Source organism: Arachis ipaensis, chromosome B10 (assembly GCF_059453495.1).
Source record: "Arachis ipaensis isolate K30076 ecotype BB chromosome B10, ASM5945349v1, whole genome shotgun sequence".
Taxonomy (NCBI): Eukaryota; Viridiplantae; Streptophyta; class Magnoliopsida; order Fabales; family Fabaceae; genus Arachis; species Arachis ipaensis.
In genome coordinates this window covers 108,323,753-108,395,841 of record NC_142435.1, presented here as the reverse complement: position 1 = coordinate 108,395,841, position 72,089 = coordinate 108,323,753, and the positions used below count along the sequence as shown (strand labels likewise).

The window sequence follows — 72,089 nt, the reverse complement described above, 5'->3', positions numbered from 1 at the left end:
TTGCTTTTGAATTGATTTCTGGTTTTGAGCTGTTGAAAAGGAATGAGAAACGGTTTAGTTGGGACCCGAAACGGGTGGCAAAAGTCCAAGTTTTAGGGGAGGTGCTGCCGAAATTTCTATAGAATCCGAGTCCTTATTTGAAATGTTAATTGGGGAATTTTGAGTTTAATGCCTTTCCTATCTATTTTGAGGATTGTGAAATTATGGCTTCTTTATTACCTTTACTTAGAGCAATTAAGAAAGCAATGAAATTATGCTTTGAAAGAATTATTGAAAAGAGAATCATGATTTATCCTTATTTTCCAAGAAGAACAGTATGTCTTTGGGTACAAGTCATTTGAAAGAGAATTTTGCTTTGAGGCTGTTTTAAAAGGTAAAACGGGTTTATGTTTTTCTCTATTAAACACAAAGATTGTCCCTTGGGAGAGTTTTCGTGATTTTAAAAGGAATTGGATTTCGATTGATGAGCCTCATTATTTTGACGTTTTAAATAAGATTCAAAGTATCTTTTGAACTCTAGTTTAACACAACAAAAATGATTCTCTTATCAGTTTGAAACACTTCAGATTTAATTATGGAATTGAAGCCGGTTTTGTTTAAGTAAAGGAAATGGTTTTGAAAGAAGTAAAGGTTACGTGACTCGGTTTGGCTTAGATCCTATTTTCTTACTCAAATCAGAAAGCCAATGTTTTAATGATTTTAAATGATTTTGGCGAAATGAGATATGTTATTCTCCCCTAAAGACTTGGGACTCTGCCGAGAAACTTTGTTATAAAATCCCATTGTTGAATGGATGATTTTGAGTGTTTCCAAAAAGAATCTTTAACTTGCCATGGTTATGGAAGTTTGGAAAGAGGATGCCGAGAGTGGCATTGTTTTCAAAGGGGAATTTACCTTGAGTAAAAGTGGCTTATGAGCCTAAGATGATTTGAGAAATGAGATCTTTAAAGCCAAGGCTGAAAAGAGTTGAAACTCGATTTCAAAGTGAAATGAATTGAGAAAATAATTTATGGCTTAAATGCCGACTTTATGAATTTAATGATGTTGAATGGTGGAAGTGCTGTTTTGTTGTGAGCCGGAATGGCTGTGTATGATTATACATATTGGTTGGTTTTGGATTGAACCGTGAGCCGGAATGGCTGTGTATGATATGAATATTGGCTGGTTCTGGACTGAACCGTGAGCCGGATGGCTGAGATGGATGTTGATCCATGGATGAGATTGAATGCATGTTTATGCTGAATCATTGATATATATGAATGTTGCACTTCCACTATCTGAGATACGAGTTTCCCTGGGTAGTAGCAGTGGCTAGCCACCACGTGCTCCAGGTCGAGACTTGATACTCTGTTGACCCTATGTCGTAAGTGTGGCCGGGCACTGTGAAAGGCCCGGATGAGCTCGCCCCCATAAATATTCACCAGTGATGGTGATGGATAAATATTCACCAGTGAGGGTGATGGATATGGATCATGATTATGATCAAGTTTATGATGAGTATAACTCGAGTTGGGGATGCACGACAGAGGGACAGTCCAATGGTTAGCTACCAGGACTTGTCGGGTTGGCTCTATAACCGACAGATGATATCATCAGCCACTAGGGACAGGCATGCATCATATGCATTTGTGTGACATTGGTTGGGTGTGCATATTATACTTGGTTTGCCTATGTGATTAATTGCTAACTGTTCTACTTGTAATAACTGTTTGTTTGTGCTTGAACTTCCTATCTGTGTTTGCATCTGGGACTCTGTTGGATTGAGGTGATTGGTTGTTGGTTGGATTGTTTGGGCCTAGGGCCGTGGTTGGAAAGAGATGAACTGACGGTTGATTTCGGTTTTGTGTTTCTGGTTTGGAATAAAATATGAAAGGCTATTTTGGTTTCGCTTAGATAAACCGCTTTGAAAGACTTTTGAGTTTTTGAGAATTGAACGGTTCTTCTTTCTGAAAAGATTTCCGACTTTACTTTCATCGTAAACCGTTGTTTTTGAAAAGAGGCATAAGACGGTTATGAATCACTGGTGCGATTATCTTCATGTATCCTATTACAGTAATTCCCAAAAACCCTCTACTGAGAACCCTTTCGAGGATGATGTTCTCACCCCCCTACATTTTTCCCCTTTCAGGATATGGGCGCAGAAGTTACGAAGAGCTTATTTAATTGTTGTTGTGATGCTCTATATTGTTTTAGTTATGGTTTATTGTACCCTCGCCTTTATCTTGATATAATCTGTAAGAGGGATAGGAATTGTATTGGATTATGTTTGTAATATTATTTATATATGTGTATGTATATATATGGATGTACTCTTTATGAGTTTTTGTCAGTTGTATGGTATTTATGGATGTACGTTATCGAACGAAAGTATCTTTGGGAGCGGTATTGCGGTTTAAAGTTTTAAACAGGCTCATATTTTAGTATTAAATAGTATAAGTGTCGTCGTAATGTCCGAGCTATCAGAGTTACGCAGCCGGAAGCGTGAGCTTTGGTAGTTAGGGTGTTACATGTGGCATTTGTTTGGCGAGCGTCCGTTGAATCCTCGGGATGTCATAGGGGACCCCGAGGCTTGTCGGACGTATATCGATGTGTGCCCTGTCTCTTTCCTGCTTTTTTATGTTTTGTTTTCCCGAGTTTGTAACTTGATTTTTTCTTTGGTTTCTTTCAGTTGAGATGGCTGGTGGGCTGACTTCTTTGGCTAGGTTGAAGGCCGCGATGGGTCGGGAGGAGGGATCTTCGTCTCCTTCTACCCCTGTCTCGAGTAGCTTTATCTCTTGTAATTTTGTATTTTTGCCTTGAGACTTGGCTTGTTTTTTGGATATTTTGGTTTGGTCGTGGGCCGTGTAACCGTGACTTCGTAACTCCGGATTTCGTTAAATGACTTTTTCGGCCGTTCGGGCCTTTTTGTATATTCCGTTTAAGACTGTTCCGTTTTTTGGTTTATTTCATTCCCTGTTTGGGATGAGCGGACCGTCGTGTGGTCGTATTTTCGTGGATATCCGTGTGTTGGGCCTGGGGGTGATCGGTCCCCCAGTCGTGGCCATAATTTTGTTCCGTATTTGGGACATCTTAAAATTGAAGATTTTAGGGATAGCTTTTTAATGGAATTTTATTGATGGGTGGGCCTCGTTAAAACCCTCCGTCTTTGGGGGGAAAGAGTACCCGGGATTGATACTTAAGCAATTTCAAGAGTTGTAAAATGGGAAGATAAGCAAATTTGAGAGTTGTAAAATGGGAAGATACATAAACAAGTAAAAAGGGGTGACCTAGTTAGGTCGGCCTAGGTGTAGTATCGCCGTAAATTTGCGGCGTTCCAGGTCCTTGGGACTTCGTCGCCGTTAAGCCGTTCGAGTTTGTATGCTCTTTTTCCGATTACCGCCTTCATTCTGTATGGTCCTTCCCAGTTGGGGGTGAGTTTCCCTTCTCCTGGGGTCGGGGGACCGATGTCGTTTCGTCGTAGGACGAGATCGTCGGTTGCGAATTCTCGTCGGATGACGCCATGGTTGTATCTTAAGCTGATTCTCTGTTTTAGGGCTAGCTCTTTGATATGAGCTATGGTTCTTTCCTCGTCAATGAGGTCTCGTTCTGCTTCCTCGTCGTTACCGCCGACCGTTTTTTTGGGGCTTGGGTCTCCGATTTCTACCGGGATGACCGCTTCCACACCGTATGTTAATCGGAAGGGTGTTTCTCCTGTGGTCGTTTGCGGTGTGGTTCGGTATGACCATAGGACCGATCCGAGTTCGTCGGTCCATAGTCCTTTGGCTTCGTCGAGCCGCTTCTTGAGTCCTTTGATGATTATTTTGTTTGCGGATTTCACCTGTCCGTTTGTTTGGGGGTGTTCTACCGAACTGAAACGGTGAGATACGTGTAGTCCTTCTAAAAATTCTCTGAACTTTTTGTCAGCAAATTGGGTTCCGTTGTCTGAGATAACGATCTTGGGGATCCCGAATCTGTTGATGATCTGTCGCCAGAGGAATTTTTGGCATTGGGCTGCAGTTATGGAGGCTAGGGGTTCGGCTTCGATCCATTTGGTGTAGTAGTCTATGACGACGATGAGGTACCTGAGTTGACCGGGTGCCGTAGGGAAGGGCCCGACGAGGTCGATACCCCAGGTGCTGAATGGCCGTTCTGCCGATATGATGCTGAGCTGGTGAGGGGCGGCTTGGTGGATATTGGCGTGCCTTTGGCATTTGTCGCAGTTTTTAACTATTTGTATGGAGTCTCGGATAATTGTGGGCCAGAAGTAGCCTGCCCTGATGACTTTTTGGGCTAACATTTTGCCTCCGTCGTGGTGGCCGCAGCAGCCTTCGTGGATTTCGCGGAGTATGTACTCCGTGTCCCCGAGTTCAATACATTTGAGCAGGGGTTGCGAGAATCCGCGTTTGTATAGTTGTCCTGCGACAACAGTATAGTTGGCGGCTTCCCTTTTTATTCGCTTTCCCTCTTTGGGGTCTGGCGGCAGTGTTCCCTCGAGGAGGTACTGTAGGATAGGGTGGGTCCAAGACCCCTGGTTTGACAATGTCAGATGAGCGTTGGTTGTCGTTGACACGGAAGGTGACTTGACGACTTCCTGGATTAGTGATTTGTTACCGTGTCCAGGTTTGGTGCTGGCTAGTTTGGAAAGTAGGTCTGCCCTTGCGTTTCGTTCCCTAGGAACGTGCTGTATGGTGACGTGCTCGAATCCTTCTTTTAATTTGTTTACCTTGGCAAGGTATTGTTGGAGTAGGGGGTCTCGTGTCTGGTAGTCTCCGTTAATTTGGGAGCTGACTACTTGGGAATCGGTATTTACCTCTAGGACTTTTGCTCCGACTTCCCGGGCTAGGGCTAGGCCTGCTAAGAGGGCCTCGTATTCTGCCTGGTTGTTTGAGACCGGGAATTCATATCGTATTGACTGTTCGATCACGACTCCATTTTGGCTTTCGAGAATGACTCCGGCGCCTCCAGAAGTGATGTTCGAGGAGCCGTCAACGTGTAGCTTCCATGACTCGGGGGTGGAGTTTCCTGGTGTCATTTCGGTGATAAAGTCGGCCATGGCTTGTGCTTTGATCGCATATCGGGGTTCGAACCTGATATCGAACTGGGATAGTTCGATGGACCATGCTAGCATTCTTCCTGCTAGGTCGGGTTTTTGTAGTACCTGCTTAACCGCTTGGTCGGTTCGGACCGTCACGGAATGGGCCTGGAAGTATTGTCGTAGGCGTCGGGAGGCTGTAAGGAGTGTGAAGGCTAGTTTTTCTAAGCATGAGTAGCGAGCTTCCACATCCTGTAAGACTCTGCTTATGAAGTATACGGGTTTTTGTTCTTTTTTCTCGTTTTCACGGATGAGTGCTGCTGCGAGTGCCTCCTCCGTTATGGAGAGGTATAGGTAGAGTGTTTCCCCTGTTTGGGGTTTGGCGAGGATTGGTGGTTCCGCTAAGACTCTCTTGAAATGTTAGAATGCTTCTTCGCATTCCGTCTCCCACTTGAAAGGGGCTCCTTTTTTCATTAATTTGAAGAAGGGGATCACCTTTTGGGCCGATGCCCCGAGAAAGCGTGATAACACCGTCAATCGGCCGGTGAGCTTTTGGATGTCTTTAAGGTTTTTTGGGCTCGTCATTTCGAGGACGGCGCGACATTTCTCCGGGTTTGCTTCAACTCCGCGTTGCGTGATCATAAAGCCGAGGAACTTCCCTGCCTCCATCCCGAAGACACATTTTGCCGGGTTGAGTCGCATTTGGTGCTTCCGTAGGGTGTTCATTATGACCTTGAGGTCGTCGGTGAGTTGCTCGCCGGATTCGGTCTTGACGAGCATGTTGTCTATGTAGACTTCTAGTTTGTTTCCGGATAGGTTTTGGAATATCTTGTTGACGAGTCTTTGATAGGTGGCTCCCGTGTTCTTCAGGCTGAAGGGCATCGCTGTGTAGCAGTATGTCCCGTCTGGGGTGATGAACGCTATTTTTTCTTCGTCTGGGCGGTGCATCGGGATCTGGTTGTAGCCGGAATACGCGTCCATGAAGCTGAGGTATCGGTGGCCGGATGCGGCATCTACTAGTCCGTCGATGTTTGGTAAGGGAAAGGCGTCCTTTGGGCAGGCTTTGTTGAGGTCCGTGTAGTCAACGCACATTCGCCATTTCCCGTTAGTCTTTTTCACTAGTACAACGTTGGCCAACCATGTCGTGTAGGGGAGTTCTCTGATGAAGTTGGCTTCGAGTAGGGCTTTAACTTGCTTTTTGACCTCGGCGGCTCGGTCAGATGACATTTTTCGTCTCCTTTGTGCCACTGGTTTAGCTTTGGGGTCCACGGCTAGCCGGTGGGACATTAGGTCGGGGTTTATTCCCAGCATGTCGGCTGGTGTGAATGCGAACAAGTCTCTATTTTGCTTCAGGAGTTGGGAGAGTTCTTCTTTAAGATCGTATGGGAGGTTCCTATTAATGAAGGTGTATTCTTCCTTGGTTGGCCCTATTTGTAGCTTTTCCATGTCTCCTTCTGGTTCTGGCCTGGGTTGGTCGTCTTGGCGGGCGTCCAGGTCGGCGAGGAATATAACGGCTGCATCTCGGGATTTCTTCCTTAGAGCTAGGCTGGTGTTGTCGCATTCGGTTGCGACCTCTCGGTCCCCGTGGATGGTACCGATGGATCTGTCCTCGGTTCTAAACTTCATGAGGAGGTATTTGGTAAAGATAACTGCGGAGAAGTCGTTGATTGTTTTTCTTCCGAGAATCACGTTATAGGCTGTGGAGTCTTTTAGGACTATAAATTCGGATAGGATTGTCTTCTTCTGGCTGCTTATTCCTATGGTGATGGGAAGGGTGATTGAGCCGTCTGGTTTGAGGAAGTTGTCTCCGAGTCCTGTGACTCCGTTGCGGTGTGTTTGGAGGTTGTCGTTGTGGAGCCCGAGCTTGTCGAAGGCTCCTCGGAAGAGGATGTTCGAGTCTGCGCCGGTGTCCACCAGTATCCGTCGTACCAGTCCTGTTCCGATTCTGGCCGAGATGACGAAGGGGGCATCTTCGACCGAGGTGCTGTGCTGGCAGTCCTCTGGTAAAAAGGTTATCGTGTTGTCGGCTGTAGTGGTTGGGGTCTGGTTTCTGACCGCCATTACTTTGAGATCTTTTTTCATTGTTAGTTTTGACTTGCTCGATATGTCTTTGCCCGTGATGACGTTTACTATGATGGTCGGGTCGTCTTCTGGGCTTTCTCTGGGGGGTTGCTTCTGGGTTCTCGGGTTACGCCCGTCTTTTTCCGGTGACCTGTCTCTTTCCGCACGTCTTGGTTCTCTGATGATTTTGGCAAATTCTGGGAGTTTGCCGTCTCGTATGGCTTGTTCGAGGGCGTCTTTAAGGTCGAAACAATCTTGTGTTTTGTGACCGTAACCTCGGTGGTAGTCGCAGTAGAGGGTTTTGTTGCCTCCCGTCCTTTCTTTGAGTTGTCGGGCTTTCGGAATGATGCCTTGATCTGCTATTTGGTGGTATATTTCGGTAATTGGTGCTGTCAGGGGCGTGTAATTAGAGAATTTGCCAATTCTTGGTGGTCGGTTTGTATTTGTCGGTCTGGGGTGGCCCCTTTGATTCTCTCTGGGTGGTGGATTTTGGCGAGGAGCTGAGTTGCCGTGTTGGGTGTTGCCGTGCTGCCGTTTGTTGGCGGCGACAACCTGGCTAACTTCTTCGTCATTAATGTAATCTTTGGCGACATTCTGGATCTCGTGCATGGTCCATACTGGTTTGGTGGTGAGGTGTTTGCGAAAATCTTCGTTCATGAGTCCGTTGGTTAAGCAAAGGCTTGCGACGGAATCCGTGAGTCCGTCGACCGTCAAGCATTCATCGTTGAAGCGGTCGAGGTATTTCCTTGTGGATTCTTCTTATTTTTGCGTGACCCCTAGCAAGATGATAGGGTGTTTGGCTTTGGTGATTCTAGTTGTGAACTGGGCCATGAACTTTCGTGTTATATCGTGGAAACTGGCTATGGATCCGTTTGGGAGGGCGTTGAACCATTTGATTGCCGGCCCTGCAAGGGTTACCGGGAAGGCTCTGCATCGGACCGCGTCGGTCGCTCCTTCTAGGTTCATCCTGGCCTCGAAGGCCGTTAGATGTTCCTGGGGGTCCTTGGTCCCATCGTACTTCATGTCGGTAGGTTTGTCGAAACCTTTGGGGAGTTTCGCTCTTAAGATTCTTTCTGTGAAGGGTGTAGCTCCCATTATTGTGTGGTCGTTTCTTGTGCGCTTGGTATTTCGGTACCTCCGATCTTCGTCTGAGTCGTGTTGACGACTTAGATCTCGGGAAGCGATACGGTTGTGTTTCTTGTTGTATCGTCGTTCCGGCGATTTCTCGTGATCGTGGTCGTGTGAGGCGCTGCGACCGTCTCTCCTATCGTGTCGTCGGGTTGGTGACCTGCCGTGGCGAGATCTTGATCTGGAAGTTGCCTGGCTTCTGCGTTCGTTGTTGTGTTTTCTCTATTAGTCAGTTTGCCTTCGAGCTCCTGGACCCGGAGGCAGAGATCCTAGATGATTTGTGCCACTTTGTCCCTAGCTTTCTCAGGATGTCGTTGGTCCTTGACGATGTGGTCGTTCGTGTGGTGGACAGTACTTGCTATTCTTGCTTGGTTTGTGACCTCCCGGTGTTCTGGGGTTGGGTTAAGCGGTCGGGAGTCATCCTGGCTTGAGGGGGTTTCCTCCAAGACGTCCCCCATCCGGCTCGGCTGGCGCAAGCTCCCCACCGACGGTGCCAATGTACAAGATGTCTCTGGTATGGGTTGAGAGATGGATCGAGAACTTGCGGGTTGAGGCAGATGCCGGATCACTTGTCTGGAGCAACGGGGGGTGGTATCTGCAAAGACACTCCGACGCTCAAGTCAGAATGGATCTAAGAGGTAGAAGGTGTGAGGAATGAATGAATACCTGAGGGACTTGGGTCCTCATTTTATAGGTGTTGGTGAGCATCTTATCTTATCTTATCTTATCTGATTAGATAAGGGAGATGTTTGAATTCGAAAGTCGGTTAGGAGCTCTAGATGGCCGGTTTCGGGCCTTCCGGAAGATGGAGATGGGTCGGACCCGAGGAACCGGGTTCGGGTTTAGCCGTGGGTCCGGGATCCGTGGGCCGGATCCGTAACAATTGTTATAAATGTTACATTGAATAAGTTATGATTACTTTTGATTTGAAATTAAATGAGAATAAAATCAGATATTATCTTTTGTTCCTTAGATAATTATCTTTTGGATTTTAGATATATTATCTTTTGGATTTTAGATATTATTTTATTTGGGTTTTAGGGTTTAATGAGTATCGTACTCAAATATAAATAGTGCCTTCAAGGTTTCGGTCCCCAAGATACCAAAACCGCCTCAACAACTCTTTCCCCACCAGAAAAGTTGCAATTCAGTCTAGGAATATTGAAGGCTTTGGTTGAAGAAGAACCACAAGATCCAAACTCTTTCGATCATGATTCATGTTTATGAATTCAGATACGCTTCCGCATTAAAGTATTTTATTTTTTAATAATTTAATATGGATAATCTTTGGGTTAAAAAATTCTAAGAAAATTCTAACAAGTGGTATCAGAGTCGTCTATGATTAAATCATTAAGAAATTGTAAATTTATTTTATTTCAATTTGAATCTTAATTTGAGTCTGTGAAATTAGATTCAAATATGTGCTATTTTTGGATTGTGTAGCACATGTTAATAAAATTAAAAGAATTTAATTAATTTTTTGATCATGGACATTGCACATCCATAGATTTAACATATTTACCATAAAAATTTTTTCTATGCACTGTGATTTAATCTGTGAATATGAATCCAATTTTTTATAGAAAAAAAGTTCTTCGTTTGTTTATTCTTTTTTTATACCATTCTATATGAATTCATTATTTTGGCAAATTCATTGTTTTTTTTTTTTGCGTGGATTGAATCATAATGATTGATTCTAATCTTAATTGATCAAAAAAATTTTTGGCATATGAATTTGTTGAACAGTTATGATCATGTCTTTTGTAAGGTCTGAAAAGACACCATTAAAATTTAATTTCTTTTGCGATTTAAATATTTTTTTTAATTTTACATAAGAAAACTAGTAACAATTTGGATTATTATACCCACCAATTTTATAAAGATTTGGTATTGAAATAAATTGATTAAACATTATGCTGGCAAAGTAGCCTCTTTTGTGAAAATTGATTTATTTAAAACATTAGGAATATGGTGATATGTAATTCATGCGAATATTGGTCAGCCCAAAAGAAAGTCTATATTTGACCAAATTACATACACATATTGATGGTAAATACATATTTGGGTAGCTAATTAAGAATAAAGTAATACTTATTATTTATGCGGACAATAATCATCCCAAAGGAAGTTTATTGTTTGGCCAAATAATAAGCATTGCACACTTTTGTTTATTTTTTATTAATTATGCAGTCAATAATCAGCCCAAAGGAAGGTTATTATTTGGCCAATTAATAGAAAATATATGCAGTAATAAATAGGTTGCTAAGTTTAAGCCTCCATGTGCGCATTCAGTCTGTCTAAAGAAAGGCTTAACGTGTGATAGGAATTTTGACAATATTTGATTACTACAATAAGAGTGTCACTTACAGTTAATTTTTCTATCCAAAGATTGAAAATTAATGTTGTTCTAGATATCTCAATATGAATTTTTTTCATTATTTAACTAATATTTACTGTATGTTTTTTTTTGTTCTAATAAAGAAACTATGGTTTCAGCTACCAATATTTCTTTACAAATTAGCAGTGTTTCTATACTTAATGAATCAAACTTTAAGGCTTGGAAGGATACTGTGGAAATTGTTTCAGTTGTATGGATCTAGATATAGCTCTTCGAAAGGAGAAATCCACTTCCACTCCAGAAAATCTCAATGAGGTTAAAATAGAGAAGTGGGAGAGATCCAATCGAAGCATTATGATCATGAAACGGTCAATTTCTGAGGCATTTTGAGGCTCAATTACTGAGGATAAAGATGCCAAATAGTTCTTGAAATATATTAAAAAATTCTTTGCTAAGAATAAAAAGGCGTAGGCAAGTAGCCTTTTGAGCTAACTTGTCTCCATGAGGTATAAAGGTAAAGGGAACATAAGAGAGTACATTATGAAAATGTCTCATCTTGCTTCAAAATTGAAAGCATTAAAGTCAGAGTTGTCTGAAGACTTACTCGTGCATTTCATTTTGATCTCCCTTCCTGTATAATTTGGACAATTCAATGTGAGTTATAATACTCTGAAGGACACTTGGTCCTTAAATGAGCTTATATCTCATTGTGTTCAAGAAGAAGATAAGACTGAAAGTGCTCACATAGCTTCATCTTCTTAGTATAAAAGAAAGCGTGATACTACTACGGATGTGCCTTCTCAGCAGAAAAAGGCTAAGAAACTGGATCAAGTTTCAACCTATTTCTTCTGTAAGGAGGTGGGACACATGAAGAAAGATTGTACCAAATATGCCACTTGGCGTGTAAAGAATGATATAATTCTTACTTTCGTTTGTTCTGAGGCTAGTTTAAGTTATGCACCTGTTGATACTTGGTGGGTAGATTCTGCTGCTACTACTCATGTAAGTGTTACTATGCAGGGTTGCCTGTGGAACCGACCGTCAAGTGATGCTAAAAGATACATCTATGTGGCAGACGACATTATAGTTGCAGTCGAAGCTATAGGAACCTTTAGATTATGTTCCACCAGTGGATTTTACTTGGATTTATTAGAGACATTTTATGTACCGTTATTTAGATGAAATTTGGTTTCTGTTTCTCGTTTGGACAAATCAGGTTATTTTTGTTCATTCGAAAACAATAAAGTCAGTCTCTTTTATAATTCGAATAATATTTGCTCTGGTAATTTGGTAGATAATCTATATAGGCTTGATTTGAATTCCTATAATAATGAAATACTGCAAGCAGGTACAAAACAAAAACTAAATGAGAATTCGGCATCATTATGGCACAATCGCCTAGGTCACATCTTTAAACAGAAAATTTAAAGGCTCGTGTCGGATGGAATTCTTGGACCCCTAAATTTGGTGTCTACATTGAATGTATAAAGGAAAAAAAGACAAACGAAAGGAAATTAGGTGCCAAGAGAGCTAAAGATGTCTTAGAACTGATACATACCGATATATGTGGCCCATTCCCTACTGTCTCTTGGAATGGACAACGATATTTTATTATATTCATAGATGATTACTCTCGTTATGGGTATCTATATTCAATTCATGAAAAGTCTCAAGTCTTGGATGTTTTCTAGTCTTTCAAAGCTGAAGTTGAACTTCAACTTGGGAAGAAAATTAAAGCTGTCAAATCTGATCGTGGTGATGAATACTACGGAAGATATGACGGTTCAGGTGAGCAATGTCTCAGGCCTTTTACTCTTTTTCTAAAGGAGCGGGGTATTGTTCTACAATACACCATGCCAGGCAAACCTAGCCTGAATGGTATTGCAGAGCAAAGGAACCGAACTCTTAAGAACATGGTGAGAAGTATGATTAGTCATTCTTCCTTGTCTGAATCACTATGGGGAGAAGCCTTAAACACCGCAGTGTACATCCTTAATAGGGTGCCAAGCAAAGCAGTTAACAAAATTCCTTATAAAATTTGGACTGGGAAAAGACCCAGTATAAAACATTTGCATATTTGGGGATGTCCAGCTGAGGTGCGACCATATAGGCCACATGAAAGAAAATTGGACTAATTTGTTGGTTATGCTGAGCGTTCACGAGGGTATAAGTTTTACAATCCTGCATCAATGTCTATTTTTTGAAACGGAAAATGCGAGATTTCTTGAGGATGTTGAGTTTGAGGGGAAGGGAATATTAGGAATATTACTTTTGATGAGGATTCTGTAACTGACAATAATCAGGTCCTTAAGCCTATTATTGTTTAAGATACAGTTACAGTATAAGAGCATGGTGCACGGAATTGCAATCACACCTTTGCAACTCCGCACAACTAACCAACAAGTGCACTGGGTCGTCCAAGTAATACCTTACGTGAGTAAGGGTCGATCCCACGGAGATTGCCGGCTTGAAGCAAACTATGGTTATCTTGTAAATCTTAGTAAGGAGATTAGTGATAAAAATGATTTTGTTTATGAAAAGTAAATAACATGAAATGAATGATACTTGTGATTCAGTAATGAGGAACAGGTTGAGGTTCCAAAGATGCTCTGTCATCTGAATCTCTACTTTCCTACTGTCTTCTCCAAACACGCATGGCTTCCTTCCATGGCAAGCTGTATGTTGGTGGATCACCGTTGTCAATGGCTACCATCCGTCCTCTCAGTGAAAATGGTCCAGGTACGGTTTCTGTACGGCTAATCAACTGTCGGATCTCTCGTCTCGGATGAAAAATACCAGGCACAGCTACCGCACGGCTATTCATCTGTCGGTTCTCACTTATGTCGGAATAGGATCTCTCTATCCTTTTGCACACTGTCACTGCGCCCAACATTCGTGAGTTTGAAGCTCGTCACAGTCATACCATCCCAGATCCTACTCAGAATACCACAGACAAGGTTTAGACTTTCCGGATCTCAGGAATGCTGCCAATTGGTTCTAGCCTTTACCACGAAGGTTCTAATCTCACGGATTTGAATGCTCTGTTGTCACGAGAGGCAAGTCAAATCCGTGGATCAGAGACCCAAGAGATACGTACTCAAGCTGTCGCCCAATGACTACGTTGAGCTCAGATAGAACGGGAGTGGTTGTCAAACACGCGTTCATAAAGTTGAGAATGATAATGAGTGTCACAGATCATCATATTCTTTATATTGAAGTACGAGTGAGTATCTTAGAACAGAATCAAGCGTGATCGAAAAGAAAACAATAGTAATTGCATTAATCCATTGAGACATAGTAGAGCTCCTCACCCCCACCTATGGGGTTTAGAGACTCATGCCGTAGAAGATACAATATGAGATGTAAAATGTCATCCGTTCTCAAAATGAATCTCTAAAAGTAGTTTTTATACTAAACTAGTAACTTAGGTTTACAGAAAATGAGTAACTAAGTACAGAGAGTGCAAAAATCTACTTCCGGGGCCCACTTGGTGTGTGCTTGGGCTGAACATTGAGCTTTACACGTGCATAGGCCTTTTCTGGAGTTAAACGCTAGCTTGGATGCCATTTTGGGCATTTAAATACCAGTTTGGGCCATCAAATCTCGGGCAAAGTATGGACTATTATACATTGCTGGAAAGCCCAAGATGTCTACTTTCCAACGCAATTGAGAGTGTGCCAATTGGGCTTCTATGGCTCCAGAAAATCCACTTCGAGTGCAGGAGGGTCAGAATCCAACAGCATCTGCAGTCCTTTCTTAGCCTCTGAATCAGATTTTTGCTAAGGTCCCTCAATTTCAGCCAAAAAATACCTGAAATTACAAATTTTTGCTCAGGTCCCTTAATTTCAGCCAGAAAATACCTAAAATTTCAGAAAAACACACAAACTCATAGTAAAGTCCAGAAATGTGATTTTTGCATAAAAACTAATAAAAATATAATAAAAAGTAACTAGAACATATTAAAAACTGCCTAAAAACAATGCCAAAAAGCGTATAAATTATCCGCTCATCACAACACCAAACTTAAATTATTGCTTGTCCCTAAGAAACTAAAAACAAAATAGGATAAAAAGAGGAGAAAATACAATAAATTTCAAAATATCAATGAAGCTTAGTTCCAATTAGATGAGTGGGACTAGTAGCTTTTTGCTTTTGAACATTTTTGGCATCTCACTTTATCCTTTGAAGTTCAGAATGATTTGCATCCATAGGAACTCAGAATTCAGATAGTGTTATTGATTCTCCTAGTTTAGTATGTTGATTCTTGAACACAGCTACTTTATGAGTCTTGGCCATGACCCAAAGTATTTTGTTTTCCAGTATTACCACCGGATACATAAATGCCACGGACACATAACTGGGTAAACCTTTTTGGATTATGACTCAGCTTTGCTAGAGTCCCCAGTTAGAGGTGCCTAGAGTTCTTAAGAACACTCTTTTGCTTTGGATCACGACTTTAACCACTCAGTCCCAAGCTTTTCACTTGGACCTTCATGACACAAGCACATGGTTAGGGACAGCTTGATTTAGCTGCTTAGGCCAGGATTTTATTCCTTTGGGCCCTCCTATCCATTAATGCTCAAAGTCTTGGATCCTTTTTACCCTTGCCTTTTAGTTTAAAGGGTTATTGGCTTTTTCTGCTTGCTTTTTCTCTTTTTTTTTTCGCAAGTTTTGTGTTTTTCACTGCTTTTTCTTGCTTCAAGAATCAATTTTATGATTTTTCAGATTATCAATAACATTTCTCTTTTTTTTTCATTATTATTTCAAGAGCCAACAATTTTAACATTCATAAAATTCACTATAAAAAATATGCACTGTTCAAGCATTCATTCAGAAAACAAAAAGTATTGCCACCACATCAAAATAATTAAACTATTTTCAAGATAGAATTCGAAATTCATGTACTTCTTTTTTTTTTCCAGAAAACATTTTTCATTTAAGAAAGGTGAAAGATTCATGGAACATTCATAGCTTTAAGACATAGACACTAGACCCTAATGATCATGTAATAAAGACACAAACATAGACAAAACATAAAGCATAGAAACGAAAAACAGAAAAATAAGAACAAAAAAATTAAGAACGGGTCCACCTTAGTGACGGCGGCTAGTTCTTCCTCTTGAAGATCCTATGGAGTGCTTGAGCTCCTCTATGTCTCTTCCTTGCCTTTGTTGCTCCTCTCTCATGGCCTTTTGGTCCTCTCTGATTTCATGGAGGATGATGGAGTGCTCTTGGTGCTCCATTCTTAGTTGCTCCATGTTGGAACTCAATTCTTCTAAAGAGGTGTTGAGTTGCTCCCAATAGTTGTGTGGAGGGAAATGCATCCCTTGAGGCATCTCAGGGATTTCTTGATGAGGGATTTCCTCATGCTCTTGTTGAGGTCCATGAGTGGACTCTCTTGTTTACTCCATCCTCTTTCTAGTGATGGACTTTTGAGATGAATCTCTCCATCTTCCATGACTCGGAGTTGGAAGCAACTGCCTTCTCTTTCCTCTTCCTAGAGGTTTCTCCGGTCTTAGGTGCCATTAATGGTTATGGAAAAATAAAAAGCAAAGCTTTTTCCACACCAAACTTAAAAGGTTTGCTCGTCCTCGAGCAAAAGAAGAAAGAAAGGATTAGAAGAAGAAGAGATGGAGGAGATGGAGGTGTGTGAAAGGTTCGGCCAAGGGAGGTTTTAGGTGGTTATGATGTGTGAAAAGGAAAGAGTGATGAGGGGCTTATATAGGAGTGGAGTGGGGAGGGAATTCTTGTAATAGGGGTTGGGTTTGGGAGGAAGATGGTTTGAATTTGAATGGGTGGGGGTAGGTGGGTTGTATAATGGTTTTGGAGGAGAAATGGAGGTGATTGGTGGAGGTTATTTTGGAGAAGAGTGTTATGGAAAGGTATGAAAAGGAGAAAGAGTGAGTTGGGGTAGGTGGGGATCCTGTGGGGTTCACAGATCCTGAGGTGTCAAGGAATTCTGGTCCCTGCACCTTTCTGGCATTTAAACGCCCCTGGACAGCCCTTTCTGGCATTTAAACGCCAGTCTATTGCCTTTTTTGGTGTTAAACGCCAGGCTGATGCCCCCTTTCTGGTGTTTAACGCCAGCCAGACACCCTTTTCTGGCATTAAACGCCAGTCTGTCTGCCAATTCTGGCGTTTAACGCCCAGAATGCTGCCAGACTGGGCGTTAAACGCCCATTCTGCTATTCTTACTGGCGTTTAAACGCCAATAAGCCTGTCCTCCAGGGTGTGCTATTTTTGATGCTGTTTTTGATTCCGCTTTAATTCTGCAGTTGTTTTTGTGACTCCACATGATCATCAACCTAAAGAAAACATAAAATAACAATGGAAAATGAAATGAAAAAGTAATTAACATAGATAAATAAGATTGGGTTGCCTCCCAATAAGCGCTTCTTTACTGTCAATAGCTTGACATTACTGAGCTTTAATCTAGTCTCAGTCTTGAGCATTCTTGCTCAACATTGCCTTCAAGATAATGCTTGACTCTCTGTCCATTAACAATGAAATTTTTGTCAGAGTCAATATTCTGAAGCTCTACATATCCATATGGTGACACACTTGTAATCACATATGGTCCCTTCCACCGGGATTTCAATTTCCCAGGGAACAATCTGAGCTTAGAGTTAAACAGTAGAACCTTCTGTCCTGGCTCAAAGACTCTAGATGACAGCTTTCTATCATGCCACCTTTTTGCTTTTTCCTTGTAAATTTTAGCATTTTCGAAAGCATTGAGTCTAAACTCCTCCAGCTCATTCAACTGGAGTAATCTTTTCTCTCCAGCTACCTTAGCATCAAGGTTTAGGAATCTGGTTGCCCAGTAGGCCTTGTGTTCCAGTTCGACTGGTAGATGACAGGCTTTTCCATACACAAGCTGGTATGGAGAGGTCTTTATAGGAGTCTTGAATGCGGTTCTGTATGCCCATAGAGTATCATCCAGACTTCTTGCCCAATCCCTTCTACGGGTACTTACAGTCCATTCCAGGATTCGTTTTAGTTCTCTATTTGAGACTTCAGCCTGCCCATTTGTCCGTGGATGATATGGAGTTGCCACTTTGTGGTTAATTCCATATCGGATCAGAGTAGAGTCAAGCTGTTTATTGCAGAAATAAGTGCCTCCATCACTGATCAGTACCCTAGGGACACCGAACCTGCTGAAGATATGCTTTTGGAGGAACTTCATCACTGTCTTAGTACCATTAATAGGTGTTGCGATTCCCTCTACCCATTTAGATACATAGTCTACTGCCACCAGAATATAAGTGTTTGAATATGATGGTGGGAAAGGCCCCATGAAGTCAATACCCCATACATCAAACAACTCAATCTCTAAGATCCCTTGCTGAGGCATGGCATAACCGTGAGGCAGATTACCAGCTCTCTGGCAACTGTCACAGTTACGTACAAAATCTCGGGAGTCTCTATAGAGAGTAGGCCAGTAGAACCCACATTGGAGAACCTTTGTGGCTATTCGCTCACCTCCGAAATGTCCTCCATATTGTGATCCATGGCAATGCCATAGGATCTTCTGTGCCTCTTCTCTAGGAACACATCTACGGATTATTCCGTCTGCACTTCTTTTAAAGAGATATGGTTCATCCCACAAGTAGTAATTTGCATCAGAAACTAATTTTTTTGTTTGCTGCTTACTGTACTCTTTGGGTATGAATCTCACAGCTTTGTAGTTTGCAACATCTGCAAAATACGGTACTTCCTGAATGGCAAATAGTTGCTCATCCGGAGAGGTTTTAGAGATCTTAGTAGGAGGGAGGAACGCTCCTGCTACCGGTTCTATCCGGGACAGGTGATAAGCTACTTGGTTCTCTATCCCTTTTCTGTCTGTTATTTCTATATCAAACTCTTACAGAAGCAACACCCATCTTATGAGTCTGGGTTTTGAATCCTGGTTTGTGAGGAGATATTTTAGAGCAGCATGGTCAATGTACACAATCACTTTTGATCCTACTAAATAAGATCTGAACTTGTCAATGGCATAAACCACTGCAAGCAACTCCTTTTCTATGGTTGTATAATTTTTCTACGCGTCATTTAAAACAAGGCTAATGTAATAAATGACATGCAGAAGCTTGTCATGCCTCTGTCCCAATACTGCACCAATGGCATGGTCACTGGCATCACACATTAGTTCGAATGGTACAGTCTGGTGTAGAAATGACTGGTGCTGTGACCAGCTTAGCTTTCAGAGTCTCAAAGGCCTGCAAACACTCTGTGTCAAAGACAAAAGGTGTATCAGCGGCTAGCAGATTGCTCAGAGGTTTTGCAATTTTTGAAAAATCCTTTATAAACCTCCTATAGAATCCTGCATGCCCCAGAAAGCTTCTGATTACCTTAACATTGGCAGGTGGTGATAATTTTTTAATTACCTCTACCTTAGCTTGATCTACCTCTATTCCCAAGGATAATTCCTTCAGTCACCATAAAGTGACATTTCTCCCAGTTTAAAACCAGGTTAGTCTCTTGGCACCTTTTCAGAACAAGTGCTAGATGGTTAAGACAGGAGCTGAATGAGTCTCCAAATACTGAGAAGTCATCCATGAAGACTTCCAAAAATTTCTCTACCATATCAGAGAAGATAGAAAGCATGCACATCTGAAAGGTTGCAGGTGCATTGCACAGACCAAATGGCATCCTTCTGTAGGCAAATACTCCAGATGGACAAGTGAATGTTGTTTTCTCTTAGTCCTGAGAATCTACTGCAATTTGGTTGTAACCTGAATAACCATCCAAAAAGCAGTAGTATTCATGACCTGCTAGTCTCTCTAGCATCTGGTCTATGAATGGTAAAGGAAAATGATCCTTTCTGGTGGCTGTATTGAGCCTTCTGTAGTCAATACACATACGCCACCCTGTAACTGTTCTTGTGGGAACCAGTTCATTCCTTTCATTATGAACCACTGTCATACCTTCCTTCTTGGGGACAACTTGGACAGGGCTCACCCAGGGGATATCAGAAATAGGATAAATAATCCCAGCCTCTAGTAACTTAGTGACCTCTTTCTGTACCACCTCTTTCATGGCTATATTCAGCCGCCTCTGTAGTTGAACCACTAGCTTAGCATCATCCTCCAATAGGATCTTGTGCATGCATCTGGCTGGGCTAATGCCCTTGAGATCACTTATGGACCACCCAAGAGCTGTCTTATGTGTCCACATCACCTGAATTAGTGCTTTCTCTTCCTGTGGCTCTAAAGTAGAGCTTATGATTACCGGAAAAGTGTCATCTTCTTCCAGAAATGCATATTTCTGGGATGGTGGTAATGGTTTGAGCTGGGGTTTAGGAGGCTTCTCCTCTTCCTGGGGAGTTTTCAAAGGTTCTTCTGTTTTCTCTGGTTCCTCGAGATCAGGCTGAACATCTTTAAAAATGTCCTCTAGCTCTGATTCGAGACTCTCAGTCATGTTGACCTCTTCCACCAGGGAGTCAATAATATCAGCACTCATGCAGTCTTTTGATGTGTTTGGATGCTGCATAGCTTTGACAGCATTCAACTTAAACTCATCCTTATTGACTCTCAGGGTTATCTCCCCTTTTTGGACGTCAATGAGGGTTCGTCCAGTTGCTAGGAAAGGTCTTCCTAGAATGAGAGTTGCACTGTTGTGCTCCTCCATTTCTAGCACTACAAAGTCAGTGGGAAAGGCAAATGGCCCAACCTTGACAATCATGTCCTCAATTATGCCTGAAGGAATTTTAATGGAGCCATCAGCAAGTTGGAGACATATTTGAGTTGGTTTGACTTCTTCAGTCAAACCAAGCTTTCTGATAGTGGATGCAGGTATCAGGTTGATACTTGCCCCAAGATCACATAAAGCTATCTTAGTACAAGCACCCTCTAATGTGCATGGTATCATAAAGCTTCCGGGATCTTTAAGCTTCTCTGGTAAGCTTTTTAAAATGACTACATTGCATTCTTCAGTGAGAAAAACTTTTTCAGTCTCCCTCCAATCCTTCTTATGACTTAAGATCTCTTTCATGAACTTAGCATAAGAGGGTATTTGCTCAAGTGCCTCTGCAAACGGAATCTTTATTTCAAGAATCCTGAGATAGTTTGCAAAGCGGGCAAATTGTTTATCCTGTTCCGCTTGGCGGAGTTTCTGAGGATAAGGCATCTTAGCTTTATATTCTTCAACCTTAGTTGCTGTAGGTTTATTTCCTACAGAAGTGGTTAGAGATGCTTGCTTAAGGGGGTTGTTATCAGTACTTGCAGGTGTCTAATCCCTCATTGGCGTTTGAACGCCAGAACTGGGTGCTTTTTGGGCATTCAACGCCAGATTGCCACCCTTTTCGGGCATTTGAACGCCAGAATTGGCCATCCACTAGGCGTTCAACGCCAACTTTTGACCCTTTTCTGGCGTTTGAACGCCAGAATCATTCATTTCTGGGCTCTTACTATCCTCAGAGGGATTTTGAGCAGTGGTTTTGTCACCCTCTGTCAGATGTTCCTTTCTTGGCTTCCTGCTGCTTTGAGTTGAGACATTCAATGTCTTTCCACTCCTTAAATAAATAGCTTGGCATTCTTCTGTTATCTGTTTAGATAACTGCTGTCTTGTCTAATTCAAGTGGTTTTCCATATTCTGGTTAGCATCTTTGGTTTCTTGTAGCATCTCTTTAAATTCTGCTAACTGTTTTGTTATAGAAAATAGTTACTGATTGAGTTCAGCAATTTGTTTTGGAGGACTAAGTTCAGTGGATGCTGCCTCAGCCTCTTCTTTCATGGAGGTCTCACCACTTGAGTACAGATGCTGATTTCTGGCAACTGTATCAATGAGCTCTTGAGCCTCTTCAATTGTCTTCTCATATGTATAGATCCACCAGCTGAGTGGTCTAGAGACATCTAGGCTTTTTCTATAAGCCCATAGTAAAAAATGTCTAACTGCACCCATTCTGAAAACATTTCAGAGGGGCATTTCCTTAGCATCTCTCTGTACCTCTCCCAGGCATTATAAAGAGATTTATTATCCTCTTGTTTAAAGCCTTGGATGTCCAGCTTTAGCTGTGTCATCCTTTTTGGAGGGAAATATTGATTTAGGAATTTGTCTAATAACTGTTTCCATGTTCTTATGCTCGCTGTGGGTTGGTTATTTAACCACCTCTTAGCTTGATATTTTACAGCAAATAGAAACAGTAATAATCTGTAGACATCCTGATCTACTTCCTTATCACGTACTATGTCAGCAATTTGTAAGAACTGTGCCAGAAACTCAATAGGTTCTTCCTATGGAAGACCGGAATACTGGTAATTTTGCTGCACCATGATAATGAGCTGAGGGTTTAGCTCAAAATTGCTGGCTCTGATGGGGGGTATACAGATACTACTCCCATATGAAGCAGTAGCGGGGTTAGCATATGACCCAAGAGTCCTTCTGGACTGTTCATTTCTACTTAGATCCATGATGGAGAAGGGGAGATGATGTGGATTGCAAATAAAATTTTTTTTTTCTGAAAACCGAAATTAAAATAAAATAAAATAAATGAAAAACTGAATATAAGTTCAAAAATTAGAAGAAAAAGAAATAAAAGAAAATTAAAAACTAAAATAATTAACTAATTAAAAAGATTTGAAAAATTGTGGGTGAGGATTTTCGAGAAATGAAGAGAGAGAAAGTGGTTAGGAAGTTTTGAAAAAGATATGTCTTAAAATCAAAGATACTTGTAAGAAAATAAATAAAAGAAAAGACTTGAAAAAGATATGATTTTAAAATTTTAAAGATTGAAACTTTCTTAACAAGAAAACACCAAACTTAAAATTTTTCAATCAAAATAATAAAATAGGACAAGTAATTCAAAAATTATAGAAAAAAGAAAAAGATTTTGAAAAATTTTATAAAAGATTTTCGAAAAATATAAAAAAAAATTGAAAAAGAATTTGTTTTGAAAAATATTTAAAAAGATAATTTTTTAAAATTGAAATTTTGACTCGACTAACAAGAAACTACCAAATTTTAAAAATTTTGACTAAGTCAACCTAAGGAATTCGAAAATGATGAGTAAATAAAGGAAAAGAAATTTTTTGAATTTAATGAGGAAAGAGAAAAACAATAAAATGACACCAAACTTAGAATTTTTTAGATCAAAACAAAGAAAACAAACAAGAAAACTTTGAATGTCAAGATGAACACCAAGAACACTTTGAAGATAAAGATGAACACCAAGAACAACTTTTGGAAATCTTTAAGAAAATAAAGACGCAAAGGATACCAAACTTAAAAATTTTTATACTTTGGACACTAATAATTCGAAAATGCACAAGAAAAACAAGGAAAGACACAAAACAAGAAAAGCTAAACATCAAACAAGGAAAATAAACAAGAACAACTTGAAGATCAAGAAAGAACAAGGAACATAAAACTCGAAAATATGAAGAATAAAAAGAACATACAATTCGAAAAATTGAAGGAAAATAAAAACATGCAATTGACACCAAACTTAAAACATGAAACTAAACCCAAACAGAAGACTCAATTATTAGTTTATTGGTTTTTATCTATTTATTAAAAATTTTCGAAAAAAAATCTAGAAAAAAAAACAAGGATTTTAAAATTTTAACAAAAATAATAATAAAAGACTCAAATTTAGTGACTCTAAACCAAAAAAAGATAAATATTTCCTAATATAAGCAACAAGATGAACCGTCAGTTGTCCAAACTCGAACAATCCCCGGCAACGACGCCAAAAACTTGGTGCACGGAATTGCAATCACACCTTTGCAACTCCGCACAACTAACCAGCAAGTGCACTGGGTCGTCTAAGTAATACCTTACGTGAGTAAGGGTCGATCCCACAGAGATTGTCGGCTTGAAGCAAACTATGGTTATCTTGTAAATCTTAGTCAGGAGATTAGTGATAAAAATGATTTTGTTTATGAAAAGAAAATAACATGAAATGAATGATACTTGTGATTTAGTAATGAGGAACAGGTTGAGGTTCCAGAGATGCTCTGTCGTCTGAATATCTGCTTTCCTACTGTCTTATTCTCCAAACACGCATGGCTTCCTTCCATGGCAAGCTGTATGTTGGTGGATCACCATTGTCAATGGCTACCATCCGTTCTCTCAGTGAAAATGGTCCAGGTACGGTTTCTGTACGGCTAATCAACTGTCGGATCTCTCGTCTCGGATGAAAAATACCAGGCACAGCTACCGCACAGCTAATCATCTGTCGATTCTCACTTGTGTCGGAATAGGATCTCTCTATCCTTTTACACACTGTCACTGCGCCAAACATTCGTGAGTTTGAAGGTCGTCACAGTCATACCATCCCAGATCCTACTTGGAATACCACAGACAAGGTTTAGACTTTCCAGATCTCAGGAATGCTGCCAATTGGTTCTAGCCTCTACCACGAAGGTTCTAATCTCACGGATTTGAATGCTCTGTTATCAGGAGAGGCAAGTCAAATCCATGGATCAAAGACCCAAGAGATATGTACTCAAGCTGTCGCCCAAGGATTACGTTGAGCTCAGATAGAACGGGAGTGGTTGTCAAGCACACGTTCATAAATTTGAGAATGATGATGAGTGTCACGGATCATCATATTCTTTATATTGAAGTACGAGTGAGTATCTTAGAACAGAATCAAGCGTGATCGAAAAGAAAACAATAATAATTGCATTAATCCATTGAGACACAGCAGAGCTCCTCACCCCCACCTATGGGATTTAGAGACACATGCCGTAGAAGATACAATATGAGATGTAAAATGTCATCCGTTCTCAAAATGAATCTCTAAAAGTAGTTTTTATACTAAACTAGTAACTTAGGTTTACAGAAAATGAGTAACAAAGTGCAGAGAGTGTAGAAATCCACTTCCGGGGCCCACTTGGTGTGTCTTGGGCTGAGCATTGAGCTTTACACATGAATAGGCATTTTCTAGAGTTAAACGCTAGCTTGGATGCCAGTTTGGGCGTTTAACTCCAGTTCTGGCGTTTTACGCCAGAAAAGGGTCTCTGGCTGGCGTTTAAACACCAGTTTGGGCCATCAAATCTCGGGCAAAGTATTGACTATTATACATTGCTGGAATCCCAAGATGTCTACTTTCCAACGCAATTAAGAGAGCGCCTATTAGGCTTTTGTAGCTCCAGAAAATCCACTTCGAGTGCAGGAGGGTCAGAATCCAACAGCATCTGCAGTCATTTTTCAACCTCTGAATCAGATTTTTGCTCAGGTCCCTCAATTTCAGCCAGAAACTACCTGAAATTACAGAAAAACACACAAACTCATAATAAAGTCCAAAAATGTGATTTTTGCATAAAAACTAATAAAAATATATTAAAAAGTAACTAAAACATATTAAAAACTACCTAAAAACAATGCCAAAAAGCGTATAAATTATCCGCTCATCAGAGCACAATGAGAATCCTAATGTAGATTTAGTTACAATACATGAGAACAATGAGAATATTGTTGTTGCTCAAGATACTGCTACAGTATAGGAAAATAATGAGAATCCTCCTCAATCCCAACCCATACACACTACAAGAAAAACACCCATTCAGGTACACTTGAAAAGTGTAGCCAAAAGTAAAAGAAAAATGATGTTTTAGGCTACGGCTACGCATTCTGGGCTACGGCTACGCTTTTTGGGGTGATTCCTATTCGGCCATTGCCTATTCTCAAAGGCTACACTTTTCTACACCAAGGGCTATGCTTTTGACGTTTGGGAATAGGGTGCGCTTTTCAAGTGATGCTGTCCAGGACCAAAGGCTACGCTTTTCAGCTTCCATTTTCGCTAGAATAGGCTACGCTTTTCAACGCTACTGCATCACCTGTAAAGCGTAGCCACATTGTATACCATGGCTACTTTTTATAATTGTAGCCTTAGGTCCCTCGTTTGTTTTTTTTTTTTTTTGTATACTATAGCTACTGTATATAAGTGTAGCCTTAGGTCTTGTTTTTTTTTTTTTTTGTATACTATAGCTAGCTACTGTATATAAGTGTAGCCTTAGGTCTCGTTTTTTTTTCTGTATATATATATATATATATATATATATATATATATATATAATTTTCTAATAATTATTAATACAACATAATAGTTAATAATATAATTACATGTATAATAATTCTGCATTTTTATTTAAATGAGTTGAATATTATAAAATATAAATAAATACATAATTATACTAAATAATTTCTTTAAATAATATCAAAATAATCATAATATCTCTTAGAATTTACTACTAATACTCTACAAAAAATATATCCTACATACATAAGGATCTTCTAATAAAAGTCATTAGTCAATCATACATGTAAACATTCTAAACAATACTCTATGTTAGCCAATAAACCACAATAATAATCAGCTTAATCTTCATTGTTACCCTACATAATTATATAGAAAAGTAGTTAAAAAAATATTCATAATGACATTCGTAATTATAAAAATTAAAAAATCAAACTCAATTATCAATGAATGATATCATTAATTCACCAAGACATACAAGACTCTCGTACAATTTTGAAGATACCATTCCTGATCCTTTTTTATATTTGACTCTGCATTGCACAAATACACATTACACAACACACAATATAGTAAAACAGCATTTAAGATATAGCTTCTTAATTCTTATTTTGTTTTATTATAGGTTACAGAGAAAACAGGGTTGATAACCACAGCAGTTCCGGTGCAGAAAACTTCATCAGCTTCTAACAATTCTTCCACTGGAACACCACGCTCCTCTACGTACAAATTATTCATAGACCAAAGTTTCCAATTAATTCTTGATTTCAATACTAATTGAAGGAAACAACAATGTAATAAATCACATGATAACCCACTCATTCAATGCTTTATAAGCCTACAGCAAACAACATTAGACCCTTACTGGAAGTAGTGATACTCCACAATCCATATAAACATATTTTAAGTCATGATTTAATCCAAAGAACATGTTTTGCCACAAGTCACAACCAGTATGTGGTAGTGCACAATGAACTCTAACTCAAATCTAATCTGAATACATGTATTCCATTCTTGAATTCTTTCTAATCCAAATATACACTCACTAACATTTCATGCAACTAGTTCTAACACACACTTGATTATAAAAATCTGTTAAGTATACTACCATTCAACATAAATCTGTTATAAATACTTTAGTTCCATTCAAATCTTCACTCAAACTAAACATATGAAGTTGAAAAACATTGCATGAGTTACCAATTTCTACCCCGTTTGCATCTATTCTCTCTATGAAAAATAAATGGAAACAGATAACACACAATTTGATTAACTATATCCAGAAAATAAAATAAGACACAAGCATATCACTTGTTCTTCAAAGAAGCAAGACAATTTCTTAGTACACCACAATACACAACTCTGATATCTGAAATAAAAGAACTCACCTGCAAGATTCTACCTCTACTTAATGTTAATAAAATAACTTTGTTGCTAACTTTGAAATCAAGGCTTCTAAATTCCCTTACTAGATTTTAGAACAATCTCTAGTTATTTTAGCCCATTTTTTAAATTTTTTAATAAAAAACTACCTATTTTATTATTGCAAGTAACACAACTTGTCTAATATTAAGAAAAAAGAGAGACCAATAACACATACCCAATTCTGAAGATCAGCAAGTTGGTCAAGCATAAGCTGAGTCTAAAAAAATATAGAAAAGAAATATACAGAGTTTATTTAGAGAAGAAACCAAAATAATTAGGAAATTAAATACCTGCAAAACTTTAAAGATAGACTAGATATCCAGAATAGCCAACAGTAAAAGAAATTCAAGTCTAATAACTATATATTTAAGCATAACAGCATTGCAAGTCTAATAACTATATATTTAGCCAAGTAAAACACTGCACCTGAATCCCGAGGGCCCATTTTCTCTCAATAGGGATCTGTGATCTCATTCCTACTTGATAGTCCATATAACCTGGAAAGTGCCCAGCAACCGGAGAAGAAACTTCACTGGAATGATTACAATTGAAACCAGCATCCTAAACAGTTACATTATAAAACCATAAATAAGCTTTTCACAATATCCTATTTGAAAAGGAAAACAAAGAAATCTAATACCAAGAACAGAAAATCTACAACTCCAGCACAAAATCCATAAGAACTCGTTCTAGCTAGAAAGATAGATTCCATCACATGAAGTGTAGAAAGAAATACTGGGCTGCTTCCCATTTGATATCATGTCTTTCTTGATCCTTAAACTATTAACAAAACAAAGGCATAACAAAAATAAAGAGCAAGCTGAAGTTGATGCATGCCAAAAGAAAATTTTCCTAAACTTTCTTAGTAACAATCATTTGAATAACTATCAAGGACAACATCATGTACATCATCAAGACACTTCTGAGCAATCCCCATGTACTTCTCAAACAAGTCTTTATATAAATAAACAAAAATCAATACATTCAAATAAAACATCAATATCTTTATATAGATATTTTACCTCTCGAGAGTTATAAGCTGATATAGTTAGGTGAATGTAGTGATTAACTACCACTTTTCAAAAAACCAGCAACTTCAGCTAATTACTTTTCACTAAAATTACTAGGAACGTAGAACTATATATAATAAGGAAACATCACATCAAATTAATTAAGATTAAGAAGAGAACTAGGTGAAGTTAGTGTTGTTGGTTGGGTTAGCTGCAGCCTGATTTTTATATTGGAATTTAATCATGATGAATTGGAATCTATTAACTGCAAAATAAAGTTTTGGTGAAATGCACAATAAGATCATGATAAATTGGATTCTATTACCTGCTAATAAGGAGGTTTTGGTGAAATGCACAATAGAATAATACTATTCATTCATATTCATTAGTCAATATCATGTCTTAATCCTTAAACTATTAACTAAAACACAAGATAGAGCCTCCTTAATCCTTTTTACTATTAAGGAGGCAACACAAAACAGAAGCATAACAAAATAAAAAGAGCAAGCTGATGCATTAAAGGCTGTGATGCATTAAAGGAAAGTAATCTGGATTTTATATATATATATATATATATATATATATATATATATATATATATATATATGCCTTTGCCTCGATCTCTTTCATGTTAAAGCCTTAGTCAGCTCCAAAATATCTCTAAATCAGACTGATTAAGCATGAAAAAGGCAAGTATCAATAGATTATAAACCATGGTAGTTTGTCAAAACATTGAATATCAAAAAAGAAATGGGATTCACAAGTTATAATGCAGTCATGACATAAAATAAAATAAAAAATCAACATAAAACTTAATTAGTGATGATGTCTTGGCATAATTAAAAATCAACCATATATCTTGGCAGCTTCCACGATGATTCTGGGCAACTCTAGTGATGGTGGAAGACCTTCAATAGCAGCCAAACAGAAACGTTGGTTCCCACAACAGTAATGACAGTTACAGTAGCACAAGGAATCTGAACTCAACGAACTCAAGGACAGAAACAGCTCAGGGCAGTTGACACAAGAATTATTGTCGGTCTAGAATTTGTCTTGATAGAAATAGAACTTCGTTGTAAGCATAGTTCCAAACCAACTAATAACTTTTGATTAAATTTTAAAGAATTGGTTGTCACAAAGTTCAACCCCAATAAAAGTAAACCGAAGTATTCAAACCTCGGGTCGTCTCACAAGGAATGGGCAAACATGTGCATCAACATTGGTTAGAATTCCGGGGTCGGGAGTCATGATCAAGAAACTCAACTACTAGACTTAATAAGCAAGAAATCTTAAAGTGCAAGAAACTAAATCAACTAACTAAAGCAAGATATGAGCAATTTCAAACTAACAAGATAACATCCAATGTAACTCTACTCTAGAACTAAGCAAGTAACTATAACTAAAATTAATGCAATTGAAATTTTTGGTTTTCAAAGATGAATAATAAAAGGAACTCTTGGCTAGGCATAGGAATTGGGGTCACTATCCTTGTCTAATAACCATATCTTGACAATTGTGAGGAACCAAGCTCATTAAGTTTACTTCTACACTTGAAGTATATCAAATGGCTTGATCAACATCAATCCATAAGCCCTAACCTAGTGGTGCACGAAATTGTGATTACACTTTTCACAACTCTGCACAACTAACCAGCAAGTACACTGGGTCGTCCAAGTAGTACCTTACGTGAGTAAGGGTCGATCCTACGGAGATTGTCGGCTTGAAGCAAGCTATGGTTATCTTGTAAATCTTAGTCAGGAGATTAATGATAAAAATGATTTTTGTTTCTGAAAAGTAAATAACATGAAATAAATGATACTTGTAATTTAGTGATGAGGAACAAGTTGAGGTTCCAGAGATGCTCTGTTGTCTGAATCTCTGCTTTTCTACTGTCTTCTTCTCCTTCAATGGCAAGCTGTATGATCCTCTCGGATGAAAAATACCAGGTACAATCTCTGCACGGCTAATCAACTGTCAAATTTCTCGTCTCGGATGAAAAATACTAGGTACAGCTACCGCATGGCTAATCATCTGTCAGTTCCCGCTAGCGTCGGAATAGGACCCTTGTCCTTTTGCACACTGTCACTGCGCCCAACATTTGCAAGTTTGAAGCTGGTCACAGTCATCCCTTCCCAGATCCTACTCGAAATACCACAGACAAGGTTTAGACTTTCCGAATCCCAAGAATGCTGCCAATTGGTTCTAGCCTCTACCACGAAGATACTAATCTCACAGACTCGGTCCGTGTATTAGATACCCAAGAGATACGCACTCAAGCTGTCGCCCAATGACTACGTTGAGCTCAGATAGAATGGGAGTGGTTGTCAGGCACGCGTTCATAAGTTTGAGGATGATGATGAGTGTCACGGATCATCACATTCTCCAGATTGAAGTACGAGTGAATATCTTAGAACAGAATCAAGCGTGATTGAATAGAAAACAGTAGTAATTACATTAATCCATTGAAACACAGCAGAGCTCCTCACCCCCACCTATGGGTTTTAGAGACTCATGTCGTAGAAGATACAATATGAAGTGTGAAATGTCATAAGGTACAAAATGAATCTCTAAAAGTAGTTTTTATACTAAACTAGTAACTTAGGTTTACAGAAAATGAGTAACTAAGTGCAAATAGTGCAGAAATCTACTTCTGGGACCCACTTGGTGTGTGCTTGGGCTGAGCATTGAAGCTTTCACGTGCATATGCCTCAAGTTGGAGTTAAACGCCACCCTGGGTGCCAAAATGGGCGTTTAACGCCAAGAATTATGCCAGTTATGGCGTTTTACGCCAGAAAGTTTTTGGCTGGCGTTTAACGCCAGTTTGGGCCATCAAATCTTGGGAAAAGTATGGACTATTATATATTGCTGGAAAGCCCAAGATTTCTACTTTATAAAGCAATTGAGAGCGCGCCAATTGGGCTTTTGTAGCTCCAGAAAATCTATTTTGAGTGCAGGAGGGTCAGAATCCAACAGCATCTGCAGTCCTTTTTCAGCCTTTGAATCAGATTTTTGCTCAGGTCCCACAATTTCAGCCAGAAAATACCTGAAATCACAGAAAAATACACAAACTCATAGTAAAGTCCAGAAATATGATTTTTGAATAAAACTAATAAAAATATAATAGAAAGTAACTAAAACATACTAAAACTATGTAAAAATAATACCAAAAAGGGTAAATTATCCTTTTTCATTATTCTTTCAAGAGCCAACAATTTTAACATTCATAAACTTCACTATAAAAAATATGCACTGTTCAAGCATTCATTCAGAAAATAAAAAGTATTGCCACTACATCAAAATTATTAAGCTAATTTCAAGATAGAATTCGAAATTCATGTACTTCTTGTTCTTTTGCAAATAAAAACATTTTTCATTTAAGAAAGGTGAGAGATTCATGGAATCATTCATAACTTTAAGACATAGACACTAAACACTAATGATCATGTAATGAAGACACAAGCATAATCAAAACATAAAGCATAAAAACCGAAAATAGAAAAGAAAATAAACAAGGAGATTAAAGAACGGATCCACCTTAGTGATGGTGGCTTCTTCTTCCTCTTGAAGAACCAATGAAATTTTTGAGCTCCTCTATGTCTCTTCCTTGCCTTTGTTGCTCATCTTCCTAGAGGTTTCTCCGGCCTTAGGTGCCATTAATGGTTATGGAAAGCAAAAAGCTGAGCTTTTCCACACCAAACTTAAAAGGTTTGCTCGTCCTCGAGCAAAATAGGATAAAAGGGAGTAGAAGAAGAATATGTAATTAATTTTGAAAACTTATTATTGTATGCAAGAAAATTAAAAAGAGTTGAAAAGAATTTGAAAAGATATGTAAGTTTTGAAAACGTTTTGGAAAGAATTGAAAAGGATTGGAAAGATTATTAATTTTTTAAAATAGAAATTGAAAGATGAACGTTTAAAATATGTTTGATGCAAAAAAAAAATTGAATTAAAACATGAAAAATTGAAAAAAATCGATTTAGAAACAAAATTACCTCCCTTGTGTCATCCTGGCGTTAAACGCCCAGAATTCTATCCATTCTGGCGTTTAACGCCCACTTGACTGCCTTTTTGGGCGTTTAACGCCTAGCCAGATACCCTGGCTGGCGTTAAATGCCAGAAATCCTTATTTATTGGGCATTTTTCTGAACGCCCAGAATGCTGCCATTTCTGGCGTTAAACGCCCAGAATGTTGCCTGCATGGGCGTTAAACGCCCATTCTGCTATCCTTACTGGTGTTTAAATGCCAGTAAGCCTGTCCTCCAGGGTGTGCTATTTTTTTATGCTATTTTTTATTCCACTTTAATTCTGCAGCGGTTTTTGTGACTCCACATGATCATCAACCTAAAGAAAACATAAACTAATAATGGAAAATAAAATGAAAAATTAATTATCATAGATAAATAAGATTGGGTTGCCTCCCAATAAGCGCTTCTTTACTGTTTTTAGCTGGACTTTTACTGAGCTTTTAATTTAGTCTCAATTTTGAGCATTCTTGCTCAACATTGCCTTCAAGATAATGTTTGTGCTTACTGTACTCTTTGGGTATGAATCTCACAGCTTTATAGTTTGCAATGTCTGCAAACCAAGGTACTTCCTGAATGGCAACGAGTTGCTCATCCAGGAAGGTTTCAGAGATCTCAGTAGGAGGAGGGGACGCCCCTGCTACTGGCTCTATTCGGGATAGGTGGTCAGCTACTTGGTTCTCTGTCCCTTTTCTGTCTCTTATTTCTATATCAAACTCTTGCAGAAGCAACACCCATCTTATGAGTCTAGGTTTTGAATCCTGCTTTGTGAGGAGATATTTTAGAGTAGCATGGTCAGTGTACACAATCACTTTTGATCCTACTAAATAAGATCTGAACTTGTCAATAGCATAAACCACTACAAGCAACTCCTTTTCTGTGGTTGTGTAATTCTTCTGTGTGTCATTTAAAATACGGCTTGCATAATAAATGACATGCAGGAGCTTGTTATGCCTTTGTCCCAATACTGCACCAATGGCTTAGGGTTTAGGGTTTAGGGTTTATGCAGGAGCTGAATAAGTCTCCAAATATTGAGAAGTCATCCATGAAGACTTCCAGAAATTTCTCCACCATATCAGAGAAAATAGAGAGCATGCACCTCTGAAAGGTTGCAGGTGCATTGCACAGACCAAATGGCATCCTTCTGTAAGCAAATACTCCAGATGGACATGTGAATGCTGTTTTCTCTTGGTCATTAGGATCTACTGCAATTTGGTTGTAACCTGAATAGCCATCTAAAAAGTAGTAGTATTTATGACCTGCTAGTCTCTCTAGCATCTGGTCTATGAATGGTAAAGGAAAATGATCCTTTCTGGTGGCTGTATTGAGTCTTCTATAGTCAATACACATACGCCATCCTGTAACTGTTCTTGTAGGAACCAGTTCATTCTTTTCATTATGAACAACTGTCATGCCTCCCTTCTTGGGGACAACTTGGATAGGACTCACCCAGGGGCTATCAGAGATAGGATAAATAATCCCAACCTCTAGTAACTTAGTGACCTCTTTCTGCACCACCTCTTTCATGGCTGGATTTAGCCGCCTCTGTGGTTGAACCACTGGCTTAGCATCATCCTCCAATAGGATCTTGTGCATGCATCTAGCTGGGCTAATGCCCTTAAGATCACTTATGGACCACCCAAGAACTGTCTTGTGTGTCCTTAATACCTGAATTAGTGCTTTCTCTTCCTATGGCTCTAAAACAGCGCTTATAATTACCGGAAAAGTCTCATCTTCTCCCAGAAATACATATTTGAGGGATGGTGGTAGTGGCTTGAGCTCAGGTTTAGGAGGCTTCTCCTCTTCCTGAGGAGTTTTTAGAGGTTCTTCTGTTTTCTCTGGTTCCTCCAGATCAGGCTTAACATCTTAAAAAATATCCTCTAGCTCTGATTCGAGACTCTCAGTCATATTGACCTCTTCCACCAGGGAGTCAATAATATCAGCGCTCAGGCAGTCTTTTGATGTGTCTGGATGCTGCATAGCTTTGACAACATTCAACTTAAACTCATCCTCATTGACTCTCAGGGTTATCTCCCCTTTTTGGACATTAATGAGGGTTCGTCCAGTTGCTAGGAAAGGTCTTCCTAGAATGAGAGTTGCACTCTTGTGCTCCTCTATCTCCAGCACTACAAAGTCAGTATGAAAGGCAAATGGCCCAACCTTGACAATCATGTCCTCAATTACGCCTGATGGGATTTTAATGGAGCCATCAGCAAGTTGGAGGGATATCCGGGTTGGTTTAACTTCATCAGTCAAACCAAGCTTTTTGATAGTAGATGCAGGTATTAGGTTGATACTTGCCCCAAGATCACATAGAACTGTCTTGGTGCAAGCATCCCCTAATGTGCATGGTATCATAAAGCTTCCAGGATCTTTAAGTTTCTCTGGTAAGCTTTTCAGAATGACTGCACTGTATTCTTCAGTGAGGAAAACTTTTTCAGTTTTTCTCCAATCCTTCTTATGACTTAAGATATCTTTCATGAACTTAGCATAAGAGGGTATTTGCTCAAGTGCCTCTGCAAACGGAATTTTTATTTCAAGAGTCGTGAGATAGTCTGCAAAGCGGGCAAATTGTTTATCCTGTTTCGCTTGGCAGAGTTTCTGAGGATAAGACATCTTGGCTTTATATTATTTAACCTTAGTTGTTGCAGGTTTACTTCCTACAGAAGTGGTTGGAGAGGCCTACCTAAGGGGGTTGTTATCAGCACTTGCAGGTGTCTGATCCCCCATTGGCGTTTGAACGCCAGAATTGGGTGCTGTATGGGCGTTTAACGCCAGATTGCCACCCTTTTCTGGCGTTTGGATGCCAGACTTGGCTTTCCACTGGGTGTTCAACGCCAATTTCTTACCCTTTTCTGGCGTTTGAACGCCAGAATCCTTCCTCTCTGGGCTCTTACTGTCCTCAGAGGGATTTTGGGCAGTGGTTTGGTCATCCTCTGTCAGTTGTTCCTTTCTTGGCTTTCTGCTACCTTGAGTTGAAACATTCAACGTCTTCCCACTCCTTAAATGAACAGCTTGGTACTCTTCTGTTATCTGTTTAGATAACTGCTCTCTTGTCTGATTCAAATGTGCTTCCATATTCTTGTTAGCCTTTTTAGTGTCTTGTAGCATCTCTTTAAATTCTGCTAACTATATTGTTATAAAAAGCAATTGCTGATTGAGTTCAGCAACTTGTTCTGGAGGACTAAGTTCAGTGGATACTGCTTTAGCCTCTTCTTTCATGGAGGATTCACTACTTAAGTACAGGTGCTAATTTCTAGCAACTGTATCAATGAGTTCTTGAGCCTCTTCAATTGTCTTTCTCATGTGTATAGATCCACCAGCTGAGTGGTTTAGAGACATCTGGGCCTTTTCTGTAAGCCCGTAGTAGAAGATGTCTAACTGTACCCATTCTGAAAACATTTCAGAGGGGCATTTCCTTAGCATCTCTCTGTACCTTTCCCGGGAATTATAAAGAGATTCATTATCCTCTTGTTTAAAGCCTTGGATGTCCAGCCTCAGCTGTGTCATCCTTTTTGGAGGGAAATATTGATTCAAAAATTTGTCTGATAACTTTTTCCATGTTCTTATGCTTGCTGTGGATTGGTTATTTAACCACCTCTTAGCTTGATCTTTTATAGCAAATGAAAACAGTAATAGTCTGTAGACATCCTGATCTACTTCCTTATCACGTACTATGTCAGCAATTTATAAGAACTGTGCCAGAAACTCAGTAGGTTCTTCCTGTGGAAGACCGAAATACTGGCAATTTTGCTGCACCATGATAATGAGCTGAGGGTTTAGCTCAAAACTGCTGGCTCTGATGGGAGGTATACAGATACTACTCCCATATGAAGCAGTAGTGGGGTTAGCATATGACCCCAGAGTCCTTCTGGACTGTTCAATTCCACTTAGATCCATGATGGAGAAAGGGATATGAGATAGAAAAATATGGATGTGGAAGAAGGATTATGTTTTGAAAAATAAAAATAGAATAAAAGAAAAATTAAAATATTTTTATTTTTATTTTATTTATTTAATGCTAATTTTAAATTAAAGAGATTAAAATAAAGTAAATGGAAAAAAATATAAATTTTGAAAATTAAAAGGAAATAAACAAAAGAAATGATAAAACTAATTTAATTAATTAATTAAAAAGATTTGAAAAAAAATGTGGGTGACGATTTTCGAAAAAATGAAGAGAGAGAAAGTGGTTAGGAAGTTTTGAAAAAGATATGTCTTAAAATTAAAGATACTTGTAAGAAAATAAATAAAGGAAAAGATTTGAAAAAGATATGATTTTAAAATTTGAGATTAGAAAAGATAAGATAAATTAGGTAAGAGAAGATAAGGAATTTAAATTAAAAAGTTTTAAAATTTAAATTTTAAATTTGAAAATTAAATTTTGAATTTTAAATTTTGAATTTTGAATTTTGAAAAAGTCAACAATATAAGATAAAGATTTGAAAAAGATTTAAATTTTGAAAAAGGTTTGATTTTTAAAAATTTAAATTTAAATTTTGAATTTGAAATTTGAATTTGAAATAAAGTAAGATAAGATTTTGAAAAAGATATGATTTTTGAAAAAGATTTGAATTTTGAAATTTAAAACTAAGATAAGATAAGATAAAAATTTTAAAATAAAAATCTGAATTTTTAAATGTAATTTTCGAAAATTCAATTAAAATAAAGAGAAAAGATATTTTTGAATTTAATGAGGAGAGAGAAAAACAAGTAAAAGACACCAAATTTAAACTTTTAAGATTAAAACAGAAAGAAAAACAAGAACACTTTGAATGTCAAGATGAACACCAAGAACACTTTGAAGATCAAGATGAACACCAAGAACAAATTTTGGAAATCTTTAAGAAAATAAGAACACAAAGGACACCAAACTTAAAAATTTTTATACTTTGGACACTAATAATTTGAGAATGCACAAGAAAAACAAGGAAAGACACAAAACAAGAAAAACTAAAGATCAAACAAGGAAAATAAACAAGAACAACTTGAAGATCAAGAAAGAACAAGGAACATAAAACTCGAAAATATGAAGAACAAAAGAACATACAATTCGAAAAATTTGAAGGAAAATAAAAGCATGCAATTGACACCAAACTTAAAACATGAAACTAAACTCAAACAAAAGACTCAAAGGAAAATTAAAAATTAATAAAGAAAAATAAGATTTTTGAAACGAAAATAAAAGACTCAAATTTAGTGACTCTAAACCAAAAAGATAAAATTTTCCTAATCTAAGCAATAAGATGAACCGTCAGTTGTCCAAACTCGAACAATCCCCGGCAACGGCGCCAAAAACTTGGTGCACGAAATTGTGATTACACTTTTCACAACTCCGCACAACTAACCAGCAAGTGCACTGGGTCGTCCAAGTAGTACCTTACGTGAGTAAGGGTCGATCCCACGGAGATTGTCGGCTTGAAGCAAGCTATGGTTATCTTGTAAATCTTAGTCAGAAGATTAATGATAAAAATGATTTTTGTTTCTGAAAAGTAAATAACATGAAATAAATGATACTTGTAATTCAGTGATGAGGAACAAGTTGAGGTTCCGGAGATGCTCTGTCATCTGAATCTCTGCTTTCCTACTGTCTTCTTCTCCAAACACGCATGGCTTCCTTCAATGGCAAGCTGTATAATCCCCTCAGATGAAAAATACCAGGTACGATCTCTGCACGGCTAATCAACTGTCAAATTTCTCGTCTCGGATGAAAAATACCAGGTACAGCTACCGCACGGCTAATCATCTGTCGGTTTCCGCTAGCGTCGGAATAGGACCATTGTCCTTTTGCACACTGTCACTGCGCCCAACATTCGCAAGTTTGAAGCTCTTCACAGTCATCCCTTTGCAGATCCTACTCGGAATACCACAGACAAGGTTTAGACTTTCCGGATCCCAGGAATGCTACCAATTGGTTCTAGCCTCTACCACGAAGATACTAATCTCACAGACTCAGTCCGTGTATTAGATACCCAAGAGATATGCACTCAAGCTGTCGCCCAATGACTACGTTGAGCTCAGATAGAATGGGAGTGGTTGTCAGGCACGCGTTTATAAGTTTGAGGATGATGATGAGTGTCACGGATCATCACATTCTCCAGATTGAAGTACGAGTGAATATCTTAGAACAGAATCAAGCGTGATTGAATAGAAAATAGTAGTAATTGCATTAATCCATTGAAACACAGCAGAGCTCCTCACCCCCACCTATGGGGTTTAGAGACTCATGCCGTAGAAGATACAATATGAAGTGTGAAATGTCATAAGGTACAAAATGAATCTCTAAAAGTAGTTTTTATACTAAACTAGTAACTTAGGTTTACAGAAAATGAGTAACTAAGTGCAGATAGTGCAAAAATCCACTTCTGGGACCCACTTGGTATGTGCTTGGGCTGAGAATTGAAGCTTTCACATGCATATGCCTCAAGTTGGAGTTAAACGCCACCTTGGGTGCCAAAATGGGTGTTTAACGCCAAGAATTATGCCAGTTCTGGCGTTTTACGCCAGAAAGTTTTTGGCTAGCGTTTAATGCCAGTTTGGGCCATCAAATCTCGGGCAAAGTATAGACTAGTATATATTGCTGGAAAGCCCAAGATGTCTACTTTCCAACGCAATTGAGAGCGCACCAATTGGGCTTCTGTAGCTCCAAAAAATCCATTTCGAGTTCAGAAGGGTCAAAATCCAATAGCATATGCAGCCCTTTTTCAATCTCTGAATCAGATTTTTGCTCAGGTCCCTCAATTTCAGCCAGAAAATACCTGAAATCATAGAAAAACACACGAACTCATAGTAAAGTCCAAAAATGTGATTTTTGAAAAAAATTAATAAAAATATAATAAAAAGTAACTAAAACATAATATAAATTATGTTAAAACAATGCCAAAAAGGGTATAAATTATCCGTTCATCACCCAGCTACTAATTGACTTAGTAGTAGGTTAGTGTCAATGATTATCAAATTGACCACTAAGGGTTCTCAAATCACCAAATCTATTAGACCCAATGACTCAAGTTTGTCCAATTCCCTTAGCCTAGACCAAGAGTAAAGAAAACTACTCCATAATCAAGGAAAACATTTCATCAAACACATGGTATGCATTAATAAAAGGCATATTCAAATTGCAATTAAATTGTAAATTGAAAGTACCCACTAACAATTATCAATGGAAAACTACTCAAATAATACTACTAATCATGGAAAACATCAATGTATCATCAACAATTCAAGATCCACAAAGTTCATAAGATGAATAAAGAATGGGAAATAATAAGAAAACATAAATCTAACACAAGATCTCCACAAAATTATACTAGAGAATTCAAATTAAGTAATCAAAACTAGAAATCAACAAAACCCAATTCAGAATTCAACAAGAAAAGATCAAATCAAACTAGATCTAGAGAGGAATAAGGGTTTCTCCCTCTAGAAGAAGAAGAACCAAAAACTAGCCAAAATTATGTCTAAGTGTGTAATGAATGATCCCCCCTTTCTCCCTAGTGTTCCTGGGTCTTTTCCATGCAGAATCAGCTTGAATTTGGGCCTCCAGAGCCTTAGAAATCGCCAGGCACTATTTCTTTAATAAGGTCACGTGCTGCTCGTCATGCGTACGCGTCATGTATGCGTACGCATCGCCTGAATTTCGCGATCCACGCGTACGCGTCAAGCGTGCGTACGCGTCGGTAGGGAATTCGCCAATCTACGCGGATGCGTCACTCTTCGTGCGCCATGCCCAGCTCCTCGCACCCACGCGTGCGCGTCGTAGCCGATTCTTCAAAACCCAATTTTTCATGTTCCTTCCACCTTTGCATGCTTCTTTTCTCTCTTCTAAGTCATTCTTGCCCTACAAACTATGAAATCACTCAACAAACATATCACGACATCGAATGGTAATAGAAGATGATCAAAATATGGCATTTTTAAGGCAAAAAAAGCATGTTTTCCATCATGAAGCAGAATTAGGAAGAGAACACAAAACCATGCAATTTCTGTAAATAAGTGTGGAAAATATTGACAAAACCTCCCAAATTCTACACAATATAAAATACAAAATTGGGGTTTATCAGCAGTGGACGTTGAATATGATTAGGACGGCAACAGGGCAGTAGCAACTCACCCCCGTTAGTGGCTCCAATCGCAGCAACTCCAAATCGCGGCAGCAGTGGCTTGAACGGTACCAGTGACGGAAGCTCAGTGACACTCGTGGCTCCAGCGACAAGCCCTTGTAGCGGTGGTGACTGATAAACCCCATTTGGAGGGTTTATCTTGTATTGAATTTAGAGAGTTTTATCATCTTTTCCCACATTTATTCAATGAAATAGAATGGTTTTGTAAATTCTCCTTTAATTGTGCTTAAGAGTGAAAACATGCTTTTGTGGTCTTAAATTAGCTAAATTTAATTCACCTTGATTCCATTGGATGCCTTGATATGTTTGTTAAGTGATTTCAGGTTTAGGAGGCAAAGATTGGATCAAGGGAATGAAGGAAAATCATATAAAAATGGAGAACTCATGAAGAAATGAAGGAATCGCAAAAGCTGTCAAGCCGATCTCTTCGCACTTAATCAACCATAACTTGAGCTACAGATGTCCAAATGATGCGGTTTCAGTTACGTTAGAAAGCTAACATTCGAGGTTTTAAAATTATATAAGATATTCCATAGTTTCACCGTGCATAAGGGTGCGCACACGCACGGTACGCGTACGCGCCGATGGTTGCACATGATTCACTTAATGCAACTCGTGGGCAGCAAATTCTAAGGCATTTTGGGCCCAATCTAACTCATTTCTGATGCTATTTAACCCAAGGATTGAAGAGGGATGAGGCATCTAGTTAGTTAGTGAGTTTTATTTTAGTTTTATCATGCTTTAGTTAGTTTCTAGAGAGAAAAGCTCTCTCTTCTCTCTAGAATTAGGAGTAGGTTAGATCTAGATTAGAATTTTTTAGATCTAGGTTAATTTCATGCTTTGATTTACTTTTCTCTTTGTAATTCTTCTTATCCTACCTTTCTTCTCTCTAGTTTTGCTTTTAATTCTTGTAATCCTTTGCTTTTATGTTCATGCACTTTTGTTCTTTTCTTTTCCTTTTAATGCAATTTATATTTTCATGTTCCTTTATTGTTCATTTGATTTGTTGTTGTTTAATTCCTTGCAATTGAGTAGTGTAGATTTAATTTCCTTGCTATTTTACTATGCTTTCCTTTTATGCCTTCCAAGTGTTTGATAAAATGCTTGGTTGGATTTTAGAGTAGAATTTTATGCTCTTGGCTTGGGAAGGTAACTTAGGAACTCTTGAGTTACTAATGTCCAAGTGATTGACAATTGAGAGCCATTAAGTCTAGATCTCACTAATTGAATTGGTGGAGAACTAGGACTTATGGACTTGGATTGACATAGCTCATTTGACTTTTCTTTATTAGTTAGAGGATGACTTAATGGGGTTGATCCTTGCCAATTCTCATGTTATGGTTAGTGATTAGGATAGAGATCCTTGACCACCGAGCCTTGCCAAGACCTTTTTAGCTATTAGTTTACTTCCTTGTCATTTATCTTTCATGTCTCTTATAAAAAATCCCAAACATAATCCATAACCAATAACAAGAACACTTTATTGTAATTCCTAGGAAGAACGACCCGAGGTTTAAATACTTCAGTTTATAGATTTTAGGGGTTTGTTTTAGTGACAAACAAATTTTTTGTATGAAAGGATTAGTGTTGGTTTAGAAACTATACTTGCAACGAAGATTCATTTGTGAATTCTAAACCGTCAAGAATCCGATCATCAGCGATAGATCAACGGCTCAGGGTGAGGGAAGCTCGACGGTGCACAGTGACACGAGCACAACAGCGGCTCCTCACAGCTTCGTGGGTGGTGACGTCGACGAGCCTGGCTTCGATGGTAGCGATCGTGGGTAGCTCCTCTCGAATATGTTTATCTCTCTCTCTCATGTGCGACACGACGGCGGCATTCGACGGCAGGGAGGACGACTTTCCACAGCTCTGAAGGTGGCAATAGCTGCAGTGGCGCTGCGGTGGTGACGGCTGGGCAGGCCTTTCCTCTCTTCTCTTCTTCTCCCGATCCCTCTTCTCTCTACAGTGGCTGATTTTGTTTGTTACGTTGAAGGAGGGTAAGGTTGTGGCTGTTAGGGTTAAGAATTGAGGAAATTAGGGTTTTCTGAGTATTTGGGATTTTTGGGATTTAAGGTTAGAAATTAGGGATGTTACGGTGAGTGGTGATGGCGCAGAGTCTTCTCTGATTTGGGGGTGATGAGTGGTGATGGCGCAGAGTCTTCTCTGGGTTGGTGATGCCTCTTTTGTATTTGGAATCGAGATACTAAGAGATCGCTCTCAAGGTATTCTTGGATTATTACAAAAGAACTATATCGAAAAGATTTTAAGTAGATATAACATGGAATGTTGTAGACCAATGGACACACCCGTAGCTAAAGGAGACAAGTTCAGTCTCAAACAATGCCCTAAAAATAATATTGAGAGCACAGCAGTGCATGATAAACCTTATGCATCAGCACTAGGGAGCTTAATGTATGCTCAAGTCTGCACATGTCCCGATATATCATTCATAGTGAGAGTGTTGGGTAGATACTTGAGCAATTCGGACATGAATCATTAGATAGTTGTTAAACGCGTAATGTGTTATTTGAAGAGAACAAAGGATTACATGCTTACTTATCGGAGATTAGAAAATTTGGAGTCATTGGGTATTCTGATTCTGATTTCATGGCAGATGGTTGTGAAACTTTGTCACTAAACTTCGTATAGTAGATGACATTGAAAGGCCACTAAAGATATTTTGTGACAATAAGTTAGCAGTACTATACTCCAACAACAATAAGAACTTGACAAAATCGAAGCATATAAACATCAAGTTCTTTGTTGTCAAGGAGAAAGTTTAAGAAAAACAGATTTTCATAGAACATATAGAAACAAAGTATATGCTAGTAGACCCATTACCAAGGAATTGATCCCTAAAGTTTTTCATGAGCACACTACTCGGATGGGTGTCAATATTTATTATGCCTTGGTTTAGTGGGTGTTTATTTTATGCTATATGTCCTATGACAGATATTGAATTATTTTCTGCAGAATTAAATTGATGGTTTATTTCATGTTAAGTGAAATGTTCATTTTGCAATATTTGTTTTGTGTTTGATCTCAATAAAGTTTTAAAGTTGGATCAGCTGGAAATAGACATGCATGAGATCACTTGGCATGTAATTTCCATATTACTCATCCAAATTTGATCTATGTCGTTAAGTACATTAGGATGGTGACTGTCGTGGTTTAGTCACAACATTAATGTGATAAAAGCTGCGGTGATTCAATATCTAATATATGAGACGGACCAGATTGTTAAAGTAATAAGGGAAATAGCATTCAGATGCGCGCATAAAGATGTGATTATGTCAAGGAAAAATATGTGTATAACCCAAATGGGAGATTGTTAGGAAATTATTTTAATTTCTTAATTTGTTTGTGGGCAATACATATATTAATTATAATCACAAATTATGCTATTTCAAATTAAATGACTTATATAGTGGTGATCTCATTTATTGTTATAAATGCTAAATTGAATAAGTCATGATTACTTTTTATTTGGAATTAAATGAGAATAAAACCAGATATTATCTTTTGTTCCTTAGATAATTATCTTTTGGATTTTAGATATATTATCTTTTGGACTTTAGATACTATTTTATTTGGACTTTAGGGTTTAATGGGTGTCATGCTCAAATATAAATAGTGCCTTCAGGATTTTGGTCCCCAAGATACCAAAGCCGCCTCAGCAACTCTTTCCTTACTAGAAAAGTTGCAATTCAGCCGTCTAGGAATATAGAAGGCTTTGGTTGAGGAAGATCGAAAGAACCATAAGATCCAAACTCTTCCGATTATGATTCATGTTTATGAATTCAGGTACGCTTCCGCATTCAAGTATTTTATTTTTTAATGATTTAATATGGATAATTTTTGGGTTAAGAAATTCTAAAAAAATTCCAACAAAAGTTAAATGTAGTTTAAAAACCATAGTGTGGGAATAGTGTGTAATAACAAAAAAAATATAGGAAATATATATAGAGAGAACCTAAGTCTCTGTTATTTTTTTGCTTGGGTTTGAGTCATACCCTATCACAATTCCTTCAACTTGGATGTTATTCTGTAAAGAAACAGCACAGAATATCCAACTGAATTCTGTATATAATAAATGGAAACACAGAAAATCAATTTTTAATTAGTTCAAATTAATTAATTTTTTATTGTATAATTATGTTTTAAATTTTTATTTTTTAAAGAATTTAGAATTATAATTTAAGTCTTAAAATTTAAATTTAAGATTTATAATTAAAATTTTTAAAAAAATTTCCAGATACTGAAAATACTAGTTTTATATATTAACTCATGTATAATAATCTACGAAGCACGAATACTTATTTTATTTATGGTGTCTGCGTGTCGGACATATTTCGGACACGACGCTCATTAACACTCATCAACACTTGTACGGCAGGTGCGTCTTTTGTGTCCAACTGTGTCTTAATAAAAAATAAAATTTTTTTTTCTAAACACACTTGGACACACCTAAATAACATGACGTATCAGCATGTTCCAGCATTATTCTTAATATATATTCTTGAAATGAGTTTAGAAATAGTATATATTATTAATTATTAAAATAAAAAATATTTTAAATATTTTATATAATTAAAAATGAATATTAAAAATAATGATAAAGTTAATTTATATTGTAATATTAATAAAATATCAAAATATCATTTATTTAAAAGATACTTTATATTTTACACACACACACATATATATATGTCGTGTCCCCGTGTCTTATAAAAATTTTAAATTCGTGTGTCCATGTGTTCTGTATCATGTCGTGTTCTGTGTCCGTACATTATAAATGTATGTATGTCTATGTGATTTTTAAATAAAAAATATTTAGAAAAAAATTAAAATTAATCTAAAGTTTTTTAATTTTGCATTCATTAATTAGTATTTAGAATAATTGAATAATATATAATTATAAATTATAAATATTATATATATAAAATTATAAATATTAAATTAAATAAAAAATAATTTTGAGGTATTATTATTTGAATTTGCCAAGTTGCTGTTGTCATGGAAACAGGTACCTAATCTTGTGCATTTTTAGTTCTAACTTCTAACACGTCACTTCTTCTTAGTTTTATATAGGGATGGCAATGGGTAGGGTAGGATAGAGTTTGGATTCAACCCTAACCCTAACTGCGGGTTGAGATTTTTATATAAACTCAACCCTATCCGATCCGCGGGTTGAGAATATTCCAACCCTAACCCTACCTGCTTTTAACTCGCGGGTACCTGACCCGACCTGCGGGTTACAAAAAATATACAACATTATTATATAATTTGACGATAATTTAAAATAGAACTTATTTTTATGTAAAAAAAATATTAAATTATCAATTAATAATTTTCTTTTAGTGGTTAAGGATCTTTTGCATTTAGTGAGAGGTCTTTGATTCAACATCCACTTAAAACATATTTTTATATAAGTATATAATATAAATATATATAGAGTGCGGGTTGGTCGGGTAGGGTTGAGACTCAACCCGCACCCTACCCGACCCGCACGAGAACCCTACCCGCACCATACCCTAGCCGCTGCAGATTGGATTGGCAACCTTACCCGATCAAGTGGGATTGGGTTAGGGTAGGGTACATATTGCCACCCCTAGTTTCATATTGTCACACCTAAATTTTGCTATGTGCCATGCGCAGTGTTTTCTTTTCTTAGTTCTTATATTTGATCATTAATGATGAAAGACAATACAAAGAAACATGTGTGACAACTCGGGTAAATACCCATAGTCGTTCTTGAGATTCACGCAAATAACCAATGTAATCCCTAAGATCCCGATTTTTCTATTGTAGTCCTCCAGATAGACCTCCGAACACTCAAAGTGGTCTCTGGATATATTTCTGGTGATGAGTAATCACCGGAATGCTGACGTGGACTCGGTTTGCCACGCTGGAGGGCTCCCAACGGCTAGCTGAGTTGGCGAATTTCTAATTTGTATCCAAATTAATCCCTCCTATTATATTTAACCCTAAATCCCCAAATTCTAAGACACTTCATCTCTTCTTCTTGTTCATCTCTTCTTCTTCTTCTTTCAAGCATGTCATGTGAAACATAAATTATCTGGCTTGTATATACCATCAGGCATCAGGTGTTGTCTTTCTATAATAATCATGAAATATATTAGAAGTCTCAGAAGTCAGCAAGTATTTTTTTTTATGATAATATTAAACATATATGCTGAATGAATCTATGAAGAATTAAATTAGCAGGTGTGTAAATTGAGATTGGTAACACTAATTAGTGGAGAAGCCATGACCAACCTGTAACTAATAAAGTATACTGTAATATTTACTATTCAAGGAGATGATGAAGTATAATTAGTGTGCTTAGAAGTACTTACAGCTAGAGAACCGCAAACAAGAGGCTTTGGTGTTGGAATTCTAAGACAACTTAGACTACCACCTGGGATCACAGAACACTCAGGTTGAGGTCTCTGCATGTCCCTTCCAGGAATGCAGTTAAGTGAGACATCAAAACCCACATTCCTGAAGAAAAGCCTTGAACATTGTTGGATGAACCCAGAAAAGAAATTATAAGCAATAGTCAAATTTGCAAGGCTCCTCAGAGAGCATATTACATTGAGAACTCCCCAGAAAGCTTGTTATGTGCCAAGTTAAGGACTTGAATGTCTTGCAGACAAGACAATGTGTCTGGCACATGACCCATGAGAGTATTGTAGCTAACATCCAGAACTTAAATCTCAGTGAATAACCCTACTCCTTCAGGGATGCAACCAGTTAACTGGTTATTCAGGAACAGAATATCCTTCAATTTAGAACCCATGAATCCAAAACTTGCTCGGATGTTCCCACTCAACTTGTTGTTGGCTAAATTTATCACTGATGCAGGGGAATTTTCAAGATTCTGAGGAATTTCACCTTCAAATTGATTGTTGTTGAGAAACAATGCATCAAGATTCTTGTAGAAGAGTTCTTGAGGGATTGTCCCGGAGAAGTAACTGTTACTGTTAAGGTAGAAAAGGGACATGTGTAAGACCCAGAACCTTTGAAAAGTCTTTTTATGATCAAGTCTCAAATAATATAATTATTTATAGCCTTAAATTCAGAAATTATTTTATTAAAGATAATTAAGGCAAGTTTTGATTTATTGAATTTGAGATAAGTTATGATTATTATCCAATTTTATAATTATTGGATTATTTCCTATATTTAAATTATAAAGTTGGTAGTTGTGAAAAAATAAGGATTTTATATGACTTGGATTAGATAAGTAATATTTTAAATATTAATATTGCTATTTTGGGAAAATAAAGGATTTAATTATATTATTTTCAATTATTGGATTTGAATATTTTATTGAAAATAATTTGTGAAATTGATGAGCAAATAGTATTTTCTACATACAATTAGTGTTGGATTTAATGTGGGTTTTAATTACTATATTATCCACAATTTTATTAGAAATTACTAAAATGCCCCTAACCCTAATTTTGCCAAACCTATTCCCTTCCATCCTTCCTCCACGCTGCGCAGCCCAACCCCTTTCCTCACTGCCTTCACTGCGCAGCAACAACAACAACACACAAAAATTTCCTTTGTGTTCCCTGAAAGAAAAATGAAGCCGAAGGGGGAGTGGGGTGAGGAATCCACGGAGAAGGAAGGAGAGGGGGAAGAAGAGAGAGGCGGCGCGGTGGGTGCCACTGCCATCGTCGCCGCCGTTGCTAGCCAAAGGGAGAAGAAGGATCTGTTCGCGCCGTCACCACGCGGTTGCTGAGCCGTGCCGTCGCCGCCATTGCTGTCCTGTCCCTGGAACCTGAGCCGCACCTCTATCACCGAACCAGAGGAGCTCATCCTTCCTGAGTCACCACCATCTTGCCCCTGCCGGCGAGCGCGAAGAGAGAGGGAGAGCGCGACAGGGGAGACCATCGCCGCCTGGGTCACCGTCGCCGGGCCTCCTTGCCATCGCCAGTCCTGCTTGTTCTGTCGCCGGGAAATTCGTCGCTGTTGGGATCTCACCGCCGCCGTTCCTGTTGTGGCTGGTGTCGCACCGGAGAGCCACCATCGCGGGTTGAGGCTGATCCTTTTGCTGCCGTTTCATCGTTGCTGCGGCTGAGTTACGGCCGTTGGGTCTGACCAGAGAGGAAAGTGGTGACGATGGTGGATGTTGGTGCTGGGTTAGCCCCGCCACTGCTGCTGGCCGTTCCGAGCTGCTTCGCTGTATCTGCCGCCGGAGAATGCAACTTAGTCGCCGAAAAACTCTGCCGGTAAGGATTTTAGTTGAGGTTTCTGCCTTTTTGGATTTCGAGAAGGTTTAACGCTGCGTGGTTTTTATAGTTGACCCACCGAAGCTTCTGGCCGCTGCCGGAGCTGTTGCCGGGCCTGTTCGAAATCGCAGCTGCTTCGTTTCGCTAGTTCAGTAAGTAATTTATGTTTCGAAACGCCTCGCGTTAGTATTCGTATGTGTCTGGTTAATGAATATGAGTTTTGGTAACGTGAGGTTGAGTCCTGATTATTGTATATTGCGATATGGTTATTGCGGATGTGGCTTGAAGCTGAGGTTGCGGTTGTTGATGATTTCGGGTTGAGGCGGAAAGGACTCTGTGACGCGTTTGAGTTATGAAATTTGCGTTTTGAGGTAGGGGCGCTTTCCGAAAACTATAGTTTATTATTGGAATTATTACATATGGATACTGATGTGAGATATGGTGTATTTAGTGATTGTATCTGCCTTATGTATTATTTGATTGACTCGAATGATTATGGATGTTTGTTTGGCTGAATCGTTGTGCGGCTTTGTGAAATATAATATTTTGAAGTGATTCTTTAAAGATTTGAAATCTGAGTTTAATCCGTTGAGGATTGATTTGATTTGAGTCAATTATTTGATGATGTGAAAAGTCGAATGCACTTTTGAATTCAGCCTGGTTTACTTTAATTGAATTGATCTTGGACAAATGATTTGTTACTGAACCGTTTCTTTAAAGCTTTGGAAATGAGTTAAATCGGTTGATATTGAGTTGACTTTGAAATGGTTTTCTTGAGATATGCCACTGAGGCGACTGTTGGATTTAGCTTTCTTTGAATTGATTTCTGGTTTTGAGCTGTTGAAAAAGGAATGAGAAACGGTTTAGTTGGGACCCGAACCGGGTGGCAAAAGTCCAAGTTTTAAGGGAGGTGCTGCCGAAATTTCTACAAAATCCTAGTCTTGTTTAAAAAGTTATTTAAAAAGGATTGGATTTGAGAAGTTGTATTATTTGATTTATTAAGAAAATATTTATATTTTCAAGCTTAATTTATTTAGTGAACTTTATGCCTTGAGTTTGACTTATTTAGAAATGAACTATTTTTACCGTTTGAATCATTGAAGAAGAATGATGCTCTAATATCGATTTCAATATAAAAAGGAGCTTTTAGTGATTTCAAAGGAATCTAGACTTTTGATTGAGTAATTAAGTTTGAGGCATTTTGGAAGAGTTAGAAAAATGGGTTCCAAAAAGAAACCTAAAAGTGGTTTGATTCAAATGAACCGGTTCCTTTTCAAATGAGTTGATTTTTGGACCGGGTTGGAACTTGTGATTTTGTATGTTCGGTTTCATAATAAATTCAATTTTATTTACTTGAACCGAGAATCCATGATTTTAAGAGTTTCAATGAATTTTGAGGAATTGATATAGGTTGAACTTCCCTAAAGACTTGGGACTCTACCGAGAAACTTTTGTTATAAAATCCCATTGTTGTATGGGTGATTTTGAATACTTTGAAATAAATCCTTAACTTGCCATGGTTTTGGAAGTTTTGGAAAGAGAATATCGAGAGTGGCTTTGTTTTAAACAGGGAACTCACTTTGAGTAAATTTGGCTTTATGAGCCTGAGATGATTTGAGAAATGAGATCTTTAAAGCCAAGGCTGAAAAGAGTTGAAATTTGATTTCAAAGTGAAATGGTTTGAGAAAAGTGATTTGTGGCTTAAATGCCGGTTTTATGAATTTGATGATGTTGAATGGTGGAAGTGCTGTTTTGTTATGGGCTGGAATGGCTGTATATGATTATGAATATTGGCTGGTTCTGGATTGAACCATGAGCCGGAATGGCTGTGTATGATATTGATTTATGGCTGATTGCCGAATGAGTTATGGGCCGTATGGCTGACTATGAATTATGAATTTAAGTCGGATGGCTGATATGGATGTTGATCCATGGCTGGGACTGAATGAATATATGATTGAGATACCTGGGTAGTAGCAAGGGTTGTGGTTCGTCCCACTTGCTCCAGGTCAGAGACTGTGACGCCTGGGTAGTAGCGGTAGTAGTGGTGATTCCACTTGCTCCAGGTTGAGCTTTTAAACACCCGCCTGGGTAGTAGCCGCAGTAGTGGTTATTCCACTGGCTCTGGATTGAGCGGGTAGTAGCAATGGGGTTGTAGCTCAAACCTACTTGCTCCGCGATGGGTGTTTCTGTCCATGGTTAGCTACCAGGACGTGTCGGGTTGGCTATATAACCGACAGATGATATCATCAGCCACTAGGGACAGGCATGCATCATATGCATCTATGTGACATTGTTTGGGTGTGCATATTGTACTTGGTTTGCCTTTGTGACTACTTGTGATTAAATGCTATTTGTTCTACTTGCTGTAACTGTTTGTTTGTGCTTGAACTTCCTATCTGTGTTTGCAACTGGGACTCTGTTGGATTGTGGTGATTGGTTGATGGTTGGATTGTTTGGGCCTAAGGCCGTGGTTGAAATGAGATGAGCCGATGGTTGATTTCGGTTTTGTGTTTCTGGTTTGGAAAAATATGAAAGGCTATTTTTGTTTAGCATAGATAAACATTTTTTTTGAAAGGCTTTTGAGTTTTTGAGAATTGAACGGTTCTTCTTTTAGAAAGGATTTTTAGACTTTACTTTTATTGTAAATCGTTGTTTTTGAGAAGGAGGCATAAGACGGTTATTAATCACTGGTACGATTTATCTTCACGTATCCTATTACAGTAATTTCCAAAAATCCTCTACTGAGAACCCTTTCGAGGATGATGTTCTCACCCCCCTACATTTTTTCCCTTTCAGGATATGGGCGTAGAAGTTACAAAGAGTTTATTTAGTTGTTGTTGAGATGCTCTGTATTGCTTTGGATTATTACTTGTTGTACCATCGCCTTTATCTTGATATATTCTGTAAGAGGGATAGGAATTGTATTGGTTAATGCTTGTAATATTATGTATGTATATATATATATATATGTGTGTGTGTGTGTGTGTGTGTGTGTGTGTGTGTAGGTACTCTTTGTGAATTGTTGTAAGTGTATTGTATGTACGGATGTATGTTGTATAACGAAAGTATTTTTGGAGCAATTTTGCGGTTTAAAGTTTTAAACAGGCTCATATTTTAGTATTAAATAGTATAAGTGTCGTCGTAATGTCCGAGCTATCAGAGTTGCGCAGCCGGAAGCGTGAGCTTTGGTAGTTAGGGTGTTACAACATGTCAGTGAGTAAAGATAGCTCTTTGACAAGGGTTCCTTGGAGATTTGCATGGTTGAGATCTATGCTTACAACTACAGTGAATGCTGATGCAGATGCACCCATTTCATCTTCAGTAAAATCACAAAAAACCCCTTTGTAAGAACACACATTTGGACCAACCCATGTTCCTAGAATTTTCTTTGGGTCATCAGTGATTGCAGATTTTCATGCCTGTAGCGTTGTGTAAGCCCCATCCAGCTTTGATTCTGAAGAAGATCCAGAGGGTTGTGGGTTGTTAATCCCTCCCCCAACCCAAATCACTCCTCCTCCACCACCATTGCCAACACCAACACCAACACCAATACCTATAGTGTCTGATATATGCTTGAAAGAAGAAGAAGAAGAGATAAACAAGAGAAAGAGATGAAGTGTCTGAGAATTTGGAGATTTAAGGTTAAATATAATAGGAGGGACTAATTTGAGTAGAAATTAGAAACTCACCAGCTCAGCTAGCCGTTAGGAGCCCTCCAGCGTGGCAAACCGAGTCCACATCAGCACTCCGGTGATGACTCATCACCAGAAATATACCCAGGAACCACTTTGAGTGCTCGGAGCTCTATCTGGAGGACTATAATGGGAAAATCGGGATCTTAAAGATTACTATGAGTATTTACGTGAATCTCAGGAACTACTATGGGTATTTACTCGTGACAACTCGTTAATTTAATTTGTTATCTAGATTGTCTTAGAGGCATGTTAATATCCGGAAATAAAATTATCCCCTGGTGAGTGAATTAAAGCTTCGAAAGGTTCATTTGTTACCAAACAATAAGACAAGATTTTTGAGCAATTTTGTGAAAGATTTGTAAGTGAGTTAATATTTAAATTAGTTTTTAAAATTGTACTCATACTTTAAATTAGTCTTTAAGTGCCACATGTCATTTTAACCACTTCTTATATTTAATTTTTTTTTTCAACTGAGACTTAACTCAATTGATTAAACCATTTGTCTCTTAATACACTGCACTTAGGTTCAAACTTTGGTAAGTACACCAAATATTGAATATAAGTGGGTGAGAATGTAGTCGAGATGTGTTGTGAAACTTAAGATTGAGGTTATCCAATTTATTTAAAAATTGTTTACGTATTATAATATGATTTGTCCATGTTATTAACATGTTATTATTGCATGTGATTTAATTTAGTTTTGCATTTTGTTAAGTGACTTAATTTAATCCATAAAATTAAAAGTTATAAATCAAAGTAATCCTTAGATGAATTTTTTTTTATTTTTTAAAACTTGCTAAGTTTTTGTATATTTTTTACACATAACTCAAATAATATTCTTATCACATAATAAGAAAATTATTTCAAAATATTTACAATACAACAATTTATTTTATAAAAATAATGATAACATAACTTATATAGTAAAAGATATTGAAAAAATATTCTCTACATAAATACTATTTTCTTTTTCTATTGATTGAACAATTTTTATTGCTGCTAATGTAGAACTATGGAATTTTCATTTTAAAAGTAATACCATAATTATATATTGTCAAAAACTTTAAAAAATATTAAAAATTTTAAATTTATTAAAAAAAATAAAAATTGGTTCATAGATTATTTTAATTCATGTTCTTTAATTTTAAGGACTAAACTGAAGCAGAATCAAATTGAGTCATTTGTAATAATATTATGTCGATGACACGTGAACAAATAATACTATGATATATGGCACCAAAGAAATATGTAAAGAAATCGTGTTCTGTCATATGATATCATTGTCTATGTTGACATGTCATATATCATTAACTACCATATTAATATCTTACTATACGTGATCAAACCATATTTAACATGTAACAGTAAAGATCTACGTTATTGATGAAAAATAGTCGAGAGACTAACATAAGTCACTAAAATAAATTTTGGAGAATACATTGAGTAACTTAAAATTTCAGGAACTAATTTGAAGCGTGAATGTAATTTTAAAGACAAATTTAAAATTAATTCATTTGTAGATTTAAAAAAAAATGCCAGAAAAATTTAATTTTTTAGATAATTTTATAATAAACTGATAGATTTTATGAAAAAGAGTATCAAATAAATTTCTAAAAATTTGCATTGATGGACTTATCCTTCGTAAAAGAATAAACAATATTTAGCTTTGTAATTTTTCAAGTACCTATAACTTTAGTGTCTTAATTTTTCAGACTTATTTAATATTTTCCTCATAAACTTAATATAGGTCTATGAAAAAAATTTCTTATGGTTAGGACTTATTTTAGTGAATTTTTTAAGAAAAAAATCTTTTTTTTTGAGTTATTTTTTTAAATGATCTTTTAAAAAAGTAAAAGTAATTTTATGTTTGAATATTTTATATAAAAAATATTTTTATTTATCAATTATATTTGAATACAATAATATAAAAATACTTTTTATTTATTTATTATATAAAATATATTTTTAAAATTTTTTTTAAAATAGATATAAATTATAATTTATCAAAAAAAAATATATTTTTTTAATATTTTTACTTTTACAATTAAAAATTTGCCTAACATACTAAAAACTAAAAAAGACATTTGTTTATTAAAAAAAATATTTTTTACCAACTTAATGTTTCAAACAAGTACTTAGATTGGGCCTAAGAATAATTTTGAAAAAAAGTTCATGCATATGCAATTAGGCTATCTAAGAATAAAGGAAATAGTCCCAAGATTCTTATACCTTCGTGTAGCTTGCAAAATGTTCCCTCAATAGTTTTAGAGCTTGTTTGGGTGAACTCTAAAAAAAAGATCTTTTTTTGAATTATTCTTTTTTTTAAGATTTTATGAAAAAGTAAAAGTAATTTTATGTTTGGGTATCTCATGCAAAAAGTTCTTTTTATCTATCAATTATGTTTGGGTATAATAATATAAAAGTACTTTTTTGTTTATTTATTACATGAAAAACATCTTTTTTTAAGAAAAAAAAAATTTTTTAAAAAAAGATGTAAATTATAACTTCTCAAAAAAGATTTTTTTTTTATTTTTCTAGTACTTTTACTTTTACTATTAAAAATTTGCCAAACACGCTAAAAAATAAAAAAGATATTTTTTCATTGAAAAAAAATATTTTTTATCAAAATAATAGCGCCCAAACAAACACTTAGTAGGTAGAATATTACGATGAATAACCGAAATAGGAAAAACTAAATTAGTAATTCCCTGCTGTGCTCGTAGTCAGTCATCTTAAGATGATGTTGCCTCTGTCTACTGTACCGCGTAGATCATTTATATTAATTTTTTCACTAAATATCTCTCTTTCAATTCGGCCTGTTCTTTAATGTTTAATCATCAGAATATTTTTTTAGCTGATTCATTACAAATTCATTAGAATATATATATTTTTTAGTACTTGAATCAGTTGTTGAGTAGTATGAATTAAGTCCAATATTCAGTTTTACGTAGCTATATACACATCAGTTGTTTGATATTAGTGTTTTTATTCTTTTTTTTTTTTAATTTTCTTATGATTGTAGAGTTGTTTTGTTTTGTTTTTTTGTTTTCGTGTTTTTTTTCTTTCCTAATTTATGATTCCATGCTCATGCATTTCAAGGTTCCCCATGTTGGTCCTTCAAGGATGGAAAATGGTATGTTCATTGTTCATCATACAATTCGCAATGTTTTGTATTGCAAATGTGGAATTGCCAATGCAATCAAATGCTGCCAACATGTGCATCAAGTGCTTAAGCTTAGAAAATAATATCACTACGGGTCTAGTGAGGCGTCTCGAGCTCAAGGATTGCCCTGAATGTGATAGCAACCTTTTGCTTGAAAAAGTTGCAGAAAAATTTCAATTCTAATAAAGCGAGGATGGTACATGTAGACTTTATTTGGACTGAGCCCTACTCCAAAAGGATCAAGGTCATCGTGAAGGTTCAGAAGGAGATTTTGAATGGAGTCATCCTTGAACAGTCTTATCTTGTTGTGTATATTCAACGGGATCAAATGTGTGAATCTTGCTCCTGGGTCCAGGCTAATTCTAACCAGTGGGTCACCGCCGTGCAACTTTGACAACATGTTTCTCATAGGCGCACTTTCTTTTATTTGGAGCAGTTGATTTTGAAACATGATGCTGCTGTCAGTGCTATCAGAATCAACGAGACGGATCAGGGAATTGACTTATTTTTCTCTAATCGAAGTCAGGGTATAAAATTTGTGGTATTTCTGGGCGAAGTTGTTCATGTGAGAAGGCCTCATGATATGTAACTTGTATCCCGTGGTCCTAAGAGTAATAGCTACAACTACAAATACACATGTTCTGTTGAAATCCCCCTATTTGCCGCAAAGATTTAATATGTCTGCCATTAAAAGTTGCTGCTAGTTTGGGAAACCTTGGTCCCCTTGTGATTTGTATCCAGGTTAGTGTAGCAGCATTGCTTTGCTTGATTCATTTACCCTGACGCATTGCTTCTTGGATGTTGATCACTAATGGAGGGCATCTGACATTGTGGTAGATGTGGAAATTATTCATTCTGCTGAGGTTACTATCGCTGGTACTAGGGCTGTTCGTGGTGCGGTTTGGTTCGATTTTTTAGAGAAAAGTCATATGATCCAATAGTTTAATTAAACTGCGGTTCGGTTTGGTTCGATTTTTTTTCTCAAGACCATTCGAACCAAATCAAACCAATTAAAATCGGTTTGATTTGGTTCGATTTGTTCGATTTTTTCAATCAACTCAAAGAAAAGCCTGCCATACCATTTCACAAAATTATAACATTAAAATCATCTAACACAAATACGCAATAACTAACAAAAGTCTTGATTCAATGAAATTCAACGACAAAAGAAATTAAAATAAATGAAACTCAGAATCACAATTTCACAAACATGTCAAGGAATTCCTAAATGTAGTAAAACAAATGAACTAACTCTATTAAATGACACAAAATAACACAAGACTAACAGAAGTGTCATTGCATTATGCAAGAAAATAACACATCTAAAGGTATATTACAGACAATAAAATTCTTCCTTTCTATTTTTAATACCATTATATCAATATATTTAGAATGTTGAAGACATCTTTCATAGTACAAAGAACTTCATAACTTGCAAGTGAAATGCACTTTCTCACAAAAAGGCAGGCAATACATAAATACATTGTGCCCACCTAGTTCTCTTGAAACTAAAAGCCGCAACCGAGACATGTGTAGAAAGACCAATTACCTTAGACAATTGCACCTTCTGTTCATCAATTATATTGATTCCAAGTTCTCTTCTTCTATCCTGCCAAAGACCAATACCAAATAATGAATAATAAATACTAGGAATCAACAACAATGAATAATGAGCAACAATGAACAAATAATTAAAAAAATAGAAGCAGAAACACAACAAAATAAAAAATTACTAGCATTCAGCAACAAAGAATAATGAACATCAATCAGCAACAATGAACAAATAATAAACAACAATGAACAACAATCAGCAACAATGAACAAATAGATTGAACAGAAATTGAATACAAATAAATTACAAAATCAACTCAAAACAAGCAAAAATAAATTAAACCCAGCAGCTTAGAATCACAGAATCATAATTATTAATAAATTAAATCACAAAATCAACTCAAAACAAATAACTCAAATTAACAAAATCATTAAACAAGCATAGTAATCATTAGTATTATTAACAAAATTTCAAAACAAGCAAAATAAGTGCAGAAAACCAAAAATCAATTAAGAATCACATAATCACAGAATCAGAAACACATAATCAGAGAATCACAAAACTTGAACTAAGCAAAACAAGCAAATTTGAACCCAGCAACTTAGAACCACAGAATCAGAGTTATTAACAAGAAATTAACAAAACCCTAAACAAATTTAGCAACTCAGAATCATAGAAATTATAATTAACAAAATCAAACCCTAACTATTTCATAATTATAAACCCAATATGTCTAATTGCTTCAGATACATAGAAGGAGAGAAAATCAAACCTGAAGTCAAGTAGATGGGAAGGAGGAAGAGCACTGGAAGAAGGCCAACCGGTGGCTGCTGTGTTGTAGTTGGCCAGGCCAGAAACGCAGCAGTACTGCTATGGGTGGCCTCAAACGGTGCTGCGGGTGGCCAGATTGGTCCTGTTGGTGCCGCTGGGGTGCCGCTGGATGGTGCTGGACTGCTGGGTGGTGTAGTGTCTACGACCGCGAGGGTGGTGCTGGCTGGGGCTGGGTGGTGCTGTCCGCGAGGTGGGGCTGGAAAGAAAGGTCCGGTGGCGCTGGGAGAAATGCTTCGACGGCGCTACGAGGTGGTGGGAGGAAGGGGTTCGCCGGCTGGGGAGGTGCTGCAAGAAGATGGGTTCGCCGCCGGCCTTGGGTTTCTTCGAGTGAGACTGAGAGTGAGTGCAGAGAGTGAAATTGAGAGAGTGAGAGTAGAGAGCGGCTAGGTTTACGTTTGGGGGTGGGGGGGTTAGGTTAGGTCACGTTAATTGGGGGTTGGGGGGGTTTGGTTTTTAGGATTTTGTATAATATCGGCTCGGTTCGGTTCAGTTTGATTTGGTTTTCATTGTCAGAACCGAAAACCGAACCGAACCGCAATAAAAATAGCAAAATATTTTTTTTTTCGGTTTTTTCGGTTTTCGGTTTGTTTGGTTTTCGGTTTTTTCGGTTTGGTTGGTCGGTTTAGTTCGGTCCGGATCGGTTTTGAACACCCCTAGCTGGTACTAAATATGTTTTGGCTGAGGCTCAAGTGGCTCATGTGTCGGATTCGGGAAGGATGATACGATATTTTCCATAGAGACTTACTTGGGCCATCTTTCTAAGTCCTGGTGATTATGCTCTTGGTTATGAACTATATGAGGCTATCACTAATGATATTGAATTGGACAAGTACAGAGGACCTGTCTGTTACATTCCCTGATGATGTAAGGGTATCGGGAAAGAGAGGAATGGAAGCTTCCAATCCTAAATCAAGGAAAATTCCACCTCTACCTTTTCACTATAGTAGAAAAAATAAGAGAGAAGGTAAAATGGAAAAGAATGATTTAGAAAATATGGTTGTAACTAACTTGTCATATGGCTCATGGCTTGGGTAGTAAGGGAAGCATCAGATCAGAGAAGAGGGTATTTGATAACAAATTGGAGAGAGAGAGAAGGGGAATTTTCGGGAGTATGGAGTGAAAATTAGACTAAGAAAGAGACTAGCTCTCTAATATCAGCCCCTATCGTTCATTTCTATTGTTTCATTATTTCACACTGTAATTCTATATTTTCTAAATTCAATGAGTATAGGGGTAAGATTTCCTTGATCCACTCCCTTGATTTTGTGATTTCTGTATGGGTGTTTTTGTGCTTGTGCAGATACCAGCTTTTACATTATCCTTTCCGAAGTAGTTTTAGTAAAGAAGAGTTTTGAAGTAAGCGCCTGAAGAAACACTATAAGCGTCGTTCATGGAAGTTTAAACTTGGCATGGAAGCAGATGATAAGGGTAGATTTGAACAAGACATGAAGACCTCAGAATATGAACAATTCTTAGAGGAGTTAGAAGAAAACTTTGAACTGAGGTTGTATCATTGTATCGTAATAAAGAATACCAATCATCTATGGAGGAGGTGGATGATGGAAGATGAATTCGGTTCTGGGAGGATGTCTGGATTCATGGAGGTTCCTTAAAAGATTTTTTTCCAAGGCTCTTCTCAGTTTCATACCAAAGAGGGTCAGTGATAGGGGATTGTGGGTTTTGGGATGGGTTAGTGTGGATATGGAACTTCCAATGGAAGTGAGAACTATTCCAATGAGAGTTGGATCTAGTGAACCAGCTTCACCATACCTTGAGGCTAGTCAAACTTGCATTTGGCAGAGAGGATAAAGTTTTATGGAAATATGATAAACAAGGTATTTTTTCTACTACCTCATTTGTGCAGGTGTTGCAGGTGAAAATAGTTCCAGAGGATATATCAAGCTATAGCTTTATTAGGAGTATTTCGAAAGGGCTTGTTCCACCTAGAGTAGAGTTGTTTGTTTGGTTTGTCTTGACTGGTAGGGTCAATACGAAGGAGAGACTTAATCGGCTTGGGGTTATTAACCAAGAAGATAATTTATGTGTTTTATGTAACAGAGGTGATGAAAATGGGTACCATTTGTTTCTTGGCTGTAGTTTTTCTTGGCAGGTATGGTGTGCTTGGCTATCATGTGTTGGTGTACTATGGATTTGTCCAGGTACGGTTAAGGAGCATTTTTAGAGTTGGACTGAGGTATCAATTAGGAAGGAGGAGTGCAAGAGATGGATGGTGTGCTTTTGTGCCATTATGTGGAATATATGGTTGGAACGAAACCGGAGGATTTTTCAGAATAAGGGAAAAGGAGGTGAGGAGATTATCAACATATCCTTTCAGAGCTAAAAGGAGTGGTTAGGTGCAGACACCTTTTCTTATTGATGTCAATGCCAGAGATGACAAAGGGGCTTCATGATTATTATGGTTGCTTCGATTATCTTTCTAGTTCTTTTGTTTTTCCTTTGTTGTAGCCTCTATGCTCCACTTCGTGTGTTGAGCTTCACTTTCAAAAAAAAAATACTAATCATTAGAGATGAGTGATAGAAGGGGAAGGGATGCCTTTTGTTCCACTAGATGAGTTACTAGCTGATCTTGATCTGAGTGACGATGAAGATGGGGATGAGGATATGGAGGAGTAAAACCATGCTTTTTTGAAGTAAGATCTTGTTGTTAGTGCTCACATTATATAATGTTCAGGTGAACCGTCAGTTAACGACTCAGTCCATTTGTGTGGAAGGGTGAATGATGAATTTCATTGAAAAAAAGAATTAAACCAGTACAGCAGTAGAGTGATGCAGAAGCATAAGTTCAATGAAATAGTAAACTAACGAAACAATGAGAATGTATAGAGAAAAAAAGTATCTATTATAAGTAACACCAACACCAGACGAATGTGACCATAAATTCCTCCAATAAATTGAACCACAATGCACTAGCAAACATAATGCTCAAACCTCCTATTATTAGCTTTCACTTTTGTGCTCATGTGTGGTCCCTGATTTATCAGATTACTTGTCATCTGTCCTTAGTTTGTAACTAACTCTTCCTCCAACAATTATGGCTCTGGCCGTGAGTATTAGAATTGCTCTCTGCATGGGCAACATGGTCCTCTCTTATGTGCCTAGGCCCACTAATATTCATTACATTACCCCCTGGATAACATCAACCTTGCCCTCAAGATTGAAATCCGAAAAAGCACGACAGAATTCATCAGCAAATTCCCATGTCAATTCTGTCACTGGACCTTCGCCCCCATTGGACCTGGAGCTGATGAATCTATTTGCCATCTTTGATCATCATTTGCTCGGCTCAAACTACATGAGGTGCTAAAATTGGACCCAATTCTATGGTACGTAGAGGAAAAGGAATGTAGTGAATCTCTTTGTCACCACGGAATTTCTTCAGAGCAGAGATATGAGACATTGTGAATCTTTGCCTCCGGAGGAAGTGCCAACTTATAAGCCACAGCACTAAGCTTTTGCTGGATCTGAAATGGTCCAAAATAACGCATGCCTAATTTCTAATGCTGACGTAAAGCCACCGAATGTTGTCAATAGGTTGGAGCTTTACTAAAGCTAGGTCACCCTCCTCCAATTCAACCTGACGACGCTGCTTATCAGCATGGTACTTCATGAACTATTGAGAATGAGTAAGATTGTGCTTCAACTACTCCAGAGTCTGGTCCTGCAGAGTCAACATTTCTTGTAAAGAAGGATCATCCATGGTGCGCAAATTTGTGACTTGCACAACTGAACCAGCAAGTGTACTGGGTCATCCAAGTAATATCTCAGGTGAGTGAAGGTCGAATCTCACGAGGATTGCCGGATTGAGCAAGCTGTGGTTATCCTGCAGATCTTAGCCAGACGAATAGAAAGATAGTTGTCATTTGTTGTAGGTGCATAAATAAGCAATAACAAAAGCGATAAAGAGTGGATGTAAAAACAGTAATGATAGATTAGTTAAGGCTTTGGAGATGCTTCTTCTTATGGATTAACACATCATGCTCACTACTCCAATGATGAGTGATTCCTTCAATGGCAAGGCTATAAGTGATTAAGCCATTGGTCGTGGTCATTAATCTCCTCAGGTCCAAACCAAACATCCGAACGGACTACATCAATCTGGGAGAGGGTGAAGCGCACGCAATTCACTCTCTTGATAATCCTACTCAAAACGCCATAGACAAGGTCGGATCTTCCAGATCAGAGAATGATGCTCTTATGATTCTAGCCCTTAAAGTCACAGGAACCTCAATTACCCCTGACTAACGAGGTTTTATGTCACATACCCCAATTAGCCCAGATAATTTGTTGAAACCCGTGATGCATTCTCAAGCTGTAGCTCAATACTATCTGCGTCAGGACTCGTAAGGAACTCATGTAGAAATCGAGATTCATAAGGATGAAGAATGACAATGCATCATAGAATAAAATCAAACATAGATTGAAGAAGAAAAATAATTTCACTAATCCAAAGGAATCAGCAGAGCTCCTAACCTTAACCTAGGAGGTTTAGTTGCTCATACTGTACAGAAATAATGTGTTTGTGCTTCTCCCTCCTGGGAGGCATAGTCCTCAGGAGGAAGAAAGTCCCTTATTTATAGTAAATACTAGACCTAAAAGATATTACTAATAATTAAAAATTACAAAAATGAGATAAACTAAACTAAAGGTGCGAAAATTTGCTTCAGGGCCCACTTGGTGAGTGTTTGGGTTGAGCTTGGCGTCCAACTCGAAGGAGTGGGCGTGGAATGCCCACTAGTGGGTAAATGTGCCCACTTGTGGCGTTGAATGCCAATTTGGGCGTTCAACTTGGGAGGTTGGTCCTGTTTGGGCGTTGAACGCCAGAAAGGGGGTAGTTTGGGCGTTCAACGCCCGTTTTGGGCAGTTCAATCCAAAGAAAACTATAGACCATTATATATTGCTGGAAAGCCCTGAACATTATCTTTATAACTTCATTGAGAGCGCATCAATTGGACTTCTGTAGCTCTAGAAATGCTCATTTGAATGCATGGAGGTCAGGATCTAACAGCATCTACACTCCTTTCTTCGCCTCTGAATCAGACTTTGCCAAAACTTGCCAATTTCACCCAAAAATCACCTAAATTAATAGAAAAAACACAAAAGCTCAAAGTAGTATCCAAACAGTGAATTTTGCACTAAAACCTACTAAAACATAATAAAACTTAATAAAATATACTAAAAACACTAGGAAAATAGCATCAAAAAGCGTATAAAATATCTGCCCATCAATCCGCGTGGCAAAATTCATAATTAACCAGGGATAGCGGATCCCAACCATATAGCGCCTTAAATGGAGACATCTTAATGCTATTATGACAAAAAGTGTTGTACCAAAGCTCTCCCCAAGGGCTCATATTTAGCCATCATCTCGGGTTATCAAAACAAAAGAGCCGAAGGTACATTTCTAGCGTCATATTTAATACTTTACACTGACCATCCATTTGAGGGTGACAAGCGGAGCTCATGGCCAAGGTAGTCCCTTGCAACTTAAAGAGGTGCTGCCAGAATTTGCTAACAAAGACTTTGTTGCGGTCTAAGACTCTTGATTTGGGATAACCATGTAGCCTCACAACAAGTTGAACAAAGGCCTTAGCAACACTCATACTATTAAAGTCATTCTTAAGTGCAATGAAATGCACTGATTTAGTAAGGCGATCAATCACAACCAAGATCACTGAAAAACCATGAATCGGAGGCAAAGCTATAATGAAATCCATGCAAATATCCTCCCAAACTCTAGAAGGAATAGGCAGCGGCTGCAACTATCCAGCTGGAAATCTCGTCTCTACTTTTGCTCGTTGACAAGTACCACAAGAGAGGACATATTCTCTCATTTGATGCTGCATCTTAGGCTAGTAAAATGTGGTGCAAATGCGTTCCACTATTTTAGCAATGCCCGCATGACCTCCTGTAACACCCTAATCACCCTAAGCCTTACCTCATGCCATAAAGCAAAGAATAATTAAAGGTTATCACAATTCTAAGGCTTATACAATATATATATATATATATATATATATATATATATATATATATATATATATAAAGAGATAGTAATTCTAGAATCCCGATGAAGAAATTAGTGTTCAAACAGAAACAGGAAAGCGTGAAGCGTTCACACGAAGCTACAAGCTTAAAGGCACAAGACATAGATACAAGATAACAAGACATATGTAAATACATAAGTATAATAGTCATAAAATACTAGTCTCAGCCCGTGGAGTTTAAGCCGGCTAGTTATATACAGACATAACAGAGTTCTGAAGTTAAAAATAGCATATACAATATCTCTCTCAAAGTTAGCCTCTAAGACATATAAAGATACAAAAGTGAGAGTATTAAAAACAAAAATATCCAAAATACTCCAATAGAAACTAAAGATCCTCCACTCTGTCACCATCACACAACTCGTCGAGGTGGGTTGCGACCTGCATCTGAAAAACAACAACAAAGTATGGAATGAGAATCGGAGGTTCTTAGTATGGTAACAGTGCCCAGTAATGTAAGATATAAGATTCTGGGACACCAGAGGCAATCCTAGAACTTCACATCAAGCATAAGATTTAGACTTAAAGCATAATTAAATTTAAAACCATAACTTTAAAACCATACTAAAATGGGGGTAATCTAACTTAGGAAATTTTCTAAACTAACATTCACACCACTGTCCCACAGCTTTCGCCAGCCTAACCGCCATGCGATCTCATTGCCATCGCCTACTGAACCTCCTCAATCCCAGTAGAAAACACAAGTAATTCATACAAGTAAAGCACAAGTAATTATCAAGTATAGCAGGTAAATCAAGAAGCACTTAAGCATGTTATACAATTAGGCATATTATGCAAGTAAACAAAGTAAGCAACTATATAAAAGATGCACATGATGAATGCCTGCCCTATTGGCTGTGATATCACATTGTCGGTTCAATTGCCAACCCGACACATTCTCATGGGAATGTTGCCTTTCGGTCATGAATAAAATGTGTACACCCAGGGATATCGTGCTCGACACATGGTCCAGGGATATAGTGCCCACGCACACTCTTGTGATTCCAAAAGGATGCGAGCGGATACTCAGCCACAGACCTCACATCTCAATGTAAGCAGGACTAACCACCGTCCTTACGCCGCCGCCGCAACCTCGACAGGCGGGATTATCCTATCGTCCCTGCTAGGTGCATAGTGTCTCAACAATATCAGTATAATACAATACATATCCATATCTCATTCAGTGGTCACTTTCAACATTCAATAATTCCCATTTATCTTCGAGTCTCAGACTTGTCATAACCATCATCAGTCCATAATTCCACAACTTATCACATTAATCATCATTACAATACTCTGCCATCTCACTCAACTAATCCATCCTCAGTACTCCAGAAATCTATGTCTCCGTCTTCTAAACTTTTTACCAAAAAATATCTAGTTAAACTCGCTTATGGTATTCTCTATGTTTCAAAGCTTAAAAACAAGCATTATGGAAGTTTACAAGCTTACTGGGAAGGTAAAACGGTTAAAAACAATGTTTTTATTTGAAAAGCAGGGCTTGTGCATATGCATAGGATTGTGCGTATGCACGCACCAGAATAGTTTTCTCAACTTGTGCGTACGCATAGAGGTGTGCATATGCACACAAAGTAAAATTTTCTATCTTGTGAGTACGCATGAATACATGCGGACGCACTTAACAGAATTCTCTTCCCAGATTGTGCGTACGTGTGATGTTGTGCGTACGCACAACTTGCAACTTTCACAGGGTGTGCGTATGCACGAGTCATAACACCCGTTCTGCTCAGTGCGTAGGCACAGGTGTGTGTGTGGGTACACAAACCAAAATTTACAATTTTCTGCAACATCACAAAATTCAGATTTTTGACACTAACTTCCAAAACGATCATATCTTTTTCTAAAAAATTTCGATTTTCAGGAAATCTAAAGCCGTTTTAAAGCTCTTTGAATTATCTTTAATTTGATATGAAATTCAATCAATTTCAAAAATCGAGGTTTAAGATATGATCCGCCAAAGTTGGCCAAAAATTTATTTTTACCAAAAACCTATAAACCTCAAATTTACCAAAACTCTCAATTTAAAACCAATTATTCCATATCCAAAACAGCTCCAATGTACCTAAATTATATTCATATACCTTCTCATCATTTCACAACTTAGCAACATATAATATCATCCATTCCATACACCAAATTCCACTTTCAAGCAACTCAAGACAGCAATATACTGCACACAACACCAATACAAGCTAGCAATTACACAAAATTCCACAAATCAAACCTAGCGTTTCTAAATATCCAATTTCACAAGAAAGTTGAAGATGCTCATCTTACTCATAATAGATTGGGTCAAAATCTAATAGGAATCAAGTACTAGAGGGTACCTAAACACCCAAAATCACAAGAACTCACTCAAAACCAAACCTAAAAATTCAAAATTTATAGACCTGAAAACTGGGCAAAGATTTTCGAAAAGATTACCAAATTGGTTAGATGAAACTAACGGGTTCGGCGAGAGCTTTGTGTGGCCGCAAACCATTCGCGAATCGGAGAACCGTAGCTCGAGATATGATCATTTGAAGAAGAAAGTGAATAGTACCACTTCTTCTTCCTCTCTCTCAATTCAGCAGCTGCTCTTTGTGTTTTTAGGTTGTGTATGAGGCTGGTGTAAGTTATCGAACTGGACCAAAAATTACTACAAAATCAAACCAAAAATTACTACAAAACCGAACCGAAAATTACAACAACCGACTTGAAAATTGAAAAAACCGATTTTTTGTTTTATTTTCGACCAAATCAATTGGTTCGGTTCGGTTTTCAATTGGCTCGGTAAAAATCGAACCGAACCAAACCAAACCGAAGATATACATACATCTCTTTTTTTTCTTTGGTATTTACCTAACCCTCCCCCCAAGGCCCAAGTCACTCACCATCTCAAGCTCTCAGCGCCTCCTGTAACCCTAACCCCTCATTTTTTGTTTCTGAGTTCTCCATTCTCCATTCCTCTGCTCGGCTCCTTCATCCATACCGCCTCGCCACCTCCCTCCGTCAGTCCGAACCTCCCTCATCCGCAGCGCCTCGTTGAAGAGGCACAAAGCAGGGAAGCTCTAGTACAAAGATTGGCTGATAAGGTTTCTTAATTAAATCTCAATTATTTTGAGCAAGTTTGTTTCTATCTACAAATGTCTAGTCTTGCAAACTTCATGCTTTGAGTGGTTAGCTTCAGTTATGTTTTCTTCATTTTTATATTGTCTTCCCCCCTTCTTTTTTCAAGTAGGATTTCTCAATTATTTTGTTATCATGAGTTTCTCTGAAAATTGTACTTTTTATTTCCCAGATTATTTTGGGGGATGATTTTGCTGGATTCATTTTTGAATGAATGTTTTTGCTGGAAATTGTTGGGATAGTTTTAGTTATAATTATATGTTAATGTATTGGTTTCTATGACCTTGAGTTCTTTTATATTGACCAGAATAAAATAAAATAGGCATTTAATGTCTTTATTATGTGTGTTTGTAGGCAAGCAAGAAGATAGCAGATGCTAAACTCGCGAAAGATTTTCAGGCAGTGTTAAAAGAATTTCAGAAGATAGCAGAGAGGGAAATTGCTTACACCCAATTTGTTCCACAAGCTGCTCCATCCAGGTGACTAATCAACCATTAGTGGAATCTACAGTGGAAGACTGTGTTTATTTGTGTGGCGTAAGCTTATGTTGATACGATTTTATATATTGAACTCATTCTTAAAGAAGAATATGTTACTGTTGATTATTAATTTTGCTTCTCTACTGGCTGCCATCTATGCACATAACACTTATTATTTGGGCTTTTTTTTTGCAGCTATACAGCTAATGAAGTATATGCTAATTCTGGTAAGACTCTAGAACAGCGTGCCCTTCTTGTGGAATTCAGAAGGTAATTTTTGTATATTACATGAAACTAAAATACAATTGATAGTGAAAAGCACATTCGTTTTTTCTGTTTTCTTCTAGTGCTGTGGAGGAATTTACATTATAAAGGACAAACAAGACTATGTGAATTTGATGAAAATCTAAAAACTTTAACATGAATTAATGTATATTAGATTACTTCTTAAATGTAACCTATTTGTCTTAGAAAATTATGCTATAATCACGTTGATGCTAAAATGCTTCTTTATTCTTTATTTTTTTCCTAATCAAAGATACGTTGTAAGAATTTAATTATTTCAAAATTCTAATCTGTACATTTCAATGATCATATAATGAATGCTTAAGCTACCAAATGGAAGTACTAACTTGTTATAACATTTTCTATTTTAGGGTTAAAGGTATTAGCAAATTCTTTTAGGGACTAATATTGAATTCCAATTTTGTCATGGACCAAAATGTATTTTGACAATTTTAGATTTGACCTGATGCAATATTTAGTATCTCAGCTATTATATTATCTTGCTACAGGCAGGAGGTCTTGTTTTTAGATAATGAGATTGCCTTCAATGAGGCTATCATTGAAGAAAGAGAGCATGGCATTCAAGAAATTCAGCAGCAAATTGGTGAAGTAAATGAAATTTTTAAAGACCTTGCTGTGTTTGTGCATGAACGAGGAACTATGATTGGTTCAGTTGTTATTTAGTTGTTATTTCTCATCCTAGGGTTTAGTTGTTATTTAGTTGCTAAGTGTGTTTGTTGGTTTGTTTAGTTTTAAGATTGTATTTGTTAGATATTTTTAAGTGTGTTTGTTTTATGTTTATTTGTGTGTTTGTTTTATGTTTAGTTATTAGAATGGATTGAAAATGTATTGAATTTGGATGTGATGTACCCTTGTTATTTCAGTTTATTGACTATTTTAAACCTCTAGTTATTGTGATTCTTATTCTGTTCATCAGGAATTAAAAACTGGAGTAAAAGACAAATCGGTCTCTGACCTTTTTTCTGCAGACATTTTCGTCCCTAACCATTGAAAAATACTTTTAAGTCCCTGACGTCCTCAAAAGTTCGACGGATCAGTCCCTCCATCCAAATACCTCCGTTAGACACAACGGAAAGTTCTTGTCACGCGTACGCGTGGGTCACGCGTACGCATAGCCATGAATTCTCCACTTTTCCATGAATTCTCCACTTTGCATGCTTTTTTTTCCATTTCTTTCAAGCCATTCTTGCCTTCAAAACTTTAAATCACTTAAACAAATATATTAAGGCATCGAATGAGAGAAAAGTAAATTAAATTTAGCAATTTAGGGTGTGTTTGGGATTCACGTTGGGAAGAGAGAAGTCCGTTTGAGTGTCTTGAACGTCCCATTTTTATGTTTGGCAACTTTGTGAAACTCTGAACCCAGAATTGCTTTCACCTCTGAACATACATTCATGTGAAGAAAAAAAATTCTAACTTCTGCGTTTATGTTGGGGAAGGTTGATTACAGTTGAGAAATTAGACGAGAAATTCATTCTTTTTCTACTAACTCTACCCTTCATTTTTAATGATATAACTTTTACAGTAATTCTTTGTCGTTCTAATTTTTTCTTTTATCAAAATCTTTTAGATTTGTTTCAATCACGCTAAGGTAAATATTTTAAATTTTTTTTATTATTTTTAGTACTCTCTTTCATATTTTAATTTTTATGTTTTTATTGTATTTTTTATTTATATGATAAATATTTTAATATTATTTTTTAGTGTTCTAATATTATATTTTTATTGTATTTTTTAATTGATATGACAACTATTGTTAATATAAATTCTTATTTTTATTAATTTTTATGATATTTTTATTATTTTTTGTTTACATAAATTCTTTTTTTATCCTTTATTATATTATATTTATGTTGTGTATAAATTTTTTTATTTGATTTTATTTATATAAATTTTATTTACTTATTATAATTTTTTTGTTCATATGATATATGTTCTTGGTTGTAATTATTATATATTATATTTGTATGAATTTTTTTTTATTTTTTTGTTGTTTTTATTATACTTCTCACTGTACTTTATCTTCGTTTTTATTATATACTAATGATAAGTAATAAAAGAGTCATAAATAATAAAAATTTATAGTCCAAAATGATACTAAATTAAAGAGTACTAACGATACTAAAAAAAATTATAGAATATTTTTTTGTTTAAGTGATTTAAAGTTTTGAAGGCAAGAATAGTTTGAAAGAAATAGGGAAAAAACATGCAAAGTGGAGAATCCATGGCAACATGGAGAATTCAAAGTGACGCGTACGCGTGACACACGTGTACGCGTGAGAGGAAAGTCTGCCAGGTGATGCGTACGCGTGACCTACGCGTACGCGTGACAAGCACTTTCCGTTGGGTCTGACGGAGGCATTTGGACGGAGGGACTGATTTGTCCAACTTTTAAGGACGTCAGGGACTTAAAAGTATTTTTCAATGGTCAAGGACGAAAATGTCTGCGAAAAAAAAGGTCAGGGACCTATTTGTCTTTTACTCTAAAAACCAAAAAAACCGACTGAACCAAACCGCTATCGGTTCGGTTCGGTTGTTGTAAAAACAGCAAACCGAACGGTTATGTTTTTGTAGGAACCGAGCATATCGATTCGGTTGAGTTTTGGTCCGAAACCAAACCAAACCAAACTGATAACACCCCTAGACTGAATGACCTTCATTTAAGTATATATATATATATATATATATATATATATATAAGTTGGGCTTGGGTCCAACTTGGGCCCGGTCCAACCCGTTAGCGTTTTTGGAGTTGGGCCAAACCTTTAAAATTAGTGCCTGGTTTTTAACTTTAATTATTTTCCTAAATTTTTCTACAATTTTATTGCTCTCATGCAGTATCGGACAAATTTAAGCGAGTACTTCTGGCTAATTTACCGGTCGCATTTTTACGCAATTTTCCACAGAAAATTACATTTTCCAACTCAGAAAAATCTACTAAGTCCAAAAATCACATTTAAATTTTCTAATTAATATTCTAAATTTTTTTATCTTATTTTGGGCAATCAAATTATTTTAATTAAACGGCTAATTAATCGCAGTTCTTACACCTCCCACAGCACTATCATGGAATTCTTTCATGATGAGACCAATGAGCTTGCTGCTCTGCAGGACTACCACTTTGTCCAGCCATAATAAGATGCCATGTCGATAAGTATAGTTCTTGTCTGATACCGAATTAGTGGTGCACTGGTGTATAATATTCTTAAGGAAGGTGTTGGTCGCAATATCTTCCTTAAGACTCTGCAACCATTTAGATTTAGGCTTTGACCATGCCGCAAGATAGGAGCGTGATAAAGCATTTGTGGCGACGTTCTCAGTGCCAGGCTTATAGTCAATTTTAAAGTCATACACGAGGAGTTTATGTAGCCATTTATGCTATTTGGGAGTGTGCGAATTTTGTTCAAGTAGCGCTTTTAAACTCTACTGGTCCGAGCGGATCACAAATTTCTTCCCCAACAAATAGTGTCAAAACTTGGCGATAGTATAACACCCTTACTATCAGAATATCACGCTTCCGGCTACGCCACTCTGATAGTGGGGGTATTACGACGACTCTCATATATTAGATAATAAGGTATGAGCCTTTACGCGTAAATCTATCGATGATTTTCCTAAAAAAATTAAAACTTTTCCAACAAGAACAAACAACACATATTCTCATACTTAATATTAATAATACATTATAGTATTACATGCAAAAGCAATTACAAAACCTACCCATCTAAATAAAACTCTAACTAACAAGGCGAGGGGAAAATAAATTCTAACAACTCAACTCGTAAACATAATCTTCTATGTTCTTGTAGCTCCGAACTAAACCTCCACACCTGTAGCTGAAAGGTGTGGAAATAGGGGATAAGAATTGGGGAGTTCTTAGTAGGGTCAGGGTGTAGTTATGTTCATTTTATTATTTGTTACACAAGAATGTCACAATAGAATACTTACAATCTTCAACATATGGCCAATAGTAATAATAATTATAATAATAATTTACTCTAATGAAATAAGTAATTTTAAACAAATATTTAAAATAATATTTATAATACTCTTAAAACTTATTTTATAAAAACCTTATTTTCAAACTTTTATTAGCTACTTTCTAACCACGAACTCTTTAATATTTTATTTTTGACCTCAATATTTTATAAAACTATATTTAAGCATTCACTCTTTGTTTCATATTTATAAAAATAATCGTGAACTTTTATAAAATACTCATTTTACCCCTAAACTTTATTCATTACCCAAAATACCCAAAAAAAACTTATATAATTATAATATTAAGCTCAATTTTTCTAAAAATACATTTATATCCCTCAAAAATAATTCTTCATGCTGTTTCTTCTCTTCACAAAATACCAAAACCCTTCTTATTTTTGTTTCAAAATATACATTTAAATTTTAATCCGTTTTGAATTTTATGGTTACTGATTTTTCATAGCTTTTAATTTAATCTCACGGCCATCAAATCTCATCAAATTTATCTCAAAATACCACATCACAATAGCCTCAAAATCAT

General features: G+C 37.3%; 2 pseudogenes; one reads left to right on the top strand and one right to left on the bottom strand.

Annotated features, from left to right (window-relative positions):
* Positions 1-25,859: 25,859 nt before the first annotated feature.
* On the bottom strand, positions 25,860-52,109 carry LOC107620826 (leucine-rich repeat extensin-like protein 2; annotated as a pseudogene).
* Positions 52,110-55,129: 3,020 nt separating this feature from the next.
* On the top strand, positions 55,130-60,222 carry LOC107620825 (uncharacterized; annotated as a pseudogene).
* The last annotated feature ends 11,867 nt before the right edge of the window (positions 60,223-72,089 follow it).